The sequence below is a fragment of the Thalassophryne amazonica genome, chromosome 15, assembly GCF_902500255.1.
Source record: "Thalassophryne amazonica chromosome 15, fThaAma1.1, whole genome shotgun sequence".
Lineage (NCBI taxonomy): Eukaryota > Metazoa > Chordata > Actinopteri > Batrachoidiformes > Batrachoididae > Thalassophryne > Thalassophryne amazonica.
Window position 1 is genome coordinate 26,180,921 of NC_047117.1, and position 72,089 is coordinate 26,253,009.

The following is a 72,089-nucleotide window of genomic DNA, read 5'->3' on the forward strand; positions in this document are numbered from 1 at the left end:
AAAGCTTAACTTTAAATAACATTTTTTCGGGCGTTTTTTTTCCATCGTTTTTCCACGGTTTTTTTCTTCCCTTTTTTATATATCAATCAATCAATCAATTTTTTTATATAGCGCCAAATCACAACAAACAGTTAAAGAAATATTTTTATTTGTCCTAATCAGGAACATTTGCTGTGCAGACAACCAAACCTCCACTGATGAGCTGAACAATGCACGCTCCCTCAAATCTTGCGAATCTGTGGCATTGTGCTGTGTGATAAAACTGCACCTTTCAGAGTGGCCTTTTATTGTGGGCAGTCTAAGGCACACCTGTGCACTAATCATGGTGTCTAATCAGCATCTTGATATGGCACACCTGTGAGGTGGGATGGATTATCTCAGCAAAGGAGAAGTGCTCACTATCACAGATTTAGACTGGTTTGTGAACAATATTTGAGGGAAATGGTGATATTGTGCATGTGGAAAAAGTTTTAGATCCTTGAGTTCATCTCATACAAAATGGGAGCAAAACCAAAAGTGTTGCGTTTATATTTTTGTTGAGTATATATATTGTAGTTTAATACCATTAGAAATGACAAATGAGTGATCTTTCAGTCCTTCATACCCACACAGACATCACACTCACTCTGTCAAAAAGGGAATTAACTTTAGTGCTGTTCTTTGTATCATAACAGCTCAAGGCACACAATGAAATGATGCACATTTGCACCCAAACTGGCAACAAAATCTAATGTCAGAGTAGCTCAGGGACAATGTCTACCTTACGGAGATGTGCTGTGGAACTGAACTCTTGTACCTGTGTCAAATTAGCCGTAGCTCAGGAAAAGCAAAGCTACCAGCAAACATTGCAGCTTGTTTTGTGTGATCATATTGGGCTACAGCTCAAATGTTTTAGGAGCTCCAGTTTTTGCTGTGGTACAAAATTGCATTATGATTAATAAAAAAAAAAAAATTCACATGTGCACTGATTTTATAAAATTTTCAGTCTTCTATTCAACAACTCAGGATTATCAATGTACAGGACATTACATTTTTGCCAACTGCAACACTGTCAAATTTTGTCCCAAAGTGGGGGGAAAAACTTCATAATAAACTACACAGGTTTTCTAAGTTTACTTGTTTCAGTTAACAGTACATGTGATTATTTACAATAATCAACATTTAACACTTTGGTATCCAACAAACATTCAACAAATGTACAGGAAATATTTTTATTTTAGTCATCTTTAGTATTCATGCTTTTCTTAAAAGTAGAACTAGCTGACAATTTTTTTTGTTAAAAATGTGCTGTTATCAAAGTGGTTTGCTCTGGTTTAGCATTTGAGTGGCATCTTGTCATGGCTTTAGCTGGATCTGTTCCAGTGGTAGCTGAAGCTGCGTTGGATATCTGAGGCGTCTCAGGTCCTCTTCCACCTGAAAATCACATAGAACAACGAGAACACTTGTTACTAACAGGGCAAGTACAGGAGTATTTTAGTCCACGGGCCAAGCAGGTTTTCTGTACCATAATAGTCAGATTCCCTGGACCTCTGTGCAGATTCATAAACTTGCACATTTTTTGAAAGTGCATGTAATAGCCAATCAGAAAATTGATGATTCCATGTTCTCGGAAGGTACCATCTTGCAAGTCCATTGGGCTGCTCCCTTGTTTTCACTCGGGGTGAAAGATGACCTGCGTGTTGATTTGACACAATTTTTACGTTGAATGCCCTTCCTGACGTAACTCCACATTACATGGAGAAATGTGGCAGCAGTGGGGTTTAAACAAGAAACTGAGTGGAGAAATGTGGCAGCAGTGGGGTTTAAACCAGAAACTGCGTGCACTAACCACTTGGACACCACCCCTGGCGGAAGGCACCATCTTGGTTTTGTATAAATGGGTGTTTAAATTGGGATTTTTTAAAATTCCAATATCTCTGCTGCTAGATGATCTACTATTTTGATTCCTGTGAGACTACGCCCATTTTCATGGCCAAGGACTCCAATGGTGCAAAATCACATTTAAGGGTGGCCATCTTTGATTTGTACATGTGACTCTTCATATATGTCTTTATAAATGTCACAATTGTATTTCTTGGCCTTGAATGTATGTATGTAGATCATCTACAAGCAGAGAAATTGGGGGGGGGGGGAGATTACATTTTAAGTTACCATTTTTATACATCTAAACTGGCAGCCACAGTGATCTCCAGGAAAAGTGAATCAACAGTTTTCTAATCGGCTATTATATGTATGTTACCAGAAAAGTACAATGATACTGACTTTATGGTGACTAAACACTTACACTCCAGCCTCAGTATACCATGGCCAACACAAAAATGTTTCACGACCTATAGTCTGTCGTCTGAACACAGGAGTCAAAATGTTTGAGTTCTCTGTTTAAAATGTACACTGGAACTGTGCTTTTATTTTTCAACTGTACTACATGTTTTTTGGTGGACGTGTGTACCAGCATGTTTGCTTGCATGTTTATTTCGTGAATAATTTGTTTGTAATTGCAGAAGTTCACCATTTTAAAACAGGATCTGTACTGCCATTTTCCACCCAGTGTCAGTTTTGATGGCATACTTGTCAGTCTTGACTAAAACATCATTTAGTTTTAGTCCATTAAATATAATGGTATATCTGCTATTTAATAGACTAAAACTAAATAACAATTTACTCCAGACTGACTAAAAATAGCCAAAATATGCAGTCAAAATGAACACTGCTTCCTTGAGGCAGAGTTGTTAATGTACAGTGCATCTGGAAAGCATTCAGTGCTTCACTTTTTCGATATTTTGTGTTACAGCCTTATTCCTTTCCCCTCAATTCTACACACAATACCCCATAATGACAATATGAACAAACGTCTTGGATTTTTGTAATTTACTGAAATCAAAAACAAAATTAAGAAATGACGTATTATGTGCTCACAGCTTTGCCATGAAGATTGCAATTTAGCTCAGTTGTGTCCTGTTTCCACAGATTAATCTTGAGATGTTTATACAGCTTAACTGGAGTTCACCTGGGGTAAACTGAGTTGACTGGACATGAGGTTGGAAAGGCACATACACCTGTCTACAAAGTGTGTCAAAGGAATTGTCCTGTAGACCTCTGAGAAAGGATTCTCTCTAGGCACAAATCTGGGAAGGGTACAGCAACATTTTCTGCTGCTGTGAAGGTCCCAAGGAGCACAGTGGCCATCATCCATAAATGGAAGAAGTTCATATCCACCAGCACTCTTCCTAAAGCTGGCCGCTCAGGAGAGAATGGCCTTAGTCAGGGAGGTGACCAAGAACCCCAATGGTCACTGTGTCAGAGCTCAGCATTACTCTGTGAAGAGAGGAAAACCCTCCAGAAGGACAACCATCTCTGCAGCAATCCACCAATCAGGCCTGTATGGTAGAGTGGCCAGATGGAAGCCCCTCCTTAGTAAAAAGGCACATGGCCAGCTCACCTGGATGTTGCCAAAAGGCACCTGACAGGACACTCAGACCATGAGAAACAAAATTGTCTGATCTGATGAGACAAAGATTGAACTCTTTGGTGTGAAAGCCAGTCATCATGTTTGGAGGAAACAAGGCACCATCCCTACAGTGAAGCATGGTGTGGGGATGTTTTTCGGACGAGTCAGGATTGAGAGAAAGATGAATGCAGCAATGTACAAAAACATCCTGGGATGAAAAACCTGCTCCATAGCGCTCTTGACCAGACTGGGGCGATAGTTCATCTTTCAGCAGGACAATGACCCTAAGCACACACCCAAGATATCAAAGGAGTGGCTTCAGTACAACTCTATGAATGTCCTTGAGTGGTCCAGCCAGAGCCCAGACCTGAATCTGACTGAACATCTCTGGAGAGATCTGAAAATGGCTGTGCGCTGACACTCCCCATTCAAGCTGATGGAGCTTGAGAGTGCTGCAAAGAGGAATGAGCAAAACTGCCCAAAGATAGGTTGCACCAAGATTGTGGCATCATACTCAAGAAGACTTGAGGCTGTAATTGCTGCCAAAGGTGCATCAACAAAGTATTGAGTAAGAGTGTGAATACTTATGTACCTTTGATTTGCAAAAAAAACCTTTTCATGTTGTCATTATGGGCTGTAACATAAGGTGGAAAGAGTTAAGTGCTGGTGAATACTTTCCGGATGCACCGTTGAGATTTCATTATCTGAGATTCTCTCATGCGGGAATCCTAAGGCATTCCTCCAGCACGTTCTTGGTCTTCATTTGGTTGCTTCGCCAAAAAAAATCCACATTTTTAAAAGAGAGGTGCCTACATTAGATTGCTGAAAGTAGCTTATTAGAGAGGTGGTTCTTCTTTTGGTCACTCCCTTAAATGCAGGAGTAGATCAGCTGGTAAAGACAGTTTAACATCCTCTCTGCTCTTTTGTTATAGCAGTTAAGAAGCAAGATATCAGACAATGCCTCACGCTGCTTGTTGACCTCTTGCTGTTTTGTGTACTTGTGACCAAGACCCCACGATAATTTAATATGGTAAAAGGAAAATAAATGGACATAAAAATACAATAAACCTGTGCCAGTTCTTCCTTCAGTTCATTGATCTGTTTATATTGAAATTCGTCTTGCTGGCTCCTTTGTAAAAGTAATGCAGGAATTGTCTGTCTTTGGCATCTGGATAGACATAATCCTGCAAGAAATACAAAGTGTAATGGCATTAATACAAGAACAAGTCTGTGCACACACATTTATACAACTCATCTCCATTTCTGGCTTGAGTTAGTTAAAACTAAATTGAGGACATGTTTAGTGGGACTGGCCTGTTTGGTGAGGACATAATAAGCAAAGGCTCCCATGCTGGTGCTGTAGGTGATGAAGTAAGTGACGGGCTCCATGACGTCCCAGGAATAGACCCACCATGTGAGCCAGGCCAGAGCGCCACCCTGCACCGACAACAGGGCCAAGCCAGTCCACAGAACCCTGGAAGTGTGGAACTCTGCTGTTCTGGACAGCTGAGCCTTCATCTGTCGGCAATTAATACAAGGAAGAACGGGTTATGGAAGCAGGCATGACGGGATGCCGTGAGCGTGCAGAGGCGAAGCTTATACCTTCTCCAGGGGAGACAGCTGTTGTTTCAGGTTGTCGAGTTTCTCCAGCAGCTGCCGCTCCTTCAGCAGCTGGTGTTCAGGCAGGTGGAGCGCAGTGTGGAGCAGATGCACCACATGCTTCATGCCCTCCATGTCCACGGCATGCTCACTAGATGTGCACACTGCAATGGAGGAGAACACAGCTGAGGAGAATCAGAGCCACTGAGACGCATGCAGAGATCAGTCCCGTTTATCAGCAGGGACTCAGAAAAAGACTTCAGGTGCTCTGTACCCCTGTCAAGTGAGTGAACATTATACGCCACGTCATTGATGATGATCTGGAAGTCCTTGTCAAGCAGAGCATCCATCAGTGTGGTGTTGGCAACACGCTCACCATCTGTCAGAAGAGGACAAACATCAACTCTCAACTCCAGAGCACCATGAATAATTTTTTCCTCATCACTAGAAGTTGAGCAGGTAGATGAGTGGTTAAGGTACTTGGCTACCAACGGGGAGGTTCACTTTCTGCTTATTCTGCCTGTTTGTGTTCTTAGACAGACAGATGCATCGTCTCAGACAACCCAGCTAATGAATAAATAAATGGGCACCGGTCTTGGCTGTGGGGAAGTAACGTGCGTTGAACTGGTGTCCCGTCCATCTGCTTCACACTACGCCAGGGGTCACCAAGCCTGCTCCAGGAGCTCAACTGCCCTTCATGTTTTTAAAGTCTACTTGCCACAAACACAGCTGATTTATCAAGTCTGGTGTTTCCTACCAGTTGATTGGCTGAGCTAATGATTTAATTAGCAGTGGGTGGAGCAAGGAGAGTTGGAAAACCTGCAGAGCTTGTGACCCCTGCACAGCCTGTTCACATGGTTTGTTTTTTTCATGATACTGTTATGAAATGCGTCACATTTTCATGACTGTCAAGGTTAGGTCACTGTTTTTAACCCTAACTCCCCACATTATCCCAAATTTCATGATACTGTCACGAAATGTGTTCCATTTTCATGACAGTATCACAAACCTGGCATGAGATGGGGTTGGCCCGCACCCTGGTACCCAATGATAAACACCAGCACCAGTGGACTGCAGAACCTGTATAAGACGTGTTTACGCATTGTGTCCTTTAATCATATCATGAAAATGGCTTCACAAACAACGTGATACTATTTTAGAAACTCATCTGTTGTGCTTTTCTCCAACAGACAAATTGCATCAGAGGCGGCAAATGGGTTGAATGTGAACAGGTCCAGGGATAGGCTCCGTTTTTGGTGGGTTGTTCCCAGTTGGAGCTGTCCCTGGAATAATACATAACCCTGGTAAATTAAAAAAAAAAAAAATTGCAGGGTCTTGGCAGATGTTCTGCTTGTTTTAGCCAGAAGAGGGGGCTGGTAGCTCACTGCAATCAGCTTCACAATCACACTTGAACTACTAACCACTTCCTCACCTAAATTTGGAGAAGTGGAAAATGTGGTGGTGATTATGGAGAGTGTGGTGAAGGAATGCAGCTGAAACACTGAACCTGTTTTATGAAGGAAGTAAAGTGTGGAAACAGGTTGGTGAAAGTGAAGAATGGATTTTCGTACGTAGATGCAGTAAAAACAGCTGTACAGAGAGGGATGGCATCCAAAAGGGTGCCTTAGATAACTGTGTTTTCTAGGAAAGTGATTGAAAACACACTGCTGGTAACAAAGTCAGATTTTATTGCTTATACGAGGTCTATTAGAAAACTATCCTACCTTTTTATTTTTTTAAAAAACTATATGGATTTGAATGATGTGCGATTACACCAATCATGCTTGAACCCTCGTGCGCATGCGTGAGTTTTTTCACGCGTGTCGGTGACGTCATTTCCCTGTGGGCAGGCCTTGAGTGAGATGTGGTCCCGCCCTCTCGGCTGAATTCCTTTGTTTCACACGCTGCTCGAAACGGCGCGCGTTGCTTTATCAAAATTTTTTCTGGACCTGTGAGGAATATCCGAGTGGACACTATTCGAGAAATTAAGCTGGTTTTTGGTGAAAAGTTTAACGGCTGATGAGAGGTTGTGGAGTTTCTTTCGCTTTAAGGACAGCTCACAAAGCGGATCGGCGCGGCGCGGTCTGAGGTGGCGTCCGTCTGGCTGTTTCGAGCTGAAAACATCCTAATTTAAGGCTCTGTTCACCCAGGACGTCGTCAGAGAACAGACAAGTTTCAGAAGAACTCGGCATGAGGAGTTTATGCGGACATTCCACTGTTTAAGGACATTTTTTAATGAAAGACGTGCGCGCAAATTCGCCGAGTCGTTTCCGTGACGACTCGGCGAATCTGTGTGCGCTGCGACAGGAAAAACACCTCCGTGTTGAAAACCATTTGTAAAATTCAGGCGGCTTTTGATGGCTTTCAACAAGTGAGTAACTGAGAAATTGTTTAACAGCTTGGGCATGTTCCAACTTGCCCGTTAAGGTTTCCAACGGAGGTGTTTTTCCTGTCGCGACCCCCCGCGGTCGGGTCCGGCCCGACATGCGACTCTGCCCGCACATTCTTTCATTACAAAATGTCCGTTAACAATGGAATGTCCGAATAAACTCCTCATGCCGACTTCTTCTGAAAGTTCTCTGTTCTCTGACGACTTCCTGGGTCAACAGAGCCTGAAATGTGGAAGTTTTAAACTTGAAATGGCGAGACGCTGCCACCTCGAAGCGCAGATCGCCGTCAGGCGCCATTGGCCGTCCTTACGGCGACACTACCAGGCCAAAATCTCTTATCAGCCGTTAAAATTTTTACAGAATTTATCGAATGGTGTCCACTCAGTTGTGCCTTACAGTTTTTGAAAAAGATTTTATCAAACAAAGCAGCAGTCTCTGAGCCATTCCTAAACAATGAAAAAAACGACGAGAGGGTGGGCCACTCCTCACTCAAAGACTGCCCACAGGCGAATGACGTAACCGACAGGCGTGAAAAAACTCTCGCATGCCCACGAGGGTTCAAGCATGTCTGATGTAATCACACGTGATTCAAATCCATATGGTTTTTGAAAAAAATAATAAGGTCGGATACTTTTCTAATAGACCTCGTATGTGACAATTTCTCAGTTCAGGCAAGTAGCAGATTGGGGACTGAGTTGGGAAGCTGTGAAAAATGGTGCAGAGGGAGCGACACTTGGTCAGCAGCAAGTTTTATTTTACCAAATAAACAATGCATAAAAATACTTTGGCTGTCAGAATTAGTGTGTTTGTCCAGCAGAGGGTGCTCTAGTGGGACTGTTATCTCCCCAGTATGAAATATAAGGGAATATAGCGTGTCAATCCGTCCATCAGTTTTCATTTCTTAGCGTGACATCTCAAGAAGCACTTGAACAATTTCATTCATATTAAGCATAAGGGTGTACATGGGTGATCCCTTGACACTTTGTATAACTGATTTGTGGGGACCGATGAGCTATATCATCTCCTGGTGACTTGTTTATAGTGCTGTCAAGCATGGCTGGGAACCACATCAGCCTTTGGTAACATTAGCTACAAGAGAAATTTGTAAAGCTACCAACCGCTATTTTCCAATCAGAGTGAGTGTTTAACAGTGACGAGAGAAATGGTCATTATGCTGCCAGCTAGACAGGGCTAAACTAGACGAGAAGTCTAATTTATGCAAATGTTTTGAGTAAACATTGGATATATTTATAGTTTTTCTAATAAAATTCATGTTTAAACATTATCAGGGTTTAATAATGAAATCTTAGGAACCACTGCCATTTTCTATGTATAAATCTGCAAATATATCAGTATCATAAATTTTTTTTTCTTTACTCTCCAATATCAACATCAGTATCAGCCCCCCAAAAATCTGTATCACTCAGGGTGCATTTTAACAATGAAAACAAGATATTAATAATATCACTGGTTTTCATTTCAGATATTTGGAAACGTAATCAAGACCGGTGTCGCAGACCGAACGGGCCGCCCCTAAAAATGAGCCCTGCCTCCACTACACGAGAGCTCTGGTGCTTGTCTAAGACAGAGTCTCTTCACACAAGTGATCAAATGGACTAATGGGATTATTAACCATCAGATGACAAGGTAAAACCTCTTAAATCATTCTAAAGTCAGTTTTAAGCAGAAACCAGTCCGTTTCAAGCAGAAACAAGGCGATAATCTGTGATGCATTGAAATGACAGATGCGCTCTGATTGCTTCCTCCGTCTTTTACGATGAAATAATGCTAAATTTATGTGGAAATGATTGCTGTACAAAAGCTTCAGATATCTGTCGCTGAGACAGATGATGACTGGAGTGCAGTTTGAAGCAGAAATGAGGTGATAATTCATGAACCATGGCTAATGATGCATGCGCAGTGAAGGCAGGGTGGACCGTTTGGCCGGAGACACTGGTATAGTCAGCTTGACTATACCAAATTGAAATGGAGAGAGCTTGCAGAAAATGCCTGAGCAACGTGTCTGCATAGACTGAAACTGTGCATTGTCACTGTCAGAGGAACCTTATATGGACACATAGACAGGCAAGCTCATAATTACTGTATTCCTCAACAACAAAAAAAGCTGACCATCAGTGCTATAATAAAGCTAAATTTTATTTTAGGCCGTACAGAATCACTCCTGTATCAAGAAGAATGCTTTTCAATGTAGGAGAATGTGAGCAATACCCCTTTGTAAAAGCATTGCATTTTTGTCTTAAAAAAAAAAAAGAAAACCAGAAACTTGCACTTGTAGAGCGCAAACCTCCGCCAAGACTAGTTTCCAATTCCACAAATTTTTACATTGGAAAAAAAATTTCTAGGTCAAACTCCTGTTAGAAGTGGCTTTTTATAAGCCAAAATATAACACAGAATATAGTTTAAAAGGGCTTTTCAATGTTAAAATCAAATATCAGTTAAATCCACAATACGGATCAGATGCAGATCAAACTTAGTCTACTCATTGAGAGTGCCAGTTTGCACCTCACTTTCACTTATGAGAGTGATTGAGGCATGTTTGATTAAGATATAATGTAAACTATACATTAAATGGGGTTTTCAGTGTTAAATTTAAATGGCCACAAAATCTGTAATTTGGATCAGATCCGGATCAAACTTTGTCAGTCGATAAAGGATACCATCCTACATAATGCTCTCAAATATGAAAGAAATTTGATATTTTTTCAGTTATGCATTTTTGAAAATTTGTTCAATCTTAAAGATAGGGATTTTTCCAATTGTCCAAGATTTTTCCTGACTTTGCCCTTTGACCTATGACTTTGAAAATTGAATCAGTTCTTGCCTATCAGGATATGAATCTTCAATAAAAATTTCATAATGACATATGAAAAGTGTGGGCTCCAGGCTGTTCACAAACAAACAAACAAACAGGGATGAAAACAAAACCTCCTCCAACTTTGTCGGTGGCGATAAAAAGAGTAGAGTAGTTGTTGTGGTGCTGTATGCATCTTACCCTTAGTGAGCACAACCGCAGTGACTCCAGGATCCTCTCTCTGCAGATCAGCGATCAGGTCTCCAACACTCATCAACATGGGTCTCAGGAAGAACAGACACTTCTCGTTCCTGGAAGGCAACGGGACTTCCAGAACCAAACGGCCATATTTGTAATGCAAGGACACATCTGCAACACAACCACCACTTTGATTGCCATGATAAAAGTTGGAATGTAAATGAAAAAAACAAAACAAACAAACAAACAAATGCAGCTGTAGTAATGGACTATTACCACTGGAGGGGGAGAGGGTACTGTAGTAAAGAGCCGGACAGTTTCTCAGAAGAGGGTGCTTCTGCGGAACCTTAAAGGGAGAATCAAATTAATCACTTTGACATTTGAACTTTAGCTTCCCTTAGTAATCTCACATTCGCAGGCAAACACACAGTAATGGGGAGTGACAAAAAGAAGGATGTAAAGAAGAAACACTCATTAGGGCTGCTGACAAGACGAGAATATGCAAAAATAAATAAATAAATGAATAAAAGGCAGGATTTACTTGTGTACTATTACAAAATATGAACGTATGAGTGTGGAATCTGAAAACCTAATAGTGTTATTGCTGCTGAGCAAACCGGTGTTTCAGATGATGCAGTTCCACCGTTTGCATAAAACAAAGTGTTCACACCCAAATGCATATTAAAAGTAAAAGCATCTTTGAATAAAATGCAGCCATGCCCGATTGATATGGGAAAAAAATCTAAGTGTTTTGTGATATTCGTAGGCTGCAATAATTTGTGTCTGCACACATTACTCAACAAACGTCACAATGAATAATGCCGCACCAACATGATGATGCAGGAAAACAAAAAGGAAATTAAGTCAATGTTATTTACAGTCAAGTCCATAAGTATTTCGACAGCAGAGGACTTTAGGGAATACTGGGTCTGCACCCCACCACACTGGAGTGGAAATGAAACAATCACGCTGTGCTTTTATTGTCGACCGTCAACTGTAATTCAAGGAGTTTAGCAAAAATATTGCATTAACCATTTAGGAATTACAGCCACAAACAGTCCATCATTTTTCAGAGCCCATAAGAAATTGGACAAATTAAATATAATGATGTAAATATGAATCATCACTTTTACAGCCAGTTTTCTTTAGAAAAGTCAGGAGTTGGATATATGGACTGCATTTATATAGCGCTTTTCCATCTGCATCAGACGCTCAAAGCGCTTTACAATTATGCCTCACATTCACCCCGATGTCAGGGTGCTGCCATACACACCGGGAGCAATAGGGGATTAAAGACCTTGCCCAAGGGCCCTTAGTGATTTTCCAGTCAGGCGGGGATTTGAACCCAGGATCTTCTGGTCTCAAGCCCAACACCTTAACCACTAGACCAGGGGTAGGCAACCTGTTCCAGAAAGAGCCATGAGGGTGCAGGTTTTCTTTGCAGCCACTGACTCCACCAGGTGATTTCACTGATTAACTGATGCCATCTGCTCAAAGTGATATAATCAGTAAAATCACCTGGTGGAGTCAGTGGCTGCAAAGAAAACCTGCACCCTCATGGCTCTTTCTGGAACAGGTTGCCTACCCCTGCACTAGACCATCACCTCCCTCTATATATGGGGTTATAAATTTAAAAATTGATAAAATAGTGCTCATCGCGCGGCTATGCCCCTAAGTTCCCCCTATGCTGTGGAAAAAATCCTGGTGAGAACCCCGTTATGTGCTGCTTAAAGAGGCATTCATCTTGGTTGACGTAAACCCTCGAGTCAATGAAAATGTCATAGTGAAAAAAATGGAAATAAGTCTTAAATAAAATTAAATAAATCTCCAAACTATTTTTAAGCTGTGTTACAGAAATAAAGTGGTCATTTCAACTGACTTAAAACATTTGATGAAACAGAACATGTGCAGTCAGGAAAAACAGTTTGAAAGCTTTTTTGCAATCTGAATATAAACTTATGTTTGCAACTTTTAACTCACCTAACCCGAAGGTGTCAAATAACTGTATAAAGTCAGCAAGCCAGATGTTCACAACCAACATCACCTCTTATAATGCATCCTTAAATACAGCCAGCGTAATAACTTTGCATGTGAAGCCAGAAAAGCCTTGTGTTTACATTATGTCAAATCATCGTTTTGCCTGTGAAATTATTAGTTACAATGTTTTCTAATTTCGAAGTCAGGGGCCACCAACCTTGCTCCTGGAGATCACACCTGCATATTTTCTAACTCTCCCTCCTCCAAGTCAAGTCTGGGAGCAGGCGCTGGTCCTACAACCCTTCCCAACACCCAGTCCATGCAAGCATTGAACAGTGCAGGACCCAGAACACATCCCTGAGAAAAACCTGTCTCAGCTAGCCTATACACAGATACTGTCAGTGCGGAGGCAACGATGTCCAGCAACATCATGGGGATCCTGCAAACTCTCAGGATGTCCCAGAGAGAGCACTCTGCCTTCTCACCATTAAAGTCAATAATTGACTACATCCTAGCTTGGCAAGTACTCAATAAATGCTTTGCTTAATAAAAGATAACAAGAATATCTGCAGTGCTTTCTTGCAGCCTATGTTTATTTTGGCAAAGGATTCAACTCTGTTGACCAGGTTACTCTCCCGGGTATCCTGAAAATTTGCAAGGTCCAGCAACTTGCTGGTGGATCCTGCAAATTTTCAGGATACCCGGGAGAGTGGCGATATACAGGTACTGTGACTACTGTGCAGAGTGAGGGCAGCGTCTCTTCTCAGGCACCATTTTCCAGAGTATAAGATCAGATAAATCCTTTAATAGTCCCACGGCGTAGAAACTTATGATGTTACAGCAGCACAGGGACAGTCACAGAACAACAGTGCAAGTATGCAAAATAAGGTAAAAAAAAATAAATACAAAAAATATGTAGGTCAAGTTCTGTGCAGAATAACAATATATGCAGTAGAATAGACTATACTATATACAAGCAGAAAGAATGTTTCATAATATTGCACGAGTGTTCAAGTGATGTTGTACACAAGTGTACAAGTATTATTGCACAGAATGTGTAGTATTATTGCAAATGGCTGAAAAATTGTTATTTAATTGTTCAAATATTAGTGATTTGAGGGTCTACTGGGAACAGTGCTGGTTGTGGAGTCTGACAGCAGCAAGAAGGAAGGACCTGCAGTATCGCTCCTTCACGCACTTTGTGTGGAGCAGCCTGTCGCAGAAGGAGCTTTCCAGTGCAGTCAGGATGTCACTCATGGGGTGGGAGGTGTTCTCTAGCAGGGATGACAGCTTAGCCATCATCCTCCTTTCTCCCACCTCCTGCACTGAGTCCAGGGAACTTCCCAGGACAGAGCTGGTCTTCCTAATCACTTTGTCAGGGCTCCTCTCAGCACTTGTGATACTGCTGCTCCAGCAGACCACTCCGTAAAAAATGGCCAATGCAACTACAGAGTCAAAGAAGGTCCTCAGGAGGAGGAGCCCCCTGCACTCCAAAGGATCTGAGTGGCCTCAGCAGGTACAGTATGCTCTGGCCTTTCTTGTAAAGTGCAGTAGTGTTGTTTGACCAGTCCAGTTTATTGTTTAAGGTAAGGTGTTTAAGGTACTTGTAAGAGTCGACCTATCTCAATATCCGTTCCCTGGATCTTCACTGGTGTCGGTGGAGAGCGCCTGTGCCTGTGGAAATCCACCACCAGCTCTTTGGTTTTGCCTGCACTGATCTGGAGGCAGTTCCCCTGACACCATTCTACAAAGTCTTGTGTCACCTCTCTGTACTCTGTCGTCCTCGTCAGTGATGAGTCCGACAATTATCAGAGAACTTTTTCAGGTGACAGGTAACAGAGTTGTACATTAAGTCTGCAGTGTAGAGGGTGAAGAGAAAGGGAGCCAAGACGGTTCCTTGCAGTGCCCCCATGCTGCAGATGACCATGTCAGAGACAGTCCCAAGCTCTGAAGTACTGTTGTCGTTCAGTGAGGTAGTCCAAGATCCAAGATGAGAGTCAGTGGTCTACACCAGTGATTTCCAGCTTGTCCTTCAGAAGCACCAGTTATATGGCGTACTGAAAGAGAACCAAAAAAAAAACCATGATTCTTACAGTGTTCCCAGGCTTTTCTGGGTGAGAGAGAGCTTTATGTTGGAGGCAGATGACAGCATCGTTCACTCTGATGGCAGGTTGGTTTGCAAACTGAAGTGGATCCATCGATGATTTCACCAGGGGGTGCAGATGCCCAAGGACCAGCCTTTCCAGGATCTTCATAAATTGCACTGGTCCAAAAATGCCTCTTTAAGAGGAAGAAAAATGTATACAAGTCACACCAGAGTAAATGTCACGCTTATCACTTCATGCAAGAAGCAAAATGGATTTAATCACCGTATTATTATTTATTTATAAGGCACACACGGTGTGAAGGAGCACAGCTAACAAGCTAATTAATATCAGTCACTTCTTTCAGTCACTAAATAAACCATCATATGTGAGATGAATGTACCACGTAATGAACGTTTGAAAACCCGGTGCATCACTTTATATAGCTACAACACAGACAGTGCTTTAGCCATCGGAAGCTAAGAGCTAATTAATGTTTTTGTTACAATCGCAAACTGCTTCTTTAAGCCACTGAACAGACGATCATGTGTGAGGTGAACGTACAACGTAATTTAAATGTAATTTAAACTCCTTTTAAGTACATTTATAAAAGAAACTCAATTAACTTTCTGCTTCTTGTTCAAAGAACTGTTCTTGTACTTTCAAGTAAGATTTCTTCCAAATAGAAGAAAAAAATAAAATAAGTCCATCTTCATTCAAAAGTGTTGTCTTCCAGTAAAAAACATGTTACAATATTTCTTCAGTACAAAGAATGCCCCCCCCCCCCCCCCGATCTTATTCTGGTGGTTCCTGTTATTCGACATCCACTTCCTGCTTAAGAAAATGGGTATCTTGGGACAGATTTGGCACCACACCATAACTTTGTGACAAAGATTGTGGGGCTGGGGTGCGAAGCAGGGCTGAGCTCGCAACATATACTCAACAAAAATATAAACACAACACTTTTGGTTTTGCTCCTATTTTGTATGAGATGAACTCAAAGATCTAAAACTTTTTCCACATACACAATATCACCATTTCCCTCAAATATTGTTCACAAACCAGTCTAAATCTGTGATAGTGAGCACTTCTCCTTTGCTGAGATAATCCATCCCACCTCACAGGTGTGCCATATCAAGATGCTGATTAGACACCATGATTAGTGCACAGGTGTGCCTTAGACTGCCCACAATAAAAGGCCACTCTGAAAGGTGCAGTTTTATCACCCAGCACAATGCCACAGATGTCGCAAGATTTGAGGGAGTGTGCAATTGGCATGCTGACAGCAGGAATGTCAACCAGAGCTGTTGCTCGTGTATTGAATGTTCATTTCTCTACCATAAGCCATCTCCAAAGGCGTTTCAGAGAATTTGGTAGTACATCCAACCAGCCTCACAACCGCAGACCACGTGTAACCACACCAGCCCAGGACCTCCACATCCAGCATATTCACCTCCAAGATTGTCTGAGATCAGCCACTCGGACAGCTGCTGAAACAATCGGTTTGCATAACCAAAGAATTTCTGCACAAACTGTCAGAAACCGTCTCAGGGAAGCTCATCTGCATGCTCGTCATCCTCATCGGGGTCTCGACCTGACTCCAGTTCGTCGTCGTAACCGACTTGAGTGGGCAAATGCTCACATTCGCTGGCATTTGGCACGTTGGAGAGGTGTTCTCTTCACGGATGAATCCCGGTTCACACTGTCCAGGGCAGATGGCAGACAGCGTGTGTGGCGTCGTGTGGATGAGCGGTTTTCTGATGTCAATGTTGTGGATCACATTTAATAATTAACGGTGGATTATCACACAGACCTTTTGAGCCCAGCGCAGACCTCTCATTCTAGTTCCTGTGCGTTGTAATGGCGAGGTTCTTTGCGTCATTCAACTGCACACTTTGTTGTTTGATAAAGACATTTGTTCATATTTATTTGCTTAAAATGAGCATGACTGCTTACTGCATTTTATCTGGAGCCCGACATGAGGAAAAGCTCAACATAATAACGCCATCACAACTGCTTGTGTAAGAACGCATTAAATGTTAGCCAACTTGGTTTTAACACCTGCTAAAAGTAACTGAGACCCATTAGGACGTTTCCACCGCTCTCAATTTTTTAAAACAATAAAAGGCAGTTTAATGATGTTTTACTTGTTTCAACTGTAATGAAAACTTGTGGTCATGAACTGTGATTTTTCTTATTTTGGTATATAATTTGCACCAGACTATAAGCCACAGGACATCCCAAACTAGTAAAAAATCGTGAGTGATTGCTGTTTAGTGGGGTTCCATGGTGTGGTGGACATCCGCACATGCTCCCAGACCTGACCTTACTGTGTGGAATTCAGATGACGTGTATTTCTGGCCCATGGCCCTCAGTTCAGATTAATTTCTGTCCCTTCAAAGGAATTAATTGGGTGTCTGTGCTGCAAAGAGTGAGTGTGCATTTGTCAGCTGATATCTGGAGACATGACAGTCACTCTCTGCTGCAATTCTGTTAGCCAGCTTTCAATCAATATTACATTAAAGAGGAGCAAACTAACCATACATTTGCTTGGACAGAGAATGCAGTCGAGCCTTGAGGCACAACTGCAGAGAAGAGGTAATTTGTTCACACTCTCACACGACAATGGCTTCAACAGGACAAAGAGTTAAACTTGAAATATGACAATGACAACTCGCAAACTAGTTAGCTACCTCCAGGGAAAAAAAAGCATGAGCTAAGGGATATAAAGGCAAATGCTGCTGGCAAAAGCTTTTGTTAAAAGGGGATTGCATATAAATCCAGCTGACACAGTTTCAACATCTTGCAGATAGTAAACCATCACATCAGACTGAAGCAATGTGTCAGCAGCACAATGGCTTAGTGGTTAAAACGGTTGGCTCACATTCAAAAGGTCCCAGGTTCATTTTTTACCTGGTTATTTCTGTGAGGCGTTTGCATGTTCTGTCTGTGTTTGCGTGGGTTCCCTCCAGGTGGTCCGGTGCCCTCCCACTTCCAAAGACATGCAAGTTCTGTGAACTGGTGACTGTCTATATGTGCAGACTCTGCCATAGACTTGCTGCTGGCTAGCTGGATGAAGACAAACATTTTAATCTATATTGTAATAGTCAAGTGGTCTCTGTGTGTGTATGGTTTTGATCCCAGAGAAACTGGGGAGAGCTGACATTTGCCGTTTCGTATGTTTATGTATTTTGTGTCACGGATGAAAGCCGTGAAAACGGAAAGTTGATTGGACTAATATTTTTGGAGAAATTAGGGATATTGGGTAACAGCAGTGAACAATGGACATTTGTTGTTGTTGTTGTTGTTGTCCATTTGGCTGCTCCCGTTATGTGTTCGGGGTCGCCACAGCGGATACAGCCAGATCCGCATTGGAAGTTGGCACAAGATTCACGACGGATGCCCTTCCTGATGCAACTCCAGTTCTACCTGGAGAAACACACACAGCCACTGGTGTTCCAAAGAGGTCTCCCATCCAAGTACTAACCAGGTTCCACACTGCTTAGCTTCTGAGATCTGACGGGATCAGGCTGACACAGAGCAGATCGGCTGCAGTGAACAATGGACACTGATAATTAAATTCCAGGCTCACACGCCATTCCAGCAGGGGGCGGTAAATCATCTATATATTAAAAGCCGAGTGGCCTCTGTGTACTTGTGTTAAAGAAAAGTTGGTCTGTTGCTGTTCAGTTGCAGTTTGCAGTTGGTATGCTTATGTATTTTGGGTCAAGGATGAATGCCGCAAAAGTGGAAAGTTGAAAAGACTAATAATTTTGGAGAAATTAGGGATATTATGTAACAACAGTGAACAATGGATGTTGATATCACCAGTAATCAGCCCCTGGTAACCAGACAAGCTCTGAAGAATGGAAATATCTCAACCTTGCCAGTTGTAAAACATGACATCAACTAAATTTGCCAAATAATAAATACAATTATTCACAAAACATTCAGTTAAAATCATTATAGAAACTTTGCATAATTTACTACCACTCTTGAAAAAATGTCAGCTACCTATTTTATAAACACTATCCAATCTACAACCCGTAGATCCCCACGGACAACACGCTAGTATATATTCAACAAACAATGCACAACATAAACACATGCTGTACAAGATTAATGGACTTGCGATGTTGTTAAGTGTTGAACAGTGTGTCACTGCGACTGTGCTGCCTGTGAAACATGAAGGATGAAAACATGAGGAGAAAATTAAACAGGCTGAAGCACACTTTGTTTAATCGCCACTTGTGCTGTAGTGGTTACACACTGTGAGGTCCACACACTGACAGGTGGACTGGAACTAAACACCTCTACCTGCCACTTATTGTGGAGTACCTCAGTGTGATATCTGTACTCGCCAGCTCAGTGGTGCCCGGCTAAAGGGTAAATGTCAAATCTAGAGTTAAGCATGAAGAGCGAGGCTTTGTTTAATGAAAACCACACACAGTGTGTGTGTGTGTGTGTGGAAGATCGCAGTCCAAAGTTAATTCAACAGCTGACTGACTGAGCAGTTTATACGCCATATGCACACAAACTAATCCTACTGTAAATCATCAGCAGATGAAGCAGCCTGACAACTGGGTGATGAAAAGTTCCAAACCCACAGTTTTCATCCTGCACTGCCGACAAATCATTACTGCCCCCTCACCTACACAGAAGAGAGCAACACAAACACCAACATAACAGACCAACGCAACAAAAACATTTTAAAGTCCATTATAAACCAGAAGAACCGGTATCGTTTAGCTCCATGTTTCTCAATCCTGGCCCGAGGCCAGTGGATTCGATTTCAGCAATTATGTTGCCAGTGTGGCGCCAATTATTAATTGATCAATTTGAAATAACACTACTACATGGACAGCAGAATAAATATCTATGGTATTCAAGCCGTTCTAGCCAACCAACCTGAATAACGAACTTGCACCAACGTGAACAAAATGTACTTTACTCAATCCATTCTCCTCTCTCAACTGGCTGAAAAAAAAAAAAAAAAAAAAAAAATTCTCGATCTTCGACCATCTGTGCAGATTAATCACGTCAATACATTTTGAGTGTCTGCCACATCTTGCTAAAGCAGCTATCATATTAGCTCAGACGTTCAAATGTTCCAAAAGGCTATGGATGGCCATATGATAGCTGGACTCTAAGCCTGGGAGCACACGCACGTTTCCTCCTACGTAAAGAAAAAGTGTTTCCATGGTCTAATGGTTAGCACTCTGCAGTCTCAGTCCTCCAATTTCATTTCAAATCCCAGAGGTACCTACATTTGCAGTCTTGTGGTGTTCGATTTTAATAATGTAGAATGCACACCTAACTTCTTGCCCATAGACGATGTAATCTCTGAAATACCCAGCTGTCAGACTGGAGAAAAAATAGTCCAGTTTCCCAAGAAAAACAATTTCAACTGAAGCAGCAAGGAAATAACTTTTAGAGCATAAAGACGACAACTAATGTGTAGCACAGGGTGTCAGAGAGACTCTAAATTAATGCAAAGTAAAATCCTTATGGTGTTCACTTTAACTGTGCTCTAATATTTAGACATCAGGTAGCGTAGGGAGTTTCACAAAGAACATTTTTTTTGGAATATATTGTGCCCCCAAAGGCAGCTACCTTCACTTATCATGAAGGCACAGGAGCACAGATAAGTTACACTGATGTATGTGTATCTTACAGGCAGGCAGCTCCCAGCTCATCAAATTGCCATCCACAGCCTTTTGAAAAGTTTATACTACTAATAGCTAGTATCAAGATGTCGCAGATGTGACTGACCCATGACTTTCCATGTTAAGTACTCGATGCAATTCAAGCAACTTAACCCTCTGGAGTCCAGGGTATAATTGGGTTTGTTTGACTACTTTTGATTTTACCTTCATAATTTAACTTAAAAAAAAAACTTCTCCTTGTTTGGTATCATTTTGTTCAGAACAACCTCACCTGTGTGACATCTCGGGTTGGGTATCAAGAATCGGTTCTTTTCGAGTATCGTTAAGAAATGATTTGATCCACCGATATCAATAGCCTTTTTGCTTAATGATTCCTTTATCGGCCCTTTAGAGCAGCCGTTGTTTTTGAGGATGTTTGTCAGGAAAATGATCATAACTCTACGTTGATTACAGACCCTGCAGCGGCTCTGTAATCAACCGTTTCTGCAGTGCAACTCCACTTTGAAGCGTGAACCATTGAAGCAATGCTTCGATCCACTAGCTCGATGGTTCTTTGATTCGCTGCTCTTCAGAAACAGCAAGTCCGCTTCTTAACCACTCTCAAAGCCATTAAAATATCGTGAGTCACTTTTGTGTGGATTAAAGTCACTAACTGGGACTCTTGTCTTGTTGCAGTCAAGAAATGAGAATCGTCCGTTCAATTTGCACAGCTCCAAATGCTGTGCGGCTCTCTGCCGAGACAGAGTCCTGTCGGAATTAATAACTTCAAAATGAATTGCCGCTTTAAATAAAATGACACATCTTACAAACGTTGTAATACAGACAAGAAACTACAATAGACTAAAATGTTTTTTTCCTCCCAAAATGAGACGTGCTGCGTCTTTATAAATTACATCCTGACGTGCAGCACAACTGTAAGACCTCAACTCAGACGTATGGAAAGACATTCATGCCAATAATGTCTGAAAGGAAATGCTTTTGACAATAACTACAGATTTTGTTTTTTCTATTTATGTTCAGAGATCAAGGATCCACCATGTAGAGTTTATTATGTCCAAAGTTTAAGGATCCAGTGACCAATTTCAAATTTATTTACTTTAAGACTCAATAAAATGTTGTTCAATTTCAATTCAATTTAATCGGCTTATAAAGCACCAAATCACAACAAAGGTCACCTCAAGGTGCCTCACATAGAACAGTTCAACATAAAAATTAAAATAAATAAATAAAAATTAAAAAATTCAAATACATAATTAAAAACAGAAGTAAAAGAATAAACCAAATAAAAACTATTCGTAAGAAAGAGAATTAAAAATAGGCATTTAAGTCTTGACTTAAAAATGTCCACGGACTCTGACTGCCTCACGGTCGCAGGAAGACATTCCACAGAGCGAGTGCATGATAAGAAAAAGCTCTTTAACCCGCTGACATAGAAAACGTGTAACGCCTACTTTTAGTACACAAAAAAATTCACAAGAGGTATCGATAAGGGAATCGATAAGGAATCGGACCGATAAGCGGAATCAATAATGGTATCAATATAATCTTATCGATACCCATCCCTAGTGTCGTCACAGTTGTTCTTTCATCCTGACATATTTTATTAATACAGTGAACTTAAATTCATACAGAAACACGAAATCCGAATAGCAAAAAAGTTTGGTTTTTTTTTTACTGTGAAAACCACAAACATGTTTAACAAACCATTTCTATAACTTAGAATGCAAATATAAATCGTAGATTTCAAACAAATATATTCACAAACAGCAAATAAAGTTATACACAACTATTTACATTAAAATGCAGGAAATGCTTCAGGCATTTTTGTACAACTATTTGCATGCAATATCATGCCACACAAATGATATTTGTGCCACTCAGAAAAACAATTCCTGTTCAAACAAGACTTCTCTGACTTGTGTTGGACATATTGGACATTGGAATGACCTGGTACTTTGTCATTCCTGCTGCGTTTGTCTTTGGTGTCTTTAATTTTTTTTCTCCCCTCACCAAAAAGCCCATGGTCGCTGATCAATCGACATGGAATCGGTGGCTTTCACTGGTTTACATCATGTGTTTTTCCACCAATGAAAAAGGGGAAGACATTTCTCTGGAGTGAGCTCTTTTAGGCGCATGAAACTAAGTCACTCCACACAGTAAAGTAATATTCTATAAAAGATGAGATTGCTGTCTAGCTCTTGTCCTTCACACATTTTGGAGCTACAGGCAATGACGCTGTGCACCTGCTCCTCCTCAAACAGTTTTCTTAAAACATCTGGCTGGAGGTATATTTACCCCTTGAGCTCTCCGTGGCCCCAACTCCCAATTTATCCCAATAGGAAAAGAGAGTAAGCCATAAAAATGAGCTATTCTGATGACAAACAGCTATTGTCCTCTTCAGCACTTTTCCTCGCTGGTCAATTCATAATTAAACTTGTCACAACAGCCCTTTGGACTGACTGGACTCCATCCAAACCTCCTAAAGGCATCAACAGCCACAATCGATCAAGTGTTTGACACAAACAGTGACGCCTAAAGTGACCGTTCCGCATGTGATCAGCGGAGAGCGACTTACAGTATTGTGCAGGCGCAACTTCAAGCAAAATGAAGGAAAATAATGGGATCTGACAGACAACGGGGGGAGCTAGGATGAAAAATGACGGCTGCTGAGAACAGAGTAAATTACTGCCTGCAGCAAGCAGAACAGTAAGCAGTCTACCATGAAATCATCTGCACTGAAGCATTTGTCTTTTGCTACTCAGTTAATGATCCAGCAGTTAGGTTAGGTCGAAGAGGAACACACGGCTCCAAGGACGTAAAAAAGTCAAATTCAATATTCCAAATGCAGCATACGAGGTCTGTCAATAAAGTATAGGTCCTTTTTATTTTTTTCAAAAACTATATGGATTTCATTCATATGTTTTATGTCAGACATGCTTGAACCCTCGTGTGCATGCGTGAGTTTTTCCAGCCTGTCGGTGACGTCATTCGCCTGTGAGCACTCCTTGTGGGAGGAGTCGTCCATCCCCTTGTCAGAATTCCTTGTCTGAGAAGTTGCTGAGAGACTGGCGCTTTGTTTGATCAAAATTTTTCTAAACCTGTGAGGCACATCGAAGTGGACACGGGTCGAAAATTAAGCTGGTTTTCGGTGAAAATTTTAACGGCTGATGAGAGATTTTGAGGCATACTGTCGCTTTAAGGACTTCCCACGGTGCGAGACGTCGCGCAGCACTCTCAGGCGCCATCGTCAGTCTGTTCAAGCTGAAACCTCCCATTTCAGGCTCTATTGATCCAGGACGTCGGGAGAGAACAGAGAAGTTTCAGAAGAAGTCGGTTTTCAGCATTTATCTGGATATTCCACTGTTAAAGGAGATTTTTTTATGAAAGAAGTGCGGACGGATTGCAGCGTCGGCTCGAAAAAATAAAAGGACCTATACTTTATTGACAGCCCTCGTATAGTAAATATAGTATACATGTAATATAGCAAACGTGAAGTAATAGCCCGGTCACACGACGTTAGCTGAATGAAGGAAAAAAGTCACAAAGCCACAAATCACTGAGAAAAAGTGGACGAATAAGCTGGCACTTCTCCCATCATCGAAAAACCTGTGAGTGCAGAGCGCATAAAAGACTGAAACTAACAAAAGCGAATGGTGACCTTGACACTGTGATCATTTCTCTTCTGAGTCTGTGCTCTCCACAGCCACCTGCAGCTGCGTTGTCTTGATAACAGGTTTGTCTTCACTACAACAATGTGTGCGCACACATTGCACGTTTCAGCCTGAGACAGCTGCAACATGCGAAATCGTTTAAGTAGTTGATCAACATTTTTGCTACTATTGTTTATGTATGAAAATGTTGCTTTGCGTCCCAAACATGGACGAGTGATGTTCAGCTCGTCGGATCTTTAGGTTATTGAATCTGTTCAGATATCGTCAATGTTCATGCAAGATGTCGGACTTGGGAGGCTGGACGAAGTTGGACGACAATCAAACGGAACACTGACGGTACGGGAACTACGCAAACAATGAGGACTGTCAAGATAGAAAGCAAAACGGAATACAGACAAAGTGAGGTTGTCGTCCGGATTCGTTCCCATTTTTCACAGTTTGAAAATTCTGACGAAGCACCAGCTACAAAAACGAAGCTGGATGACGGATATATGATCTCCCGAAAGTCAATGTGAGTCGGATTTCTTCTTTCGTTTTGGTGTCCTTTGTTAGTGCCCTTTGACCTGGGGCAAAGTCATAATGCCCTCTATCACAACAATGAAAAGTGATTAACTTTAATGGAAGGGGGCTGTTACAATCTGGCCCATCTAAAAGGCCATTTTACACCAAACTGACATGAATAAATCACAGCTTTTCCTGAGACAATTACTTTGCAGGAATTTTGCTATACACAACAAATGAATATACATTATTTATACAGTATTGCCTTCCTGTTGAAATAAAAGAAATGATAAGAAGCACTGATGTATGCAAATTAATTCTGGGATTCAGTGAAACTAAAATCTATGGTTTCTGTGTGACCTTGATATTACTTTTGACTGGCATGCAACCCTTACCCCCAGGCTTAATCCTCCTCTCATCAAACTGTTTGAGTTAAACAGGTACGAGCTCGACTTTGGCATTTCGAGGTTATCCAAAATCAATGTTCATGTGACTAATGGAAAGGACTGCAGGAGGTCACCAACCCTGCTCCAGAGGATCATCTGTCTTGCATACTTTCCCACGTCTAGCTGCTCTCACCACAACTGATTAGTCAAGTCAGGTGTTTGTTAGCTATTGACTGGCTGAGCACATCTACCTTAACTTGAGGGCAGGTGTTCTCCAGGAGCAGGGCTGATGACCTGTAAATTATTGTTTAATGGTGTATCTTTGACCAGTTCCTTAAACTAGCCATCCCAAATGAGTTTGACCTTTCAAGCTTTCATATGACCAACAGAAAGGATGCATAGTTTTTAATATTAGTCTTTGTTAGTAATTGCAGGTGTATTTTTAACCAGTTCCTCACAAACATAAGCTCTGGGCCATTTGACCTTGGCCTGTCTCCTTACAGAGCTGTGAAATAAAAACTGTGAAATCTGAGGAAAATTTGCAGGGGGTCTGGGGGCCGCCAATAAGTCTGTGTCAAATTTGTACAAGCATGTTAGGTCTTTTAAAAGCAGAAAATGTTCATATCCTAATAAGGTTGATGATGCAATAGGTGAGGAAAATATTGTAGATCTTTTTGCAAGTAAATTTAATACACATTACAACAGTGTTCCTTATGAAAATGATGAGATGCACAAGTTAAAATCTAAAATTAATCTAAAATTAATCAATTAATATGTGCTGAGAGTAATGCCAACAATACATGTGTTCATGGGGGCCATAGCATTACAGTGTCAGATGTTGTTGATGGTGTCAAAAACTTAAATGTAATAAGAGGGATGGTACCATCAGATCTTGTAACAGATCATATTATATATGGTAGTCAAATTGTATGTTCTACTCTCCATTTTATATACTGCTATGATTAAGCATGTTTTACACCTAATGGTATGTCAGATGGCACTATGGTACCCATCTCAAAGGGTAATGGTCCAACTTAACAGTGTCAGATAATTTTCGTGCCATCACCTTAGCCAGTGTTTGTAAATTGCTAAATACTGTCATCCTCTTCAAAGAGAGCAGTAAATTATGTACGAGTAATTTACAATTTGGCTATAAGGAAGGTTTGTCAACTGTTATGCATGCCAACTATAGTTGTTGAGACTGTCTCATACTATGTTAATAACAGTTCACATGTTTACAGGCTCATGTTGGATGCCAGTAAAGCATTTGACTGGGTTAACTACTGTTGGCTATTTAGAATATTAATTGATAGAGGTGTATGTCCAACATATTGCAGATTCTTTTAAATATGTACCTCAGTCAAAAACAAAGAGTTAGATGGGAGAATACATATTCTTCAAACTTTTCAATTACAATGGTGTCAAGCAGGGTGGGGTCATATCCCCAATTTTGTTTTGTGCTTACTTGATGGTTTAATGAACAATTTGCAAAGTCAGAGTGTTGGCTGTGTCATATGGGTAATGTCTATGCTGGTGCATTTGGTTATGCGGATGATATCAAGTTACTACCGCCTAGTGTGAGTGCATTAGAACTTATGATTTCAGTTTGTGAAAATTATGCCAAAGAGTTTGATATTATGTTTAATGGTAGGAAAAGTGAGCTTATTCTTTACAAATGTGCTAGGGCTAGACCATTAGATCCTTCTATATTTGTAAATAATGTCAAAGTACTAAGAAGTCATGTACTTAGGACATGAATTACATGAAGATATTTTTAGCCTAACTGCTGATAAATGTGTGGCAGATTTCAATCGCCAGTGTAATATGTTCTTTGCTGATTTTAAAAATGCCAATTCCAATATTAGGCATAAGTTGTTGAAAAAATATTGTACTTCTTTTATGGTTGTCAGATCCTTTATACTCTAAAGAAGTTGAATATCTGTATTGTGCGTGGAGGAAGGCTTTACGTAAAGCGCGGTGTGTTCCGTATGCTACACATTACAATATTTTGTTATATCTTGCAAATTGTATGGATATCAAGCTTTTGTTAGCAAAACATTGTGTCACGTTTATTAATAAAATGCTTAATGCCGCGTTCACACCGGGCACAACGCGAGCGACTGCAGCCACAGGTTGCCATGTAATCCCTATGTAAGGACGCGTTTTGGCGCCAAACCGCGCAGCGTGACGGAGGCGAGTGAAGCGACGCGAGTGAAGCGATTTGAGCGTTTTGTGCGTTTGTGGCGCGATATTGCGTCGCCTCACGTCGCGCTGCCCTCCTCCCCAAGTTCAAAATCTGAACTTTTTCGTCTCGTCGCGCCGCGATGGACCAATCAGGGACTGAATATGTAGTGACGTGAGATGTCTGGAGTTTGACTGAAGATGTGAACATGTCCTGTATCTGGTAGCAGCCTGTGAGCAGGACTTATGTCTCTTTTGTCCTTTATTTCACAATCATGACAGAGTTTTTGGAGCGAACAGCAGCACCACAGCAGCGGGGAGCGGAGTTTCTTTTTATTTTTATTTTACGTGCGCGCATGAATCGTCCTGGAGATTATTTTACTTATTAACTACACACCTGTATAAAGCAAATGGTGACTGGTTTCTAAACACAATTATGACAGTTTTTGGAGCGAGCAGCAGCCCTACTTGCAGCAGCGGAGCTTTTTCCTTTTCTTTTTTTTTTACGTGCACATGCGAGCGAATCGTCTGTACAGAATATTTATTAATTAACTACAGAGATGTATAATAAAACAAATGGTGACTGGTTTCTAAACACAATTATGACAGAGTTTTTGGAGCGAGCAGCAGCCCTACTTGCAGCAGCGGGGAGCGGAGCTTTTCCTTTTCTGTTTCTTCTACGTGCGAGCGCAAGCGAATCGTCTGTAGAGAATATTTTATTAATTAACTACACAGATGTATAACAAAACAAATGGTGACTGGTTTCTAAACACAATTATGACAGAGTTTTTGGAGCGAGCAGCAGCCCTACTTGCAGCAGCGGGGAGCAGAGCTTTTCCTTTTCTTTTTTTTTACGTGCGCGCACGAGCGAATCGTCTGTAGAGAATATTTTATTAATTAACTACACAGATGTATAATAAAACAAATGGTGACTGGTTTCTAAACACAATTATGACAGAGTTTTTTGGGGGAAGAGCCAGCTGCAGCAAGCAGCGGAGTTTTTTTTTTTCTTTTTTTTTTTAATTGTTTACATGTGCGTGCGCGAACGGGACAGTTGATCCTCAAACTGGGTCCCGCAGAGGTGGAAGGACCACTGAAAGTGGCCGTCACCCAGACACAGCTCCTGCAGCAAATAATGATACTCCTCATGTATTGGGAGCTTTTCACAACAACTCTGCTTCGTGTGATCAAGGTCCGTCATGTTAGCTTGACTGACAACCGGAGCCGGCAAGCGGAATGGAAGCTCCTCCTATTTGATGACGCACCGGGGCGAATTTTCGCAGCGAAAGTCCACCCAAGCAGAGCAACACACCGGGCGAAGGAGGCGCGTCCGTCGCCTGGCGACCCACGCGAATTTGTAGCGTCTGATCATGCCCGGTGTGAATGCGGCATTAGAGTGATAACAATATTGTTAGTACCATTAGTAATATGGGTCTTTTAGGTTCTAACTCTATAATTGGGTGCTAATATGAGGCATCTCTCTTTATAATGTGAATGTGATATTAATAATGTTTCTTGCCTTTTGGCAACAAAATTTGAAGAGGATGTTTTAGACATATTAAAGAGCTGTGTACTAAGGAGAGAGCTGTCTAAGATAATTTGCTCAGTAAGCAAGAATGTACTGCTATTATTACCCATCTATGTACAGGGGAAAGGCCTGGTGCTTTTATGTTATTCTTATTTTTATTATATTTTGTTTTACTTGTTTTATTTTTATAGTACTGCTTTGTTTAAAGGCTTCTGATAAAGAAAAACAGACAGACATTTAAAATGTCACATGACTGACCGACTCCCTGCACATTGGGACATCAAGCGTACTGGCTGTGCCTTCGAGAAAATAAACCTGTTGAAAATCCCTGTGACATCTGAAGTGTAAATTTTGGATTACAGCTGTAGAGCAGACGTCTATCACAAGAATTTCTCCGACAGAATGAGCACTTTTTAGGCCAGACAGCTTTGGAGCACCAGACTTTGCATGGCAATGCTTCAGTGGAGGCAGGATCACAGTGCATTTCAATGACACATTTATTGATCATAATGCTTTTGAATATAATTACATCCACAGGTCTGTGTGCGCAGCAGAGCGGCAAAGTCATACAGATAATTTAACACCACTTAATGACTGCTGCAATCTATCAGTTTAATTTACATGCAAATGATTTAAATTGGTCATGATGTGCATATTTGCAGGAGTGCAAATGCATGGACACCCCTGGAAAAGATTTTGTCTCGAAGGCAGCATGCATTGCTTAAAAGCTCAAAGTACTTTTCTGCATTAATGCTTTTCATCTTCAGCCCAGAGCATATAGCATCCATTTCTTTCCAAAATGTGGAATACAAACTACAGTACATTTCCACAGTGTAATGGTCCAATCTTGATGCCTCTGAGCCCAGAGAAATCTATGCCACTTCTGGGCAAGTTTTTTTTTTTTTTGCACAGTAGTTTTAAGACACATTTGTGACTGTAACTCTATTGTAGTGCTTAACAACCAAAGTATTTTCCCTGATATAACCATATGGGGTTATATCAGCTATTGATGAGTGGCTCTTCTTGATGCAGTGCTGTATGAGGGATTGGAGCTCATGGGTGCTCATCTTAGGCTTGTTCCCTTTCATTTCACACTGAAATTGTTCCAGATCATTTGAGATTATTCACTGCAGAGGGGAAATTATGCAAATCCATACCAGTTTTTCTTTGAGGAACAGTGTTTTTACACATTTCTGTAATTTTCTTATGAATCTGTTGACAAACTGGAGATCCTCCACCCATATCTGCAGTTCAAAAACTTTTGTGGATACTGCTTTTGTACCAACTATTACTACAATCAACTCTTGACATCACCTGTTTAAAAAAATAACATTTTTTTTTAACCTCACTACTAGCTCTAATTGCCCTGTCCCATTTTTTGTTTGTTTTTGGAATATGTTACAGGTCTGAATGAAGTTGCCAAACAAACCATGAAAGATCTTTGTTTCATTCCTTTTTCAATAAAATAGTTGTCAATGTAAATGTAAGAGTCACTTTTTTAAAATTTCCATTTCCTCTACAGTCCCCAACTCCCGACCTTTAATGTTTTGGGCTGGTACATGAGTGTACTAGGTAAAAACTACCCACCTGTTAAAACCTTGTGCCCCTTACTTGAATTATCTGCGTTGGCACAGGCAAAGTCTTTGTCAAAATATCATGGACACAAGCTCTCAGAGACTGGCCCTCTGGTGGCCACAATTACAATGGGAACATGTCAAGCTCATCTGAGGTCTTCGTGAGTTGAAGTTTCACCTCAATACACAAAGTCTTCCTCAACTCACAGATCAACACACACATGCAGCCAAGCAGTTCCAAGATCTACACTATACGAAGGAGATGGTCTAGTGCAAGGGTATTCAACTCATTCCAGAAAGTGCAGAGAGGTTGCAGGTTTTCTTTGCAACCACCCACTCCACCAGGTGATTTAATAACTTTAACATCACTTTAGCAGACGGAATCAGTTAATCAGTGAAATCACCTGGTGGAGTGGGTGGTTGCAAAGAAAACCTGCAACCTCGCGGCACTTTCTGGAATGAGTTGAATACTCCTGGTCTAGTGGTTAAGCATTGGGTTTGAGACCAGAGGATCATCAGTTCCAACCCCAGCCACACTGGAAAATCACTAAGGGCCCTTGGGCAAGGTCTTTAATCCCCCAGTTGCTTGCAGTGTGCAGTTGAGCCCCTTTGCTTGGCAGTAACTTGACATTAATGTGTGTTGTGTGTGTGTGTGAGAGAGAGAGAATTTGAGGCATCATTGTAAAGTACTATATACTGTAAGTGCAATCCATTTACCACTTATTTACACTGTATTCAATCAGGCAGGTAAAAAAAAAAAAAAAAAAAAAAAAATCAATTTTACTAGGTAGACTGTAGACTAATCTTCCAAAACAATAAAAACAAAACAAAAAACAAACAAACAAAAAAAAAAAAAAACAGAGCCGACCATAAAATCGGCTGTGGATTCAAATACTCACAGGGCGAATTTGAAGTCGCCACAGGAATGTGAAGTCTGGTGAAGAAAAGCAGGTCCAACAACAAGATCTTTTAAATTCCTGACAGCTGTTTTTCTGGATGCCACTCCAGCAGTATTTTACTGCTTCTTGGCATTTTACACTTTTGTGCGGTTAGTATGGGTGGTGCAGAATGACCAGTGAAGACATGAAATCAATGCCTGCGTATACTGTGTTACTCAGAGTAAGACTTGTGGTCACGGACAACATTTATGTCCGACTTGCGACACACGAATATACAGATGCACTGTTTGGTTTAAATGGCGTAAAACCCATTTTCACCAAGTTAAGGCCAACTCCTGTTCCTGAACTCTGATGCAGAGCTGAAACAATAAGTCTGCAATACTGTGAATCATATTTCCTGTGTAGCCACATGTAGCTGACTAATGCATCATCACGGTTTTGTCACTCTGCACTAGTTTTACGGATCAAGTACTCCTGGAACCTTTTAACAAAATTTCACTGTGATGAAAGACTCCAGACAAGATTTAAAAAAGTGAAAATAATTGCACTGTGTTATTTTTCAAGATAACTTGTTGCGTCTTTTCAACATATTTAATCCTCGAACAAGTAACATAAAGGACGTGTTAGTTCATGCACACATGCTGCACTAGCAGCAGCCTTTAAATATGAAATTCAAAAAGGGTGCCATCCTAGTTTATTCATTTGCATTTAAATTTGTTTCAACACTAAATCAACTAGTGGGGCAAGTTTGTAACATAAATTCAGGAAATATGTTCTTGCAGGAAGCATGAAAGTTTGCATATAAAGATTTCAAGATGTGCACAATCAAAATGGATCAGGAGATATTTGATACAACCCGTTTTTAGGGACTTGAAAAACATTATTTAACCTGTTCTCGTCTTTCTTTTGGCAGAAGGTACAGCAGTTACTACTTCTCAGCATTAGTGAAGGATCAAGTAAAACAGGTGCTCCTGACTACGGTAAAGGAACACACACACACACACATATATGATTTTGCTCTGTCTCAGCAGCAGCTGTAACTATAAAGTCATGTAATCTGCTTCTTTCAGTTTATGACAAAATACTGAAGGAGAATTCTGATGTGGACCAATTGCAGAAGCGAAAATATCAACAACGATTATTTCCCTGGACTTTTTTCACTTGCTTGACCTCTCCTTTCTGCCCCACGTACAAGTGTTGACAGTGAGCACTTGCGCTGACTGGCCGAGTTTGTGGCAGATACAAGAAGACAGAATACCTAACAACAAATTAGAGTTGCTTCCATTTGTGGCCTACATATCTTCACCAGCAACCTACTGGTGCCTTGAGATATTTCTCTGTTCCTGCTGCACTGGTTATCATTCTAAAAAGTGCGGATGCTACACTTCATTTTTAGCTGGAGGTGTTTAATAAGAAAAGATTTGTGCTATTTCCCAGGGCACCGTTTGTTTCGAAATGTGTGAAGTTCCTATTAAAGTTATGTAAATTTTATGTGCGAGTTTCTGATCAAAGAATGTATTACAAAAACGGTTGGGTATGCTGTCAATTGAAATCCAAAGCAAATAAACAAACAAAAACAATTTATACGTAACATCTGCCTCAATCAGATCTTAATCTTCTCACTGACTACGTTTACATGCCGTTAATATTCGGGTTAAGGTCAATATTCCGGTTTCTGAATCATTAGGAATAACCCATTTACATGCTTAAGCAGACAGAGTTACTCCTGTATACATGGTCATTGGTATCATTTGGAATATCCCCATCTAAACAGCGATGCACGTCTTCCACCGGTGCTTGATTTGGTCTAGCGTTCGTGCAAATCCTGCTTCGTGTAAAACCCCTCACTACACACTTTTCTCAAACAGGCATTAACATTTTCTCATTTTTCTCTCCTGCGGGCTGCCTCCGCATCAAAACAGCGAGCGTAGTTTCTGGACCTGTTGCCAGATTTGGTGCAGCTCCACACAGCAGAGAGGGGGGCGGTGTGACTCAGTAAGCCCATTGGAGGCAGAGCAATCGCGGTGATGCTGGAGCCACGACCGACCCACCTGTGATAAGGACGCAGAACACAATGCGCTGTTTATCGCTGCTTCTGTGGTGTCCGGTGGGTTGAGCACGCCGCATACAAGTAGTTGCCGTACTCAAAAGACCAAGATTCCTTGCGGATAGGACATGCGCAGAACACAAAATAATGTTCCTTTCTATGGGGATATCCTGATGCGCATTTATATGACCTGATATTCGGGTTAGAAAAGGAGTAACCCAGGGGTCTTACTCGGTTTTTAAAAACCGGAATATGAGCATATTCGGGTTTCTGCAGGTGTTTACATGGCTGTGCGTAACCGGGTTATTGCTAATATTCCGGTTATGAAAGGGTTATTGGCTGCATGTAAACGTAGTCACAGTTTAAGTCAGGTGCTTCTAAATTAATGGTGTGTTACAGCCACCTTCTGTGACTAACAGTACCTTATTCAGGATACTGGAGCAACTTGTCACGTGTAGACTGTGCCATCTTGTGGCCATAGATGATAACAATGTATTTTTCCCCATATATAAAAGTTGCAGGACCTCATTACGTAGCAAAAAACTGTCAGTTGTAGTCCAGAAAATATAGTAATTATTAGTCCTCCCTCAAGCAGATGCAAGTTAAATATCTTTTCAACTTTTATCATATAGATTATGTGTTGATGAAAGCAAGTTTAACTTTAAAACAAATAACAAAAAAACACCAGCAGGTGGACACCAGTTTATTAGTCAGTTAAAATCTTTAACACACTTCAAAGCTGTACGGCCTTTCAAATTTTACAAAACTGACCAGATTTAGTTTCTACTGAAATCCAAGCAATATAATCTAGGCTTATTTTTTGCAACATGGTGCAAAATTACAGCTAATTTTAATGAAGAGAACATATTTATTCCATCGTGAATATTTATTTTTTTTTCTTTTTAACGCCATCTACAGGAGGAAGCGGATGTGCGCATGTGTAAGGTTTTGAGGTGGGGTGCACGCTAACATCTCTGTCAGACCTCTTGTAAATCACTTCAGAGGTGTTATCTTGTTTTGAAAATAGCATTTTTACCTGAGGCCATCAAATATTGCCACCGGGTATTGCAAAGACTTTGCATCTGTGCGTCCGTCTGTGCTCAGCATAAGTTTAATCTTATTCCTGCCAGAGTCTTCAAATTCACAGAGAAGATTCTTGGGACACAGACCTTGGACAAGTTCAATGATGACTAACCTTGACCATTCTGTTTCATTGTGTTCCTTTTTTTTTTTTTTTTTGGAGAGTCGGGGGTGACAGCCAATCAGAGTAGAGTGGCACCGTGACGACATTAGCTGGTCTAGCTAGCTGCAAACGCGGTTTCATTTGAGTGTAAATATAACCTCTTTGTCATATATTTTGTAAAAGCGTGCAAGAAATAAACACTTCTAAAACTGGAAACGCTGTTTTTGTAACCTGTTAACATCTCTGGAGTCATTTACAAGACATTTTGCGGACGTCAGCGTGCACGCTCACTTCTGCTAATTAAAAATCTAAATTGCTGATCTTGTCAAAAGCTCATGTATATGCACAGGCACGCCCTCCTGCAGACAGCATTAAAACATAAATATTGTTTGTGATTGATTGATTTACTGAGGGGCTTTATTGAACATGTACAAAATTGTAGGTAAGACAATAGGATCTTAATAATTAATGTAAATAACAATAAATGTTCACACTCACTTTGCACTGGGATGCCAATTAACCCACTGCAAATTATAAAGAAGACAAATGCTCATATGGCCAAGGGCATTTTAGCACTGCATTATTTTTAGACTCATAAGTGTTTATTTCTCGCGAGCATTTACAAAAAATATGAGACACATATTCGATATACACAGAAATACGCCATTTCAGAGTGTTTTCTGCCATCTTGGTTTATTTTGTTCAATCATGAAGCTAAATGATGTCACGCTGCCTTTCTTTACTCCAATTGGCTGTTGCGGTGTGCTTCCTAGCATCCCTTGCGCAAGTCCGGGGAAGCCCCCCCACATAATCCAAAAGTGCAACTAAATGTAGATCATGGCCATGTGATGGGTGGAATTTCTTCCCTTTGGGGGAAGAAATGTGGTGGCCAAGCGTCAGGAAGGGCATCCATGTGCCAAATCAACATTCAGATCCACCTCAGATCTGCTGTGACGACCCCAAGTCACTTACGAGAGGAAGAAATTTTAAATTGCTTCCAGACAGCGCAAATTTTGATCATATTGGCAATATCAGATTATGAATCCATTATTTAAAGACTAAGGAACAAAATGATAGTTGAGCAGTACTGGGTGTCTTTAGTTCATGACCTCAACACTGCATCTGCTGAGTGAAAGAAATCACAAAGACTCCCTGAGGGAATCAGCTGCATGCTTCTTCCACAAGTTCATTCCTATTCTATTTCTGTGGATGGCGTCTTAATCGAGAACTGCGCAGCCTATTTCTGAGGTGAATATTCCATCTGAAAAACAGGCAGCAGACTTTCTGTCTGAACTATCATCTGTGACATTTTACCATTGAAACAAATGAATGCAAGACAGAAGTGTAGCGGTGGCTGTCAGAGAGAGAGGGCAAAAATAAATAAAGAAGTCAACCCACGCAGTGGCAAAGTATTGCTTGTCTCAGCCATCTTGGCATGTTTTTAATAGGTGTGCGGTTCTGCGAAGGAAGACATTTGTCTCAATATATTTCAGGCATAAAATGGGACTTCAGCAAAATACAAACTAATGCTTTAAAAAACTTCATTGATTATGAACTGATAAAAAAAAACACAGCTTCCTGGTACCAGAAGTAAAGCTATAGTCACCCAGTATTTGGACCATACCGCTATTTATGCCATACATTGCTACATCAACATGCCAATGATGTGAAAACACTATTTATATTTAGCATGTTTGTGAACAGCATCACTGTCATGAAGACGACTTTGGAAAAAACTGATAAGAATTTTTTTTAAGACGGTCTGTCAGTCATGCATGCCACAGTGATGTGGAAATCCCTCAGTTTGCAGAAAACTTTCATCACGTAGGTCAAAATAGGTTGCTAAAATATTACACAAACACCTTCAGAATTACAAATTAAAATGTTCTTTGTCACGTGAAAATAAGCTTTAAAATTGGCATTTGGGGTAAATGTATCCCTTAAAAATGAAGTGTATAAAGGCTGCCAACAGTTTTTATCCTGATGCCTATTACACTGCGGTCATTACCATCGTGCCCTTGTGTGTGCCAGATGGCACATGACATGGTGTGTAAACTGTGCAGCTACACTTTCTGCTCTGCTTGTGGATCTCTTGTTGCATTATACTGGCTCCACCAGGATCTGTCTATGTGACTACGCCACACCTCAGTGCAACAGAGAGTCTGTTTAGACAGACGCTAGCATGCATACCAACATTGCAGTAGTGTAAAAGATGAGCTGCAGTGAGCAGGACAAAAGTGCGATGTAGTAAAAAATGGACAACAAGGTTAAGTGCATGGTGGAAACTTATTGGCTTCAATTTAGATTGTGCATCAAATCTGACCAAACATTTAGCACGGACTGGCTTCGATCGCAAACATGGTACACTATTTAAAGTTTGAATTTGTCAAGCGGCAGGTCATGTGTTGCTGCCACATGTCACCACACTATACTTTTGGATCCCAGACAGCAACCACCCGAGCTGGACCGGTTCATCCCCACGTTTGAAAATAAATGTCTGCTGCAGCTGTGTGAAAACCCCAAGTGTGTAATAAACCAGTGCTCTTAACACCTCATGAGCATCTGCAGTTGAGCCAGGGACACCCAGCTACAAGGCAATTCTTACTGGCAGTAAAGTAAAAGCTATCCAAATAAAAACAGTCATAGAGTGGCATTAGCGATGTCAAGATAAAGTGTTGTTCAAATGTGGACACCTTTGACACTAAGATGAGTTCTACAGCCAATTACATCACCCAAAGCTTTATCATTTCTAGTTTAAGAATTCACTACAGACTCCTGGGAACTACTGTTTAAATATACTGCAACACATTTATTGTGATATTAAAAGCTGGAGGTCACATAGCACAATTCATGTAGATGTAACAAGCAATATTAGAGTCTTTATTGATATGTGCCTCACTCCTGTTTCACTGTTTAGCATTTAAATAATGACTATATCATTTGCACTATGGAATTTAGATGAATTATGTGCCAAAATGATCACAACTGGCATTAAAGCTCCCAATATTCTCTCTAATAAAGGTCAATGTGTTTTTCCCAGATGCCATCTTTGGCTGAATGCAATGAAGAAAGGACACTATAAATTATTTTTGATGACGTATTTATAATACAGTTTATAGCAGAGGTCAGAGTACTTCATCTACTGTGAACTGTCAGAGAATCATTTCTCATTTTACTATTTTATGAATAGGATATGACATACACAGTAAATGGGCAGTGCAGTCTCGTTTCAGGGTGGGCACTAAAGGGGTAAAATATGATGCATATGATTTAATTTCTCTACTTCCAGGGACAGAAGCATGGCACTTTCTCTGGGATTTTGGGCAAATTATATGCAGACAAAGTGAAAATGCAAACAAAAAGTGACGATGTGGTGGAAAGTGGCATGTGCTGGGGTTTGTTTATGAGTCACTCGGAGCTCAAATGTGTCGAGGCGGTTTTGCAGGTGAGAGAAGGCAGCTACTCTTGTTAGCTGTGTAGGCTAAGGGCCCGGTCACACGGTACATGGCGATCACTGAACAAAGGAAAAAAAGTCCCAAAGTCAGAAGTCATCGAGCGAAAGTGGACGAATGAGCCTGCACTTCTCCCATCACCGAAAAGCCTGAGAGTCCAGAGCACATAAAAGAACAAAACAAAACTGAAACTAACAAAAGAAAAATGAAGCGAACAGCGACCTTGATGCTTTAAATAAAATCAAAACAAAACATTCATGATGACGTACTTGACAGCGGGTATCAGCCCGTGTGCCAGCCTGTGATCATTTCTGTAACCAACATGTGCTCTCAACAGCACTTGCAGGTATGAAAGTTGTCCTGACAACATGTTTGTCTTCACAAAAACAATGTGTGCGCACACGCATGTTCACATGCTGTCTGTGGCTAAAACATTCCAGCCACAGATGGCATGCAAACATGTGTACAGCAGTCTGTGGCACACAGCTGTTTGTGTGCACATAGCCTCTCCAGCCACAGACGGCATGCGAACGTGCACAAATAGTTACAGTAGTTGGTAAAACGTTCTTGCCACTATTGTTTCTGTATGACAACGTTGCTTTTCGTCCCATACATGAACGAGTCACATTCAGCTCGTCGGATCTTTAGTTATTGATCTGTTCAGATATCGTCAGCGTTCGTGCAAGACGTCGGACTTGGGAGGTTAGACAAAGTTGGACGACAATCAAACGGAACACTGACGGTACGGGAACTATGCAAATGATGAGGAACTGTCAAGACAGAAAGCAAAATGGAATACGGAAGAACTGAGGTTGTCGTCGGGATTCGTTCACATTTTTCAACAGTTTGAAAATTCTGGCTAAGCGCCAGCTACAGGAACGGAGCTGGATGACTGTTAGTTCTTGTTTCGTTTGGCTTTGGTGTCCTTCGTTAGTGCCGTGTGACCGGGGCTTAACACTTACCGACACGACCTCTCCCATTTGCTTTGTCTTCCCATCTCCACTGGGAGCCGAAAAAAACCCCCGCACTTTTCGCTACTGCTTCAGCGATTGCAGCTGAAAACAAAACAGTACACCATTTTCCCATTAGAATTGATGCTGTTTGTGGGAAGAGACTAATACTTGGGTGGGGTGTGGGAGCTCAAAGCAGTCATAGGATGAGGGTTTCAACAGAAACCATTTTAAACCGGCAGGTTCGCTAGGTGACAGCGAGTATGCTTTTAAGTTTAGCGAGCTGGGCTGAATGGTTTGTGCTCAAACTCCCACACTCCACCTGGGGATTCACTGCCGTGTCCATGTCGGCTGTCACCACATGTGATCAATTCCTGCGATATCACGCTGGGGTTCAAATAAGACTGAGCCGCCCTATTATCACAAATGGCCACCTACAAAAGAACTTATGTGGATTCTCAGCAGCTCAAACTGAATTGTTTTCATTACTGAAGGCATTCCAGAAAGGATTTCCCAGATAGGGCTACGGGGTTCAGGTGGCCACTGATGTTGCTGTTGCCTGTTTGATATAACTGGTGATAAAATGGATGTCACATCACACAACTATTCAAAGGGATCCACCAACACAAGATGAGACCAAGGAGGCCAGCAATAAATGGCACAGTCTGTCAAGGTTAAAGATCAAACTGGGAATGCACTATGCCTGTGCACAGGTTCAGTTATTTTTTGTAGGACAGATAACTCAGTGGATAAGGAGCTGACCTGCCAAAATGTAGACCTAGGTTTGAATCCCGCTTGTAATGCCTGTCTGTGTCCTTGGACAAAACATTTAATCTTTCATTGTCTCAGCCCTCCCAGCTGTAAAAATGGGTATCGGCCTTCGCTGGGGATGTAAATGTGAGGCATCAGTGTAAAGTGCTTTGATCATCTGCGAAATGTAAAAGTGCGATAGAAATGCTCAGGCACAAAATGCATTTTGTCTACAGTCAGTCTTCTTTGTCTTCCAGAAGGCTTCCACCAATAGCTACAGAGAACTACCCTGGAAAAAATGTGCATCACCAATGCTCCGGTCAAGCAGGCAATGGCAACAACATGGTGGCTGAGGGACAAAGCAAAGTACGACTGTTCGCAGTTTTACTAACAGCACAAATGGGTGTTTTCGTTTCATAAGACACTGGCCTAAATCTGTCAGCAGTTGACTTTGTGAGTTTAAGGTTAACTTGGACTCATGGAGCGCAAATCAACTGTCACTGATTTGTTTGGCCTGTACGGACTCCTCTTGATCACTGCCTTATAGAAACTTGTGCTCTGTGAAAGTGACATTATAGGTTATGTCAACTATATGTAGATGTTTGCATGTTGAGGAGCCTTTCTTCCCGTTCTGAATGTAAAAAAGGTTTGCTTTTACAAAACTAAATTAATAAAGCTATAAATATATGGTGGTGGGTCTCATAACAAAATGTGTAACCTGTTGATGATGAAAAAAAACAACCCTTCTGTTGACTTTTATTCACCTTATAGCAGAAGATGAGTAACAACAATGAAAACTAGATAAAAAAAGATGTCCCTATGGAAGTAAATCTGTGCCATCAGGGTTTGAATTTGAATTTTTAAGGTTGAATGTTTTTAGCATCAAAATCAGTGTTTGAAGTTGAATTTCTAAGGTTGAATTTGTTTAGCATCAAATTATTCAGTCTCAAAAACTCCAACCTTAAAAAAAAAAAAAAAAAAAAATTCAACCTCAAAAATTAGAAAAGCAGGGAGAAGCAATCAATCCCCGTCTCAATCATCCATTTTTTTAGGTTGACATTTCTGAGGCTGAATATTTTGATGCTAAACAAATTCAACCTCAAACTCTGATTTTAGTGCTAAAAACATTCAACTTGAAAAATTCAAATTCAAACTCTAATGGCACAGATTTACTTCCATATGTTCCTGATAAAGACAAACTGGTTGTTTGATCCTATAGCTAAATGCAGGCCATCGAAAGGAGGAAACCTTTGAGGGTTCTCTCACCCTGTTTCCACAGGGCTTTTGTGTACAAAATAGCCTATGGCCTTAAAAGTCACACAGTGCAGGCAGGGACTGGACGAATCTCTTCAGACCAGATGTTATGGTTTTTGTACGTTCCACTCCATCACATATGAGTAGCAAGTTCTGCATTTGTCTGATTCTTGCTGACCATTTTTAACTGCTGATGTCTCATGTCCATCCACAGAAGAAATAGCATTAATAAGGTTCAACAAAGAGCTATAAAAAAATAAATAAAAATTCACCTAATCTACTCACTCCATAACAATAAAAGGAAAAATCAATATTTGAAGTGGCGTGGCTGCCAAAGCTGAAAAGTAACTAAATTTGTCAGGTGCAATGTCTCTCCTTTCATATCAAAGTGGAATTTTCTCCTCTTTAAAAACTAATAGTCTGCAAACTTAAAACATATCATAGCTGTCAACCTCCTGGGCTTAAACTTGATTAACATTTTTTAGAGCAGTATGCTCTAAAAAAATTATGGTCCCTGTGGCATCATGCACCCACTGGAAGTCCTGAAATTAGCCACCATGAAGGTTCATGATTGCTTATAATCTCAGGTAGGTGTTGAAGCTGCAGAATACTTTACAGACACCAAAGAGACACCACAGATGTTAACCCGTTCATGCCCAGATTTTTTTTTTTTTTTTTTTAAAGTGGAAAAGTTGCATTAGTACAGTCACTTGCCCAGTTCCGGATCATTGCCAGTTCTGGATCACTGCTGTAGTTTTTGTGCCGCCGTTTCTCGTAATCAGCACGAATAAGCTAATACTTGGTACCAATGGAAAGACTGATATTTTGTCTACAAACGACCACAAGCTCGACCGGATCCAGCCGTCCTTGTAATCAGCAGAGGAATCAAAACATCCCGGTGTCTGCGGTGTGTGTGGGACTCACTCATTCCTGCAAGTTTTAAAGTAACGATCTCTAAAACGTAGCAAAGGTGAGTTAGCCGTTCTGTGTTTTTGCTTCTAGAGTGGGAAAATATTTACTTACTTGGGTAGAAAATGTCAGTGTGTTATGTCTTGCTGTTTAATTGCTGCGCACATTTATCGCCGACGCGAAAATTTGCCAGTTCCGGATCACTTGAAGCAGCAGCCTTGTGTCAGTACTTGTGAGTCATGTGGACTTTGGGGGTCATCTCAACATCACGAATGGACATGAATGTGGGGGCTTTTACTTTTTAATTCAGGAGAAATCTCACCTCCACACTTCATTTTTTGCTCGTAAAAACGTATAACGACGCTTTTCGAAACGAAGTAAATTCTCATTTAATAAGTAGTATTTCTATCATTTTGTGTTCAAAACACATTCTCGGGCACAGTGTGTATCATTCTGCATTAGAAGGGCTCCAGCCAGATGCCAGGAATGCCCCCAAAGTGACGCAGAGTGTCTGGTACTGTAGGTGGTGCTGCCCCCAGTGGTGAAGACAAGGCAATGCAAGTAAAAACCCAAGGAAGGCACAAGCAGTTTTAATGCAATGCAGTGCATATGGAATTCACAGCGCTTCACTTTTTCCACATGTTCTTCTGTTACAGTTTAGGGCTGAAATGATTAGTTGAGTAACTCGAATAATTTGATTACAAAAAATGTTCAAAGCAAATTCTGTGCTTCGAAGCTCCATTTAACGTTGTAGCACATATGTGTGTGTGTGTGTGTGTAGTAAATAAACCATTGAATTAAAGATATTAGGCACAAGACATACTGGCCTTCCTTAGGCATGCTCAGAAATCAGGATAGTGTATCAGAAACTTCGACTTAGGATCAGGATTTCCAGAATTTGACTGCATTTCCCTGCAGAATCTGTCAAAGGTTACTATGGGTGGTAAATGCACAACTTGCTTTCTTGATCCGTGGTTATCATTATTTGTATGTGCTTTAAAGCTACTATGGTAAGACCACTCTAACAAACCAAGTGGTCTCCAATCTACTTCTGACATATACATATCATTGAATACATCTTTAAAACTTTACAGTCAGCATGCATAGCACACCGTTCCACAGAAACCACAGCCAATACAGAGGTGAATGGTCCATCGATGGGAATGGATTCTGATTTCGCAGCAGTGGTACTGCCATTACATTTGAGTGCTGCTTTTGATATGACAGTTATTGTTGTTCTTGTCTTTCAGCTACCCCCATTAGTTCAGGGTTGCCACAGCAGAATCAGTACATGGAGGACTCCCTCTTTCTCCTGATTTGTCCAGGGTGAGAGGTGCCGATACTCAGTCTCAGACTAAGTGCCCTTATTTTGGAGTTTTCCCCACATTTCCCCGGTTAAGGAGAGGGTTGCCTCAATGCAACTCCGTGCCACAAAGAGGAATCTGACTGTTTGTGCATATGCGTCAAACAGCAGTTTAGATTACCCAGACTTCTTGGAGACTCTTAAGCCCTGATCCCACCAAATAATGAAGGATGAATAATGAGCCACGCATGGTTTTTTTTTTTTTTTTTTTTTGCTACGAGAGTATTTATTCAACTATCAGGCAGTATCTTCGGTTAATGAGGCTCATATCTGAGCGTGGCGCTAATTTCAAGATGGTCAAAATTAAGCTCCAATAGCGTGGGGCAGTTTGTGTACGAGTTACTATGAGGACTAACGAGGCTGAGTGCGGATGAGGCTGCTAAAAGCCCATTATCCAATTGCCTGGCAGCTACGCGGGACCTGAGAGGCTATTTTTGGAGCAGCTGCCCTCTTGCGCACACAATTCCACCTGCTCTGTGCTCCGGAAGCTGTATATAAAATAATTATTTTGTAGCAAATTAATCATCTTCTGTCAAACCTTGGACACTGAAAACACCTCCAAACACTTCTGGAATCACAGAAGACTGTTTCATCTGGACACTTTTTTCCACTCTTCTGCTCCATGAGGAATGTATTTTGAAACAACAAAGGTAACCATTTTTAATGTTTTTATAGCATGGTAAAACAGTTACATGTTCATTCCTAGCTGTAAAACTATGTCTATGATAGATTTAATATCTTCTTAATGGATCAGATTGAGCTCCACTGTGTGTGTGCGCACTGACACAATGACTTGTGCGCAAAAGGAGCATTTAGGCACAATGCCAGCTCGCAAAAGAGTGATTTTGCAGTCAATAACGGATGAACACAAAGTTAAAAGTTGGATAACAGTGTCAAAGTAGCTGTGTGTTTAAAGCCGCGGAAGAAATAACGCCACTGAAGCTGCGAGAAGAAGTGCAGAGCTGTCCAGGAACACAGAACAAGAGTGCAAAAGAACAATTTTACAGACACAAAGTTAAAAGTTGTATCACGGTGACTGTAAGCTGTGGAAAAAATACTTTGTTTTGTTTTTTTTGGAAGTGATCCACAGTTGCAGCAGCGCACACTCACTCAATGCAGCTCCTTTTTGGACTGTGTTTAAAAAATGTGACATCTTGAATGGATGCTGTGAATTGAAAACCAACTTCATTTTTTTTCACCAGTCGCCACTGGTCTAACCTTACCCACCCCCTGAGCAAGCATATTGGTAATGATAGTACAGTGGTGAGGAAAAACTCCCTGGAATAATTAAAGGGTATGAAGAAACTAGGCTAGCATAGAGCGAGTTGCACGTCTCGACTTGCCAACTGCACTGTGAGATCTTGGTTACAACACAACAGGTCAAAATAGCAGAAAGCATATAGATTATATAGTCTGACTTCTGTCTTGACTCTTGTAGAGAAGAATAAACAGAAGTCACAAAAGCTGGAGTTGGAACCTTAGCCAGAGAGAAAAAATGGTTTGCGAGGGGGTCAAGGAGGCATTCTATGTGAAACAGTTGAAACCCAGCCTTAACCGGGGAGGGGGTCCAAGACACGCTTTGTCCCCTATTTACAATGGGGTACTCAGGTCAAAGCAGTTTCAGTCTTTTGTTCATGCTAATGAGTCATTCACGTCATCAGGAGAGTCGTCAAGGGAGCCATCAGGAAAGGCGTCCGTCCCGTCATTAAGAGGGTGGTAACTAGAGCGCAATAGTTGCTAATTAGAGCTATTGTTTAGTCACTAGCCTATAGCAGTCTGCCTCTCGATAGGAGGGGTCTGGTTAGGTTTAAAACTCCAGCTTTTGTGGCTTCTGTTTATTCTTCTCTACAAGAGTCAAGACAGACGTCAAACTACCAGAGCAAGAATTTTAGCTGAGGAAGCTTCTGAGATTTGAAGCGAAACGTCCTCGCGTCAAGCAACCCAGTCCAGTCGAAGATTCAAGCTTCTCTACTGAAGTGATCGTTCACAGGGGTATACTCACATCTACTGAAGTCCTCTACAGGCTGGTTATAAACAGGTTGGTGCTGATCTATGGATTCCATAGCGTGAAGTGAGTGATAGTCAGCCAAGGCCAGTGGCCATTTACAGCTGAGTGGATCGAGATAATGCAGATTAAGTGTCTTATCCAAGAACACAGACAGGTACTATGAGCAGGATTCGAACTCCTGTTTACATATTGGCAGACCAGCTCCTTATCCAATGAGCTACCTGCTCCACACATCTGTTGAATACTGTAAATGTTGAGCTGCATATTAAATAGTGATTGAGGGCTTCTCAGATGTTTGCCGGACCTGCAGCTCCTAAACACAGTAATTGGACAAGCTTTCCTTTAGTGATAAGATAATGTATAACAATTATTATTCTTGTAGATTTTCCATTACTGACAAGTTCAGCCAGTAAAGCAGGCACATCTGTGGTGCTCGGTAATGGATTTTAATAATTTACTAGTTATTCTCTTGGCTGTGAATGACAACTACAACACTTAGAGACAAAAAGACAGACTGTACGTTGAACTGATCTTAGTGATGGCAAACGTGAAGAGCAGCAACAGGTGAAAACTACAGTGCAACCAGGAAACATGTACCTATGCTATCTGACAGGGAGGGTGGACAGAATTCCACAAACCTCACCTTTCCATCCCAGACACAGCTGATGGCTCCAAACTACAGTGACACCCATTTTGTGAAAAAGTGGTCACGCAAATCAGAGAAACACCTCTTTGGTTATGCATGAATATACATGCACGCATATTAGGGATGTGCAATTAACCGAATTTCAATCGCGATATCGATATTTGTATCAAACGATCTCCAAACTCGTATAATTGAGTTAAACGATTTACGGGCCTTTCATCAGGCCAATCCGTCAACGTGTCCCAAGACGCATGACGTCAGACGTGTCACTTCGGAAGCGGCAAGGGGGCAGAGATTGCGGCTACGTCACACTCTGGCTGTTTCCACAATCTGAAAAAAGTTCAGCGATCGCCTTCTTGAATTTGCGTCGCCTAAACCACAAAAAAAGCTTTAAAAAACAGCACAACGATTCTCCCATCACCCTGCTGGGAGAAGCTTTTTTTCAGCTACTTTTCGGAGTGACGCCGGCCGAGGGAGGACTGATGACTTGGTGGGATATCGCACGGAGAAGCCAGCCTTCAGGCATCATTCCTGGGCAGAGTGAGGCAGGGAGCCGGGGTGATGGAGCAAACCCACTCAGTCCGAAATCTCCCACGTTTTGGATATACGCGAAGTCCCAGTTTGCCCAACGGAGTTTAGTTCTGCAGCTTTATCGAGGTGAGAATAATGTAAAAATAAAATGTGACGTTTACTGAACTGCTCTGAAGGTTTAATGATCTGCTAGCATTAGCTTAGCCTTTTAGCACAGTTGATCTGAGTCAACATGATACTTTCTTGATCATATGCAGGTTAACACAGTCAACAGTGCAATGAAATGCTTAGGATAAGAAGGACTGTTCAAACTCACAGGAAGTACTAATAGCATGCAATATAAATACCGAAAATATAAGCATATGTAAAAAAAAAAAAAATACAGAATAAAAAAAATAATAATAATAGCAGTAGTCAGGTTGTAGTATTCACAGGTTGTAGTATTGTTCATATTGCACATAGTATTATTGCACAGTTGTGTAGCAAGTTATTGCACAGGTAATAATAAATAATAAAAACTGAAATGAGTTATGAAAGTTAAGGTGGTGACATACAAGATACAGTCACATTGATAACAGCAATAGACATATAGTGTTAAAGAAGTGGCTTAGTGCAGTGTTATTATCATAGATCTGTGTTATTTAGAGTTCAGTAGTCTGACAGCCTGTGGATAGTAACTGTTCCTGAGTCTTTTGGTACGGGCTGGCAGACTCCTATACCTCCTGCCAGAGGGTAACAGTTCGAATAGTCCTTTTGCGGGGTGAGTGTGATCCTTAATGATGCCGCGTGCCTTACACTGGCACTGACTGCGGTAAATGTCCTGGATGGTGGGAAGACTGCTGCCAGTGAGGTCCTCAGCCATGCACACCACCCTCTGCAGTGCTTTCTGACTCTGGCTGGTGCAGCTCCCGTACCACACTGTGAGGCAACCCGTCAGCACACTCTCGATGATGCACCTGTAGAAGTTCGTGAGGATGGTGGTGTTCGTGCCAACCTTCTTCAGCCTTCTCAGGAAGTAGAGTCTCTGCCGGGCTTTCTTAACCACAGTGTCTGCATGTAAGGTCCAGGATAAGTCCTTGGTGATGTGGATGCCGAGGAACTTCAAGCTGCTGACCTGCTCCACCTCGGTGTTGTTGATATGGATGGGGGAGTGCTGACCTCCGCGCTGTCTCCTGAAGTCCACTATCATCTCCTTAGTTTTGCTGACGTTCTTATTCTCCTGGCACCAGCTGGTCAGTGATTTCACCTCATCTCTGTAGGCAATCTCGTCGTTGTCAGTGATGAGGCCCAAGATGGTGGTGTCGTCAGCAAACTTGAGGATCACGTTAGAGCAGTGCTTGGCTGTACAGTCATACGTGAAGAGGGAGTAGAGAAGTGGACTGAGAACACAGCCCTGAGGAGCACCTGTGCTGAGGACAAGTGTGAAGGAGAGGTGTCTGCCGATTCTCACCGCCTGTGGTCTGTTAGTGAGGAAGTCCAAGATCCAGCAGCATATGGACTTCTCCAGGCCTAGGGCAGTGAGCTTGGTGACCAGTTTGGAGGGGATTATGGTGTTGAATGCTGAACTGTAATCAATGAAGAGCATTCTCACATACGTATTCCCCTTCTCCAGATGGCTGAGGGAGGTATGAACTGCTGGAGCAATGGCATCCTCTGTCGACCTGTTTGCTCTGTATGCAAACTGCAGGGCGTCTAGGGTGTCGGGGAGGGAGGCACAGATATGTTTCTTAATGATCCGCTCAAAGCACTTCATGATGACAGATGTGAGTGCTATGGGCCGAAAGTCATTTAGGCAGGTTGCTGTGGGGGTCTTTGGGATAGGAACAACAGTGGAGGTCTTGAGGGTGGTGGGCACAATAGACAAGCTCAGTGACAGATTGAAGATGTTGGTAAACACCTCGGCGAGTTGGTCAGCGCAGACTCTCAGCACCCGCCCTGGAATGCTGTCGGGCCCGGGAGCCTTATGAGGGTTTACTTTCTTGAACGCCTGTCTCACTGTAGCTGGGTCTATGTGGAGTGTGGCGTCCCCACTGTCCACATGTGGTTTGGTGACAGGTGTGGTGTTGTCTGCATCAAACTGGGTGTAGAAGGTGTTGAGCTCGTCCGGGAATGATGCGCTGGACATCTCCACAGACCTGCTCCTCCCCTTATAGTCTGCCATGCAGTGGAGGCCATACCACACCTGCCGCGCGTTGTTGCTCTGTTGGGCAGATTCAACCCTCTTCCTATACTCCCGCTGTGATGTTCGTACAGTTTTTCTGAGATCATACTTGGCTGCTTTATAGGCCTCAGGGTCTCCGGAATTAAAAGCAGCGGTGCGTGCTTTGAGTTTGGCATGTACCTCTAGCCCGACCCATGGTTTCTGGTTAGGGTAGGTGCAGATGGTGGTTTTTGGTACAATATCCTCAATGCACTTCCCTATATAACCAATGACAGAGTCTGTGTACTTGTTGAGGTCTTCCTCTGCTGAGTCAGCAAACATCTGCCAGTCGGTTGTCTCGAAGCAGTCCTGCAGAGCTTCGTCTGCTGCAGTGTCCCATTTGACTATTTCCCTAGGAACCGTTTTTCCTGTTTTAGTCTCTGTCTGTAGGCAGGAAGGAGGAGGACCATGTTGTGGTCCGACTTGCCTAGAGCGGGGCAGAGGAGGGGTTTTTAGCTGTCCTTAAAGGGTGTATAGCAGTGGTCTAGGGTCTGATCTCCCCTGGTGGCCACAGTAATATGCTGATAGTATTTGGGCAATACTTTTTTCATGTTTGTTTGATTAAAGTCTCCCAAAACAATGAAAGCAGCATCGGGGTGTGTGTTTTCAAGTCCATTTATAATCCCATACAGCTCGTCCAGGGCTTGGGTTTTAATAGCCTCAGATGTAGTAGGTGGAATATACACTACACTTAGTATCACTGAGATGAATTCTCTGGGCAGATAAAAGGGCCTTACTTTAATGGTGAGTAACTCTAGGACTGGTGTACAATGAGACGTTAGGATACGAACGTCTGTGGCCCACGAGGAGTTAATCGTAAAGCACACACCCCCTCCGCCCAGCTTGCCTGAGTTTTTGGTCCGGTCCAGCCGATGAATGGTGAAGTTATCTGGTGTTAACAAGCCGTCAGGCACGTCTGGCTCCAGCCAGGTCTCACTAAAGGCATAAACACAACAGCTTCTAATGTCCTGTTCACAGCTAATCCGTGCACGTAAATCGTCCATTTTATTCCTCAAAGACTGCACGCTTTAATTTGTAAATGGTTCAGTCTTTTTTATTTTTACCAAATAAAGCTACAGCTTTTTTCAGACACCACAAAAGCTTAACTTTAAATAACATTTTTTCGGGCGTTTTTTTTCCATCGTTTTTCCACGGTTTTTTTTCTTCCCTTTTTTATATATCAATCAATCAATCAATTTTTTTATATAGCGCCAAATCACAACAAACAGTTAAAGAAATATTTTTATTTGTCCTAATCAGGAACATTTGCTGTGCAGACAACCAAACCTCCACTGATGAGCTGAACACCACGAAGTCTAGTCGAAAGAAAACATCTCTGCTCTTCAAAATAGGACAAAAGTGTCTTCAGCAACACCACCAGAGTTCAAAGCTGCAGAAGAGACCTTCATCTGGTCCTGAGAATCCAGCATAATATCACCTGCTTCTAAATAAAAGGCTCTTTCAACAGCAACTATTTTATTATTTTTAAAAAAGCTGTTTCATTTTATATTTTAACAATAAATGAACGGATCATTAAAAATGTCCACGAATCAAAGTCCAAAGACATTTGCACAGGTAGAAGCTCTCCACTTACTGTGCTCAAATTCATATTTTAGAAATGACTCTGTCCTGATAACATTAAAGGCAATTACATATTTTGGCGAAATTACAAGTTGAAATGACCATTAAAAAAAAATCATCATGATTCATGAGGTTTAGGTCACAGAAATCCTACTTTACAATCAGACTGCAGTCATTGTTAAATTATTTCCTGTTGCATTTATAATAAACATTTGTATTAATGTACAGTTCTGTTTTTCTGGTTGAAATGAGATATAAATCTACCAGACTTAAAAAAAATGTACAAATTTCCATGTTACTTTGTCTAAAAATAAATGTCAGAGGTTCCTTATGTTAAACAAGAAATTATCTAATCTGAAATAACAGGTGGTTTTAATTTACAGATGAAAGGTTTCTAAAGAACCATTTATTGATTTATTTAGCTATTTTAATTACAAGTGTTCTAAACTTTTTTTAAACAGTAATTAGAAATTCTGAGGTAAACAACAGCAAAAAACATTTCCAAAGATTTTTCTTCAGAAAACTGCTCCATAAATGAGCAGTCCTGTGACACGTCTAACAATTTTTTTTTTTAGAGTGAGAGAAATGCGGAATAAATGCATTGTGTAACAAAAAAAAAATAATCGTTTGAATAATCGTGATTTCAGTATTTACCTAAATAATCGTGATATTGATTTTTCCCATAATCGAGCAGCCCTAACGCATATTTAATACAATCTACAATATGTTATTTACATAATCATGTCACATATGATTATTGTCGAGACCATTCTCCCATCTTCAAGGCAGTACAATAAAAAATTAATTAATTAATGAATTAACGTAAATAGGTTTAGTTTCGAGAGGGTGAGGTCAGAAAAATAGTTTGCTGTCACACATTCTGAAATGGATCAATCTGTGTTCAGATTAAGAAGAAATGTGAATTATAGGGGAGGAGTAAACATGCAAGCCAAGCAGTGCAGAGTGACTGACTGCAGTTGCACTGTACCCATAAAAAGCTTTTCCCCCCTGTCAAAAAAGCACAGACAGAACACAAAAACAATTAAAGCCATTGCTTCATTCCAGTGCTTTCTCAGAAAGAAAAAGCACTCCTTATAGCCCCAGTCACACTGTGACAGACCAAGAAAACCTACAAGGAACTGATTCTATACTTTTTTGTTCATTTTTGTCAGAGAAAAGTCAGAGAAAAAAAAATGAGTTCCTTGTCAAATGATGTCTGCCAAGTTTGTCAAAACGTTTGGTGCGTTTTCAAAACTTTGAGTGGAGATCAGGTTTGTATGCTGTCTGTATGTTTGTTTGCCGTTTTGCCTTCTGCTTGTTTTTTATTTTTCCTGCAGCTGTACAATGGTTCATTCCGGCCTTCTGATTGGCCAAATGTCCAGCACTAGCAGAGAAAGGACCGACACAGTAAGCACAGCTCCATGGCTTGAAGAAATCTCTCTCTCTCTCTCTCAGTGAGGAGACGTGACATACTTGTGTAACTGAGGATATGTGATGTCATCCCTTCAGACTGCCACACTCCGCTCAAATTCAGCATATTTATCTCTACACTGGGAAAATCCTTCTGCTGAGTGCAGATCTCAGTGGAAATGTGACATCATCTGTTCATTAGCGCCCCAACTCCAAGGGACACTGAACAATGTGCCACCCGACAAATATTGAAATACGTACCTAATAGAGCTGAAACAACTAATCGAGTTAATTGATTAAAATTGATTATTAAAATAGTTGTCAACTAATTTAGTAATCAATTAGTTGCTAAATAACTTTGTTTTACCACAAACGTTTCATTTCTTCCATATAATCAACCGAGCTTTGCTTTGAATCTTGAACCAATGAAGGAGTGCTTTGAGCTGCTGCTTCGTTGGTTTCATTTGTTTTATTTCGCTTTATCTTAATTTTTCCCCACTAAAACCCTAAAGAGCATATGTCTGTGAGGAATAGTTACCCTTTTATGTTAAACTGACCTGTTATGGTCTTCTGAAACAGTTGATAGATGTATTTTATGCTAATGCCAATGCTAATGCATTAGCATGTCTATGCCAAGTTAGCATTAAGCTGCTGGCATTTCAGCATGTTTGTGCATTTGTTTTCTATATAATAATGGCTCTGCATTTGTTGTCATAAAAGAGTCAAATGTATTACATATAATATTTTTAATTTATTTTTATTCATATATTATTAATAATAGCAACAATAATATAGTAATAATAACTAATAATACTACAATATAATTTTAGAGAAAGAGACATGAGTCACATGTGTCACTGTGAAATGACCAAATATTTTACAAGTTATACAGAGAATGTTGCACATATAATGAGTCAGTCTACAGTTTTTGATTTAGGTTTTATGGTTAACTGGTTATGCTAATTCCTCATTTGCAGCAACAAAAACACCTCTTTTTCACCATATATTTTATAACATTTATATGTTTCAATGTTTTATGGCAACTCAGCACTTTGTTAAAGCAATGCCATTTGAAATAATTATTTTTGTTCTTTATTATAAACTGTTTTTATTCTTTATTATTTTATATTTCAACAGCCAAGGGACATTTGACGATTTGTTGATTTTCAAGTATTTTAAGTTTTTAAATAATGTTGTGTACATAAAGTGATGGAAGGAGAGAAAAATTGTTTCCCTGGCACATTTTTAAAAAATTCCCCGCTAATCCGATTAATTGTGTTGAAACCCCATCAGATTCATCGATGATCCAAATAATCGTTTGCTGCAGCTCTAGTAACTAAGCACTCACCTTCAGTCAGAACATAGCATCTGCCCAATATGCTATCGCAGATTAGGTTTTTTTTTATCATCTCTTGATATATTTTGTGACAAATCAGCTGACTGCATACAGAGACAGCAAGACCAGCTTTTCTGGAGTTCTGTGAGGGTGAAAGATTTTGCTCCACCTGACTTATTACTTGAAAAGATACTGCAGTGAAATCACAGCACCTCTCAAAAAAGTTCAGAGATTTTCAAAATAACCACTCCTGTTTGTTTATATGTATGTATGTATGTATGTATGCAGATAAACTATCCTCCATCTTTTAACAATTGTTGTTCTTCTGTGTTCCACTTCCTAAGTTGATTACAGTGCAGCTGAAAGTTAAACACTTGTGTCGGCTCTTTATTGCACTGTGTGAACACCTCAGAATTGCACAAAAAAATACATGCGATTTTATATAACACTTACAAAAATGCTGTGCTTACTGTGATGCGCCATCTACCCCAAGGATTCAAGCCTCAGCGAGATGATTTTACAAGCTCACCATAATGAAATTACTAAAATGGGTCTCAGGAAAATAGAAAAAAAAATTTATTTCACTGCTCCATTTACGCAGCAAGCCACCTGTGTAGCTCCACATCCCTAAACATCAAAATGACTGCTACACTACCACGCTCTGAAATTTTGTGCCACACTGTCCCTATGTAATAACACATTAGCACTACACCATGAACATTAGCTGCAGCACTAATCCTGCCACGTACCCCACGTAGAGAAACAGATGATCATGTTCAACAAACTGCTCAAGAACACACGGGTAGCAGAAATGTGGTTTTGATCCAAAGACCCTTCAGCTGGAGAACAACCTGCTCTGCTCACACTAGGTAGGTCCATTACAGATTTGTGCAGAAGTTAAGTGATATTTTCAGATTGTGGGAAAAAAGGAAAAAAAACAATAGTGAAATGACAGCATTTCCATTAACTGATGGAATGTGACAACTGGGTTTTGTCCTCTCATGTTAACTGTCATTCTAATGAGGCTCTTGCGAGAATTGTAATTTCAAAAGTCACAGCAGTGTTAATATTTCCATTTCTTTTCTTTTTAAACTGTCTCTCTTTAACAAGCTCTCCATCTCTCCTTCTGTCCGCAATCGTAAAGTATTTTTAGAATGTCATGTGACTGTCTTTTTCTATTCGTTTTTTTTTTTTTTTTTTAAATCACCTAAAACAACAACAAAAACTCATGCAAGCATAAAAATGTATCAGATACTTGAAAGTTTTCCCAAACATGCATTTCCAATAAGCATATTTTAATTTTCTACTTCAACTTGTGCAATTCCGGGGGAGTGGTACTGGAAACTTGCTTATTGCTTCCATGTGTACCAATGTCTTCTTATTGATCGTTCCGACATTACCTTTGAATGCAAGTGAAATTCCTCATTTCAATGTTCAGAATGGTGTCATCCAGGACCGAAGGCGGTTCTGCGGTGTGGTGGATGTGCCAGTCCATTGCACGTTCATGGTCTCAGACCTGACATGACCTAATAAAACGTAATTAGTAATAGGGCTTGTATCGTATGAGCATCAATATGGATAATCCCTATGGTTACAATCCTTAATTTTACTTTCATTTAGGAATGGGTTCCAATAGTGACGTAATTTGCGTATCGGAAAATACAGATCCAACCAGCGATATTTTCCATTACCGGAGACGAGCCACTATGAATCCTCTCAACTACTGTTGTTTGCTCTCTGCTTGTTTGCTGCCGAGTGGCAGGAGGAGAGGGGAGGTTTTCTGAAGCCGGGCTGTTTGAGAGAGCTCTCTTCCGCAGTGTTCTAGTCACAGTTAGCGGAAAATTTCTGCTCGGCTCTCGTGTTCAAACTGTCTGTTCGTCGAGCACGGACTTTACAAAAAATTAACTGAATTGTTGCTGAAAATGCGCGCTAAAATGTTAGCCGCTTCACTGTCCCAAGGCTGTCAAATGCTATGAAAAGCCAGCTCAGCGTGCAGCCGAGGAGGAGCCAAACAGAGATTCTGTCTGCTGAAAGGGAAAAAGTCTCCATTAAAATCCTGTGCGTGAGCGTCGGTGATGATACATTTATTTTACAGTTGAAAGGCTTCGTGTTTACAAAAAGTTCTAAGTATGTACAACACGAAAACAGCGAAAGAAAAAGAGAGAGAGGGGAGGCAAGCAGAGAGAGAAACAGACAGAAAGAGAGGGAGACAGACAGGCAGAGAGAGAGACAGACAGAGTGAGTGCCGTCTTTTCTCTTTAAGTCTATAAAAATAAGGCTGTAAAAGTTTATAAAAAAATAAAAGTACTTAATTTTTTCACCAAAACATCAAATCTACGCTTTCATCTTAGATACGCCTTCTGCCAAATTGTAGCTCAACTTTCAGGTCTCCTTTTTAAGAAAATCATCCTATAAAATCAACAATAATGATAATAATAATATTAAAGCAAACAGAGCTCTGGTATCGGATCGGAAAAGTATCGGTATTGGCAGATATCCAAATTCAGGTATCGGGATTGGATGTGAAAAATTGTGGATCGGTGTATCCCTACTTTCATTGATACTAATCTCCATCATTTAAAACTGTAGCCTTCAGACCAGAAACAAGCTCACCTGATTGTTGGGCTTCAATTCATACAAACCTTTGTTAACAGTTTGACTTGAAAAAAGTTATGACTGCTAGCATAGAAATAGAAGTGTTTTACATATGTTGGGATTATGAAGATCAATTCAGGTTTGGGAGCATGTACCAAGCACTGGGGAGAATAAAGAGAAGGATTCTAGGGCCACGACTGACAGGGGCCCAGAGAGGCCCTAATACAGTTATAATACTGACAAACTGACTGTGAGATTTTATGAATACAGGCTATTAGAACAAGCTAGTCTGCATCATCTCAAACTGCATTTCTAGACGTGGGTCATAGAATTTCAAACGTTGTCTGATATTTTTTCCAAGGTTGCTTTTGGTCGCAAGAGTATGACAATGGCTATCTTTTACCCGGTCACGTGAGACCTCAGTTATCAGAGCCACAACCAAAGATAACACCACATTTCCTTCACAATGTTAATCTTTCGTCTGGGACAGCCAAAAATTGCACAGTGTATGCTGGGCTTTCAACAGGCAGCTCTGTCATTAGATAGCCAAAGAACACTGGATTCAACTTCTAAAACACATCAGCAATTATTCTAGATCCAATGTTTTCTATAACTAGAAAGCAGTCTCCTGAAAATGCTTCAAAACAAAACCATTTTAACATGAAAGTTTAAGGCTGCAAAATAAAGAGCTTTATTGTGAAAGGAAACATCCTGCCTATTCTGTCTTAGTATGCATTTCAAACTGACACAAACTAAATAATAAATGGTGCTCGAGGGTTCATGGGAGTTCGCCCAACCAGTCCACATGTGTTTTGTGGATCTGGAGAAGGCGTTCGACCGTGTCCCTCGGGGCACCCTGTGGGGAGTGCTCCGGGAGTACGGGGTCCGGGGTCCTTTGCTAAGGGCTATCCAGTCCCTGTACGACCGCAGCAGGAGCTTGGTTTGCATTGCCGGTAGTAAGTCAAACCTGTTTCCAGTGCACGTTGGCCTCCGCCAGGGCTGCCCTTTGTCACCAGTTCTGTTCATTATTTTTATGGACAGAATTTCTAGGCGCAGCCAGGGTGTAGAGAGACCGAAAGAACGAGATCGCGAGTACAAGCGGCCGAGATGAGTTTCCTCCGCAGGGTGGCTGGGCGCTCCCTTAGAGATAGGGTGAGGAGCTCGGTCACTCGGGAGGAGCTCGGTGTTGACCCGCTGCTCCTCCACGTCGAAAGGAGTCAGTTGAGGTGGCTCGGGCATCTTTTCCGGATGCCCCTCTGGACTCCTCGCTGGAGAGGTGTTCCGGGCACGTCCCACTGGGAGGAGGCCCCAAGGAAGACCCAGGACGCGCTGGAGGGACTACGTCTCTCGGCTGGCTTGGGAACGCCTTGGGGTTCCCCCGGGGGAGCTGGGGGAGGTGTGTGTGGATCGGGAGGTCTGGGCAGCTTTGCTTGAGCTGCTGCCCCCGCGACCCGACTCCGGATGAAGCGGAAGAAAATGGATAGATGGATGGATAATTCAGTCTGTTTTTGGAAGCTGTGTTTAACAAAAGGTATGCATCTCACATACAGCTGTAGCCAAGAAGTGAACATGACGTACGTCTTACCTTAAGGCCCCCTGACACTTGCACGACTTTGATTCACGCACCTGTACGCAGTGTGTCGTACTGGTGAGTAAACTCGCTGTGAACCGGTGCAGACTGAACATGAGATGTGCGCACCACGTGCAAGTGCGCAAAGAGAATTTTGAAATGTTCAAAATCTCTCTCACGCATCAAAATTGTGCAACAAACGTGAAATGCTGTGAACATTGCGCGATCTACTTGCCAACACTACATGTTGATGCACGTTGTTGCTTGATGGTGCGTGAGATGGCACGCGCAGCTTGTCAAGTAGAGTAAAGAAGTGAACAGTGTCACGGATTGCCTCAGCACACCGCATCACAGCGCAGTTCATCTGTACGAATACAACGAGATGTTAAATATATCATAAACATACTTTTACAGCTTCACACAAGAAGGAAAGAACATGCAACTGTTTTACTAAGCTAATTACAATGTAAACATGACAAATAATTACCTTTTTAGACAGCTCCAAATGCTTTCTCCATCTCGTTCAGCACGCTTAAGAAAAGCTGCTGGTGGAGCGCTCCTCCGTGATTCAGGAAGCAATTAGAGGTGTTTTCAACGACCAATTCGAAGAGAAAATGATTAATCCACTATGAAATAATTATTTTATATATGCAGTGTCCAGTGCACGACGAGTGGCAGCCAATGGAACAAAGCACGGCGTCCAGCTGGGAACACAGCGGGTGGGATTGTCACAACAACGTGCGTGCAAGTGCAGGGATCAAAGTCGTGCAAGTGTCAGGGCACCTTTAGTCATCCCCTGAGCAAGCACACTACAGCAGTAAGGAAAAACTCTCTCAAACATTTTGAAAATAAGAAAAACCTTCAAGCAGAGCAGGCTCAGTGGAGTGACCATCAGCTTTACATGAGCTGTTCCCAAAACCATGGGGCTTGGACCCCTAAACTCAGACTGAAAAGAATAGTGTTCCCAGTCCCAGCAGGGCTGGGAACAGTGCTGCCTTGCAAGTGCTGCTCCCAGCCCCATTGATTGCTACTAAAGTCACACATTAAATACAACATGAATGAGATGGGACACATTTGCCCATGCTTATATGAGAGGTCTTGAGAGTACTTGCGCGAATCCAGTGCACACAGGGAAACAGGCAAAAAACAAAACAACCAAGGATCTGTTCTGTCACTGAATGAACAAAAACAGCACTGACAGCTGTTTACTGACAAGCTAATTTATGCCAACATTTCTCATCCCATGCAAATTATCACAGACATCCTGTGATAAAAAATTACATTACTTCACCTTCCTATATGAAACTAGTAACCTTGTCCGAAAAAGGTTTGTCTGCTGACAGCATGTTGTATGCATATTTCTTTTATGCAACACTTGCAAAGACCAACAAAAGAAAATATACAGATTCACTAACAGATACAGAATCACTTTCTCTACGCTCCACCCCCCCCCCCCGCCCCTTAAAAAAAATCGTGGCTACGCCCGTTTTATCACATGAATCGTTCTTTACTAAAACAGATGGTGTCTCCGAAAAGTAATCCTGATTCATCTACACCCACACAGAAACCAAATAACACACTGAAAATGTGCAGTACTTTTAGACTTATTAAAAGAATAACAATAGTTCTTCCTTGAATACATTTCCACCTAAGTTTGACGAAAATCGCTTCGAGAGAAACAGAGTGTCGAACCTTCCTTCCTTCCTGAGAAGATACACCGCGTGCACAAAGCAGGAAACCGGGCACTAAAAACATAACGTGAATACATTGTTAAATGAGAGAAGATTGATTTACCCGGTGAAGGAATTTGACAGGACGAGCTGTTCCCACAGAACACTGGACACTTCCCCAAAGTCTGACCGTAACTTTATATATCGTCCGAACCGAAGCCATCTTCAGCCGTGTATCAGTCGACTTGTTTGGGCATGCTGGGTGAAGACACTTCCGAACTGTGTGCGTGGAAGCCCGCTGTTACCGTCTGAAAGGATGGTTCAGAAAGCAACGGGACACACGGAGGCGTTCCATTTCCTACTCAGCATGCACACTCGCACTGCGCCCCCACCCCCCTCTCTCTCTCTCTCTCTCTCTCTCTCTCTCTCTCTCTCTCCCCTTCCGTTTGTGTTTTCCTAAAACTCGGCAACGACGAACCCAAAACAACGGCGACCAAATTACCACAGCTGTCCTGCAATTATGCTAATTCTCCAAAGGTATGCTAATTGTTGACAGCATTTACATGAAAATGGTTTTAAGGAACTCACATTAAATGCTTTTTTCCTCTTGCCTGTTTATGTTTTGGAAACTTTATTTAAATAATGTCTCCTGAACAGCAGTGATCGCAAGCTAGTGATTCGGGGGCTGAATGAGGTCCACAAACCAATACAGATTATCCAGTTGTTAAGCTCTGATTTAAAGCATCACATGATAAATCTGTTTCTGGGTCCAAAGACCTGCAAGTTTACAATTAAAGTTACATCTGTATGATTCTTTTAAGGATATACAGTTTGTTTAGTTTGTGTTTACAGTGTGCAAAGACCTCCGTCCCTCTAATCTCCGCCTCCACCTGGGCCCTGTCCCACTGGGGAGAGGATTAATTGCGCATGAATTGAGTACACAAATTGCGGGTGTTCGTTGTCGTCCGCAACAAAAATGGGCAAAAATGACAAATGTCCCAGTATGAATTACGGATATATTAATAATATATAGTGAATATATGATGAACAATCACGGTTATGTTTCTGTGTAGGCTCTCAGTTGTCCAGGTGGTTTCCATAGTAGAGAAGCTTGAATCTTCGACTGGACTGGGTTGCTTGACGCGAGGACAATTGCATTGTGGTCATAAAATAAGTGCACTCGCTAAAGAACAACAACTTGTCCGGAAAGCCCTCACAGTATGTGGGTACCCACGATGGTCCGTGGACAAAGTGCAGAAGTCCCAGAGAACAAAGAAACCAGATAGACAGGAGACGGATGTTGTGTGGGCCGCTGAAGAGGAGGTACTGCTGGCCCACCACCACAAGATGGCGCCCTGCTTGAAGTGCGGGCTTCAAGCACGAGAGGGCGTCGGAGCGACCGGGAGTGACAGCTGTCACTCATCATCTGTACCAGCTGTCACTCATCCACTACTCAACACCATCACCATAAAGGTCGGACTGCAACTCCATCTCCCCGCCGAGAAATCAGCTACCCTAAAGGTAATTTCTCTGCTGTCTCTATAATAAACAAGAGTCTGATCTCATTTACAGCCGTTTTCCTGCGACGTGTCCTTATCTGCTGCATTGGTGTTTGGTGTGGACTGCGACGGCTTCGCCTCACACCCCAACCAGATAAGTGGTTTTCCAGGAGCTGTACGAGTGTGTTATTGGAGGTGGAGGTTCTCCCTCCTTACAGGACACAGACTGAAGAATTACTGAGTGTGCGACCTCACACTCACCTGCATTGTTTCTGTTCTCTCTGCCAGCAGTACCAGGTTTGACAGCTGGAGACGGTGGCCACCTGGGGACCCAGGACTTGGCAGCTCCGGTGTTCTTCAGATCCGTTGGTGGTGGAAGCCGTGTGGGATCCGGCTCGTTTCTGGACGGACGTCTCCTATCCTCGGGCCTGCCCACACGTCACTCAACATATAATTGACTGTTTTTCCAAACCTGTTTTGTCTGTATTCCGTTGTGCACGTCATAACATTAAATTGTTACTGTTTTGGCTTATCCATTGCCCGTTCATTTACGCCCCCTGTTGTGGGTCCGTGTTCCTACACTTTCACAACAACGGAGACAAGAAGAAGAGGAGTGTCTCTCCCTTATTTAGCAGGAGTAGGGGAAAAACTACAGAGGATCTTCAGACAACACAAAATCCCAGTTTACTTTAAACTGGTTAACACCTTGAGACAGAAATTAGTTCACCCTAAGGACAGGATCCCTAGTTACAAACAGAGCAATGTAGTGTATTCTATCAGATGTCAGGAAAACTGTAACGAACACTACATAGGTGAGACTAAGCAACCTTTACACAAAAGGCTATACCAGCACCACAGAGAGGGTGTCAGTGGACCTCAGCCTGCAGTTCATCTCCACCTTAAAAACACTAACCACATGTTTGAGGACAAGGAAGTTAAAATATTAGCCAGAGAGAAGAAATGGTTTGAGAGAGGGGTCAAGGAGGCATTCTTTGTGAAACGTTTGAAACCCAGCCTTAACCGGGGAGAGGGTCTGAGACACGCTTTATCCCCTGTTTACAATGGGGTACAAGCAGTTTCAGTCTTTTGTTCATGGTAATGAGTCATTCATGTCATCAGCAGAGTCGTCAAGGGAGTCATCAGGAGAGGGACAGCTGCCCTGTCTTTAGGAGGGTGCTAACTAGAGCACAATAGGTGCTAATTAGAGCTATTGTTTAGTCACCAGCCTTTAGCAGTCTGCCTCTTGGTAGGAGGGGTCTGGTTAGGTTTAAAACTCCAGCTTTTGTGACTTCTTGATTATTCTTCTCTACAAGAGTCAAGACAGAAGTCAGACCACCAGAGCAAGAATTTTAGCTGAGGAAGCTTCTGCGATTTGAAGCGAAACGTCCTCACGTCAAGCAACCCAGTCCAGTCGAAGATTCAAGCTTCTCTACTAATCAGGGTTATATAACACATGTAGTGAGGAAACTGATCCGACACATTGAGATTATCATGGCAGTATTACAGGTGTATTATGAATGCATCGCACACGTGTTGCGCGTGCACAGCATCTGCATTGTGGTCATAAAATAAGCGCACTCGCTCCTTTCGGCATCACAGCCTCTGGAGCAAGTACTGGACTTGGACAAGTTGATCACAGAGTTGTTCATGTTGTCATGCGAGGGTTAACTGTTCATGAGTTTGGGGAGAGGGAGGGGGGTAAGCCGCCCGGGGTGTGGCATGTCCAGCTCATCCACAATTTCTCGGATAGTCACACGACTGAAAAGCCACCAAAAGCGGTCTGAATCTTCCGAATGGTGCAAGAGCTGGGCATGTTACAATATGTCCTGTGAGACCAACACGGAGGTGCTTTTGTCCCGCGCCATTAACGGCTCTGTGGCGAATTCCTCCGCTCCTCTTTCCATGACAAAAACTCCTGTAACAGGGAATGTGCTGAAAAAGTGCTATGTCCACAACTTCTGCCATTTCTCTGGTAGTCAGATGATGTCCCGGATCAACACAGCATTCACTTTGGAAATGATCTGGTCGTTTCAGCTTGTCGATCGCCGCTCGGAGCGCGGCGCGCCCTCAGCCATTGTGCGCCATCTTTAAACCGGTTGTAACACTCCTTAATCTGTGTGATCCCCATAGAATCGTCCCTGAAAGCCGCCTGAATCTTCCGAATGGTTTCCACCTGGCTGTCTCTCACAGTTTCTGGACAAATTTGATGCAGCAAAGCTCCAAATCGTTCAGACATTTTCCTCGCAATGAAAATCCGACGAGGGGGGTGGACCACTGCTCACTCAAAGCGTGCTCACAGGCAAATGACGCAACCGACAGGCGTGAAAAAACTCACGCATGCGCACGAAGGTTCAATCTTGGCTGATGCAAGCGCACATGATTCAAATCCATATAGTTTTTGCAAAAAATAAAAAGATCGGATAGTTTTCTAACAGACCTCATATATATTTTATTATGCACAGGTAAAATTTACATGTCTATTTGTTAATAAAAAAATACTTATTACAATAAACAGGACGTTAAAGTGCAAACTTCACTTTCCTCCCGAACGACATGAACAGGAAATGATTTCAGCTCACAGCAACTCCCATTGAAAATAACAGAGAAACGACCTGAGCTTCCGGGATTTTTATATAAAACAAATGCAATAACAATGTCTAAAAACCCAGTTAATATATCCAGGAGAGTTTTAGGCACAATATACAATGAGCGATAAGTTGCGATGTTAATGCTGTTGTCCGTGTGCAATGGTTTAAGTGCAGCCTGATCAGAGCGTCTCAGTGCAGTTGTCAATGTTAATGACAGCGCGCCTTTTTTGTTTGGACCCGGAAGTTGAAAATCACTTGATGCGTTTGCATTACATCACACTTAACAACCGAATTGTGCATTTCAATGGGGCAGCGCAGTCTCGTTTAAACCCCTGCCTGATATCATGGGATTTGACCACATCTGGGGACAGCCTGGCATTGTGCAAAACAGCATCACTTCACATACGTACGAGCATATGACCTAAATATGGCGTCCGTTGCTGTGGCTGTATCAGCTGCACCTTGCTTCCGAGACTTTCCAGGCAATAGTGCTGAGCTCGTGCTTCGAGGAATGCGTTTATTTTTTGACAATCGGGAATCTCACTATTTGATGACGTAGATGAAATAACCCCGGTATTCCTGTGACGACTAGAAGTTAGGAAATTCAGTGAAAAATTGAATTGAAAAATTGCGTTGAAAACATTCGCCCGTAAACATGAGTAAGATTGGTTTTCAAATAATATAGAACATGTAATTCATGTGATTATTATGTCTCTTTCTGTGAAGTTTGGTGGTGATCAAAGCCTTCGCATGCATATTTTATGATCCGCAACACAGATGTCAAGATGGCGGACATGGCGAAAATAGCTGTTTTTAGCTTGGAAACTACTGTCAGAAAACAGTATTTATATGGCGGATTGTTGCAAATCACACATTTAAATGAGATAATAATTAGGTTTGACAGAGTGCCATCATTTTGAAATGTAAACAATGAGACACCGGTCACAGCTTTCTGGTGTTGTTCCCTTAAGCACACACACATAAATTACCAAGATCTTCCATCCTTCAAATGCTCATATCTTTCTTCATATGTGACATAGAACAAATATTTAAACACCATTTTGAAGGTCTCTATAGGCTATTTCCAACCACACCATTTCTGTTGCAATTCCTTTAATTTTTTTTATCACGTACCTACTTCACACGGAAAAAATGGTGTATTGTTTTTTATTTTTGACTGCAGTCACCGAAGCAGTCGTGAAAGTGGTGTTTTTTCAGATCCCAGTGGAGAAGGGAAAATAAGGCAAGGTCGTGTCGGTAAGGTTTAGCTTACACACCTAGCCATTGTTGCTGCGTTCTCTTGCCTGCACAACCGCCTCGACGCGTTTGAGCTCCAGGTAATAAACAAGCCACAGCACGTCCGCTTTTCATCGTATCTTCACTTTTACTTTCACTTTGTTTGCCGTGTAATTTGCCCAAAAAACTCAGAGAAAGTGCTATGTTTCTGATGGGGACAGACGAGGGCTGTCCCCAGATGTATTGCATCATATGCGTCATATTTTAACCCTTTAGCACCCACCCTAAAACGAGACTGTGCTGCCCAATTACAATTTGGAAGTGACAATTAAAACACCAACTGAACACATAATTCCAAATTGTCAAGTTGTATGAACAACACATACCCCAAGTTCATGATCCAACATGGCGGCTCCGAGCATCAGCAGTCAGTGAAAGTTTCAGCTTTTACTGCGTTGGTTTTCTTTTCTTTCTTTCTGTCTTTTTGCAGTTCTGTCTTTTTTTGTCGATGACTGAATTTTTCCCAGTGCAGAGTGGTGTTTGTCAGGGATGTGTTCTGGCTCCTACACTGCTCAGTGCTTGCATGGACTGGGTGTTGGGTAGGCTTGAGGAAACATCAAAAAATAGCTTTCTTTTGTTGGCTCAGAAAGGTTTACTGATCTTGACTTTGTGAGCAATGCTGTGATCTTCACAGAATCAATTAATTGGAATTGGAATGTTTGGTTTTGCAATTGTCCTGAATCAAGACTAAGATGATCTAGACTTTTAATGACTTCCTGGTCTCAGCCATCAAAAGTATATCTGTATGTGGTGAAAGTGTTGAACTTGTAGAGGCATTTATGTATCTCTACTGTGACAGACATGTCACTTGTCCTCGTCCTTTGAGATTAAGAAATGCCCTGGAGGAGGCTATGGAGCCATGAGGTTGCTGGACAGAGGTGTTTGATGATTCTGATGTCTTTGCAGAACTATGAAGGTCCAAGTCTTTACAGTCCTACTGTTACTTGTCATACTGTATGTTTGTGAGACTCGGACCCCAGTCAGTGATCTAAGGTGACAAATGGATGTCTTTGGTACAAGGCCTCATCATAGTAGTCACTGTCCAGCAGTTCCCGAGTATCCTCGGGTACTACTGGGATGACTTTGTGCCATTACATAGAGAGACTAAGATGAGGAGTATCACTTGTAAGAGAGTGTCAGCTTTGACATTTTGGCCATGTGGCACTTTTCTCTGTGCATGATTCAGCACATAGGTGCCTGAGACTTGAGGACCCTAGTGGTTAGAGAAGGCCAAGGACATGCCACACATAACCAGACTGCAGTAGAGTTATGGTTACTTTAGAGAACTGGGGGATGGACCAGCTGCCAGGGTGGTTGCCACCTAGGATCCAAGGTGGTTCTGTGGTGTCCCGGATGTTGCAAAGTATGCCACTGGCACATGTTCCCAGATTTAACTTCTCTAATTAGACAATTAAACAAAATAAACTTTAGTGTCCAAGTACTCAACCCCTTCAGTCAGTCAGTAGAGTACATTCATTCATTCTCTATACCCTCTTATTCCAAATAAGGGTCATGGTGGGGCTCGAGCCTATCTCAGTGGTCATGGGGGGAGGAGAGATGGAGTACACCCTGGACAGGCCACCAGTTCACACTCGCACCTGCAGAGTGTGAATAATTTCATCCAACCTGCATCTCTTTGGGAGTGGATGGATGCCGGTGAAGGTGCTTGCAATATGAAACAAGAGCATCAGTTGAAATTCAGATGACTTGACTTAGCAAAAATCTAACCTTTGTACACCCTATTGTGCACATCCTGACACAAGCACACGACTAGGAGTCATACTGTATTCACCCATGGGAGAGCCAAGGGCTGATTTCATCACAAATACAAAAAAAGAATGCAAATAACTCACCTGTTTGTGTCCATTTTTGTCCTTTTGTCATTCATTAAATGTGTTCTTGCAATTTAAATTCATTTTAAAACCTGTATATTTGGCAGGGCGTATATTTTGGCTCACCCTAGGTGTGATATGAGTTTGTGCACACTTGCTTTATACATAAGTGTCTGCAGAACACAAGTGGCTGCAAGAGTTGAGAGCAATCATGCTGAGGAACGTCCATTTGTACTGTGCAGAGAACCCTTACTGCAGGGCTGTTGGTCCTCAGACACTGCACATTTTTCATTTCTATTTCTCTGAGCTAAATCATGCGTGCGTGTGTGTAAGTGTGCGTGCGTGCGTGTGTGTACACAATTGTTCAAGAGCTTTGTGTTACAGCTATAGTGAGGATTCTCTGAGACTCAGTGTTGGGATCGGTGAGCTGAGCTCAAGGATATGTTCAGACTTTTAAGAGCTTCTCAAGTAGTATTCAACGGTGCATCCAGAAAGTATTCACAGCGCTTCACTTTTTCCACATTTTGTTGTCTCTTTCCAAAATGGAGTAAATTCATTTTTCCCATTTCTGTGCACCTTCTGTACCATAGCAATGGTATGTCATGCACTATTCTTCACTTCAGACACTTGTATATATTGGTCCTTTATTCGAGTTTTGCTCCACTTCCGCTGCTCTTGACCGTTCCTTGAGATTGAAAATCACTGTCTTCACTGTGAGCAGCTACAGTATGGTGGGGTGTTTGGTTATGGCTGTTGAGTCCACTCTTGGCTGCACATACAGTATCTTGCTCCAGAGAGAGCAGCTCAGTTTGTTAGGGAGAGAAGACTTAGGCTGAAGGGTTTGGTTTGTTTTGTCTTATCTTTCATTCCACTTGTTTGTTGCTGGTTTGTATGAAGTTTTCCATTTCTTGATGAATGGGAGATCTCCAGGCAGCCCACACTTGGGTGAGTGCTTCGCAACTGTCAGTGTTAAAATACCTGTCCCCTACCAGAACAGTCCTTACAGTCCTAAGTACGTGGCTTTGCAAGTCAATAGCAAGTGATTGTAGGCTGTTTGTCACTGGGCCTGGCAAGTAAAAAACTTTTGGTTTGGTTCAAGTTAATGAAGAGTCCAGTTTTCCTGTATGCAATGTTGAATTTATGGAACTTCGACTGAAGGTCTTCTTTGCTGAGTGACAGCATCATATACAGTCACTATATCATGTTAGTTGTGGGAACATGCACCAGTGACACATCATCATACTCTGTCACACCAGTCACACAATAAAACAGCCTTTGGCCCTTGATGGCAACCTCCCTGGCAGACAACGGTCTATCCCTACCTCTCAAGATTAGATTACATTAGATTAGATACAACTTTATTCATCTCTTGGGAAGACTCCCTCCTATTTTATGTTTACACAGTGGTAAACTGCGATTGATGCATTGCATGCATATAGCACCATACTACATATGCATTTTCTTCTCCAGTGAACCACTCCGTTGTCATGGTGGAGTGATTTATGTGTTTCAGTGATGCTAAAGGTTATGCTGTCCAGACCATATTGTTGTGTGGGCCGCCAGAAGAGGAGGTACTGCTGGCCCACCACCAGAGGGCGCCCTGCCTGAAGTGCGGGCTTCAGGCACGAGAGGGCGCTGCCGCCACGGACACAGCCGGGAGTGACAGCTGTTACTCATTATTTCCTGACAGCTGTCACTCATTCTTCATCATCTCACTCCATAAAACCCAGACGTCATCTCCACCTCATCGCCGAGATATCGTACTTCAATGGAGGTAATATCATCAGCCATTTGTGTTTACCTATAATCTGTACATTGTGAGTGTTTGTAGGCGTACCGGTCCCTTGTTCTGTGGAGGCTGAGTGAGTGCAGGACGGCACTCTTTTCCTCTGAGGGATCACTGCAAACTCATCAGCATATTGAGTGAGAGGTGGAGGTGGCATTCCCACCGTTGTTGTTACTGGGTGTACACCACCCACACTTGACTGTTCTTTTTTCTTTGCCGGCAGTACCAGATCCGACAGTCGGGGACGGTGATCACCTGGGAATTCGGGACTTGGCGGCTCCAGTATTCACCAGGTTCGGTGGCGGCGGAAATCGTGTGGTTCCGGCTCTTCTCAGGACAGACGTCTTCTATCCTCGAGCCTGCCCACACGTCACCTTTGTGGATTGACTGTAATCATATTCTGAGATTGTCTGTGTATTCGTTGTGCACCTTCACAACATTAAATTGTTACTTTTTGGCTCATCTATTGACCGTTCATTTGCGCCCCCTGTTGTGGGTCCGTGTCACTACACTTTCACAACACATATGCTCCCACTAGCGTCACCCATGACAATAAGGGTGAGTCTGAGGTTCCAGATTGAGTGGTCCACCAACTACGTAATGATGGATCAGGTAGAAGATGAGGCTTGATATGCAGTCAATTTGCACAATGACTTTGAAAGCAGTTATGGATTCCTTTATATTGGACTAACCTTAAAGTACCATCAAGGATTTGTGTCTGTTGGTGCACAACAACATTCACACATTATAAATCAACAGGTGTCTTCCAAAATGATTGATGATTCTGTGAGCATTCTCTTACACCTAAATCAAATGATAACGTTTTACTATCGACTATTTGAAAAGCTCTCGGTTTGCTCATATGTAGTGAATGTTCAAGTTCAGTCACTGAACTTCTCTTGGACAGAAGGAGGGATCTTTGGCAGCTGCATCGACAACTGAGTGGCCCTTTTGAGGAATAGGAAAATAGACCTGAGACTAGTGGGCCCTTCTTACTTTTTCTTCTTTTGTATCTGAAAAGGGATCTAAAAATTGTTGGCGTTGAGCTGTTAAACACAAATCATCATTAACAAGAACGTAGTTGAGAACCAGTGGCGGCTGCTGGTCTTTCTAAGAGGGGAAGCTCATTGACGGCATACATCATAAAATTTGTAAATTTATTTACACGTAAATTCTGCCCTCCGTTCCTTTTCCAAAATCAAATCAAATCAATTTTATTTATATAGCGCCAAATCACAACAGTTGCCCCAAGGCGCTTTATATTGTAAGGCAAAGCCATACAAAAATTACGGAAAAACCCCAACGGTCAAAACGACCCCTGTGAGCAAGCACTTGGCGACAGTGGGAAGGAAAAACTCCCTTTTAACAGGAAACCTCCAGCAGAACCAGGCTCAGGGAGGGGCAGTCTTCTGCTGGGACTGGTTGGGGCTGAGGGAGAGAACCAGGAAAAAGACATGCTGTGGAGGGGAGCAGAGATCAATCACTAATGATTAAATGCAGAGTGGTGCATACAGAGCAAAAGGAGAAAGAAACACTCAGTGCATCATGGGAACCCCCCAGCAGTCTAAGTCTATAGCAGCATAACTAAGGGATAGTTCAGGGTCACCTGATCCAGCCCTAACTATAAGCTTTAGCAAAAAGGAAAGTTTTAAGCCTAATCTTAAAAGTAGAGAGGGTGTCTGTCTCCCTGATCCAAATTGGGAGTTGGTTCCACAGGAGAGGAGCCTGAAAGCTGAAGGCTCTGCCTCCCATTCTACTCTTACAAACCCTAGGAACTACAAGTAAGCCTGCAGTCTGAGAGCGAAGTGCTCTATTGGGGTGATATGGTACTATGAGGTCCCTAAGATAAGATGGGACCTGATTATTCAAAACCTTATAAGTAAGAAGAAGAATTTTAAATTCTATTCTAGAATTAACACGAAGCCAATGAAGAGAGGCCAATATGGGTGAGATATGCTCTCTCCTTCTTGTTAAGGAGAGAGCATATCTCTCTCCTCTCTCTCCTCAAGTCGACATTATTAGCATTGTCTGCCATCATGTGTGCACCTTGCTAGCTGCCTAGCTTACTCTGACCTAACCAACATTATGAGTGATTGACTGAACAAACTAACGAAACAACATTAAACTCAAAAAATTTAATGTTGAAATTATTGAATCAGATGAGTGGGTTATTGGCAGGGGTGGTGGCCAAGTGGTTAATGCGCTTGGTTTCAGTGCAGAAGGTTCTGGGTTCAAATCCCACCCCTGCCACATTTCTCCATGTAATGTGGAGTTGCATCAGGAAGGGCATCCGGCGTAAAAGCTGTGCCAATTCAACATGCAGAGCCACCTTGGATTTGTTGTGGCGACCCCAAGTGCAAACAAGGGAGCAGCCGAAGGGACTTACTAGATGAGTGGGTTATTATAATAATAACTCAGACTGGGAGATGACCTCAGTTTAATGGCTGCTCTGGTGCCCCCAAACACCACACAATACAGAGACCATGCCATTTATCATTAAACACTGATATTGTGCGTGTGCTGATGGAAGGTCATTAGCTGTGCTAACACTCACACTCATGGTGCGGTAAAACAAATACATCATGTTACAATGGTAACTCGGAAAATTGCTTAAAAGACATAAAGAACAATAACAGCAATGAATGGAAACCACATAATATGCAAAAACGGCATAAACTGATAATTTTATTCGCAAACATGCTAACTAGTGCATGCTGGGAAAATCCCAACTTCTACTACCACAGCACACTACATTATGTTAAACTGAAACAAGGAAATACTGTAGTGAAAATATGTGGAAATCATACAGGTGCTTAGGAAATCTAACAAATGCTCATGTTTCATAATGTTTAATTTTCATGCCCTCATGTAAAAATGACAGCTAAACAGTGCTTTGTCTGCGTGGAACTACCTTGCACACTCAGCCAAGACATGTTCCAGTCGTAGACTATGCCATTCTGATAACTTGCAGACAGTAGTTATCTCTCAGATGCAGCTGGGAACCACTGTTGTTATTTTGCTTCATTTACCATCTTGTGAAATTGTTAACATTATGCCTCTCAGAGCTCAGTGTCTGTATTAGCCACACCCCCTGGGGTGAATTATGCTCCCGGGGCTTAAATATATGCTGACAGGGAGGTCAGGCCTTGCCTTTCACCCTCCCACAGACTTTGCATTATGTGTGGCTGGTGGGGGACTTCAAGCTTGAATAAATTACTAAAAGACCATGAGGACACTTAAACTTGCACTTACTTCCACAACTATACTATGAGTGTGTTTTATTTACAGTGTAAAATGAACAATTGAAATTGTCAAGTAATTTCACCAAGCAAATAACAAGAAATGGGTTGCAGTTTATCTTTTGACTTCCCTTGCAAAATCTGCGATGGGACTGAGCTCCCAATGATTAAGTGATGGTGGTGTATATCTCAAAATACCTGTCAATCAAAACAGGATTCAGCCTTTCGACTGATCCTCCAATCATCGTGCGGAAGTTCGTCGTCCAGGCCAGCCCACATCTCCATTCACCCCCCGAGACGCTGAGCATCTGGGGCGAGACAAAATCGTGGCTTTTATCCAATGACCGTTGAGTTTTGAGGCAATGAAAAAAACTGTTCCGCGCAGTCCCACTGAAGTGAATGATCGCTCAGCTTTTATGGGCAAATGCATTGACGCTAACGTGAATGTATAAGAAGTTAACAAAATCAGTTCAGTCATTTTGTGATAAGTAGGCGATTGTGAACAAACTCATCTTTGAGATGAACATGTTCTAACGCATTTGTAGTCAATGAAATGTTACACAACTGAACATATTTGACCATTTCCTTTTTTGACATTTTAGGGGAGGCTGAGCTTCCCGTCTTAGAGCAATATCTCTGTTGAGAACGTTATTCAAATGGAACTCCTCTTTTAATCAAAAGTGCAGAATATGATCTCATCATTACAAACACCTTTTAATGACAGAAGATGAGATACAAGGTTTCAAGGCAGCATCCACGGTTGATGCACCGGCACTTGATTGACCACATCATTGTCAAATGCAGGGATTTAAAAGAAGTTCTCCATGCGGCAGCCATTACTGGAGCAAATGATTGCTGGACTGACTACACAATCATCTAGTCCAATGTCAGGTTTGAAATACGAGTACAACTACAAAGAAAAACTTAAAAGAAGATGATGGTCAAAAAAACACACTGTGGAAACATTCAATGAATCACATAAAATACAGAATAATCAACAGTGCTTTGAACAGCAACTGCTATCCAAATACCCAGATCAGGTCAAAGGGTTACTGAAGTCTGTTTAAGAATACTATCACTTTGACATCCAAAGAGAGGTTTGAAATTCAAGTCAGGACTGGTTTGAAGAAAACTCCTCTGAATAACCTCAGCAACTCTTGAGGAAAAACACCAGCTACCCCTACAAAACTGAGAAAGAGGTACTCTGTTGAAATCCACCATTGATGGATGGAACACTTCAACAAACTCCTTAATTATAATCCCAAGGTGGATAAAACTGTTGTTCTCTGTGGCAGCCTATGGAAAAAACCCTGAGAAAGCTTCCAACTTTGAATTAGGAGATGCAATCACAGGACGGACAAAACAGCTAACCCGCTGAAGTCTTCAAGGATGAACGTGCTTTTCTCCAATGTCATCTGCATGAACCGATCCCTAAAATATGGAAGAATCAGTGGATACTATCGGAACTGAGTGATGCCCT

General features: G+C 41.7%; 1 protein-coding gene across 1 annotated transcript; it reads right to left on the reverse strand.

The window, feature by feature from the left end:
• Positions 1 to 1,100: 1,100 nt before the first annotated feature.
• LOC117526452 (calcium uniporter regulatory subunit MCUb, mitochondrial-like) lies at positions 1,101 to 58,738 on the reverse strand. Its single transcript, XM_034188526.1, is given in 9 exon segments — positions 1,101 to 1,413; positions 4,517 to 4,545; positions 4,548 to 4,632; positions 4,763 to 4,966; positions 5,051 to 5,232; positions 5,322 to 5,426; positions 10,451 to 10,618; positions 10,724 to 10,793; positions 58,494 to 58,738. Coding segments are annotated over 9 exon segments (1,020 nt in total). The 5' UTR covers positions 58,593 to 58,738; the 3' UTR covers positions 1,101 to 1,335.
• Positions 58,739 to 72,089: the final 13,351 nt, after the last annotated feature.